Source organism: Mercenaria mercenaria, chromosome 10 (genome assembly GCF_021730395.1).
Source record: "Mercenaria mercenaria strain notata chromosome 10, MADL_Memer_1, whole genome shotgun sequence".
NCBI classification, from domain to species: Eukaryota; Metazoa; Mollusca; class Bivalvia; order Venerida; family Veneridae; genus Mercenaria; species Mercenaria mercenaria.
In genome coordinates this window covers 65,892,399-65,964,487 of record NC_069370.1, presented here as the reverse complement: position 1 = coordinate 65,964,487, position 72,089 = coordinate 65,892,399, and the positions used below count along the sequence as shown (strand labels likewise).

The following is a 72,089-nucleotide window of genomic DNA, read 5'->3' as shown; positions in this document are numbered from 1 at the left end:
ATAGGTGCATGTTATCTCGCGTTTTTTGCGCATTGACGTCTCGCCGAATTGCTTCAATTGGCGTTATCCATGTATACGTATTTACATAAAGGACACAAATGAATTGAAAAAGAAACTATAGTTGGACTATATTTTAATATGTATAAACACTACGAGTAAGTGAGACGTCGCATATAATTACGTATATGCCTCTTGAAAATACTTAGTATCGAATTTACTCTAACGTTAGCTTGTTACTGAAATTCATTTTTCTCATCATATTACTATATTATTTACATTTTATGCAAAAACATAATTGTTCCGATTCTTAGACACAAAAAGATATAGAAAATATAGCGTTTACATAATTTCTTTTGTCTCGACCAAAACAGATTTTTGGCGTTTGATATTCATTTACTGACTTCATTTACCAAATGTGTAGACACGTATTTCAAAGAAACGAGATTATCGCGCGTGATGACATTTTTACAACAACGGTCTCTATAGTTATTTGTTACGTCTGACTTATGGCAAATAATGATACATAAAATCGCATTACTTACAATAAAATAGATACAATATTTTACATCACTGGCTAACCCCTTAGTGTTTACATATATAAGACTATTCAAATGTTAAACATATCTGTACCTGTCTGTAGGGTATACGACGCAGGACCACTTCTGGTATAAGGTGTCGGGGTGAATGGGATCGTTCAGTAACGATGTGTGAGAGCTGTTTTAAAGCTCTCTACTGTTTCTGCGCACGCGATATTGTCTTTCAGTTTATTCCAGTCCTGCACTGCCTTAATTAAAAAGAATGTCTATATTGATCTGAGTCGGCGTTATATACTTTGAAACAATTTGAGTGGTTAAAGCAGAATTTTTCAACGATGTTTGAGCTGATGTCACTTATAATTTTAGGACGTATACGTATAAATTAATAATCATTCAAGTTTTTTGCAGAAAACATACATTAAAGTACATTGTTTTGATGTTTAAACACTGAAATATCCTTAAACGGAATCAAATTGCCAGTTCCCTATTTATTCTACATTGTCCTTTGAAAGTCCGATTCCATTTTATCCGATTGATAATTTCTAACCATTTAAAGCCATCCATACGAGGGTAGTGTTCGAATCTGGGTGTAACAACAAGTTTACAAACTATTAAAAGATAAAATCTATTAAATAATTTTCTTGATTTTATAATGGAACAGGTCGCCTGACACATAAATGAAAACTGTTGCAGGCTCGGTTTCATTGAGCCTGTTATAGACAGTAGTGGAAATGCAAGCTATCATCCATGCCCTCTAGCCGCGGGTTGAGCAGAACTCAACATTTACACATGGTATAAGATCTAGAATATAATTTAGAGACACCTGCAGGTGTATTCATACGGCGGTGTACATGGAACCTACAATGATACACAGAGTGCTATTCCATGAATAGGACGTATGGCCTCCTTAATGCAATTAACGTGCTGTGCATAATTCATTTGCTTGCAGAAAATACCAACATGAAAAACTTCAGTATTGAATCCTTGAACACTGTCAATAAGATAAATATGACATGTATATATATCAAAATACAAAGACAATGTTGCTTACTACAGTTTTGGCGCCATATAACTGATGCACCTACAAGTAAAAAAAAAAATCAACGTGCTTTATCCGCCTAATAAAGGTTCATCTCGGGAAACGAAACCGTTTTCTGAAACTTTCAACAATGCTTTAGACAAGTTATACCCGTATGCATTATCCAACATCAAGTAAAAAAGATTTACCCATAATGTGATCCATGCTATTATCCGTAACCCGTTGACTCATCACCGTTGTCCGTCCTGCTCTTCGTCCTTCCGGCCATCATGCCATACCAAATTGATTAATAGTTCTGCGAATTTTTTTTTCTCTCAATTTTGATTTTTTTTTCAGACGCGAGTAGGTTTTACATGGAGCGAGCGGGTTTTTTATATATTTTTTTTCCCTAGCTTGGACTCTTGAGGAGGCGGTTATGATTATACATGAAGTTAACATTTCTTTAGAAATAACACAGAAATCAAACATTTACAGTGCGACTAACACAGTATATAGCTTTTCTATATGTTTTAAAGACTACATGAATGATTTTGCAAATACATTCTTGCCAAAACTCACTGAATCACTTTGTTTTTTTTTGTATTTATAATTACAAAGGGATGAGTGTCTTATTTTTAATTTTGATTTTTCTACATTAATCTTAAGGCGTGTCCATTTAACGGCAGAGGATGAGGAATATTTAAGACAAAACGGGGAGCTGAGTGGAATTACATATCTTCTGAAACCCAGTTAGATGGCTTCGACACATGAACAACTTCGTGCCCCTAGTGAAACCCCAACCCATAGAGGTGTGGGAAAAGTAATAAACCAGTGAGACCAAACGGAGTTGGGCATACAAATGCTTCGACATTGCTCGAATCCCACTGGGATACTTTCTTAACAGATCAGGCTAGCTTAAGTTTTTGTGGTTGAGGTTCATTTCAGTCAAAAATAATAACAGACGGACAAAGAATGATCCCAATATTAAAAGTGTTGTTTGTTGTGCTTTGATTGACCTAGAAATTTAGAGTTGGGGAGGTCTGTTTTTTAGTCAGTTTCTTTCTTTCAATCAATTCACAGCCAATTAATATAAAAACAGGGAAAATTGGGGTTACAAAAGGGCAGATTTTGTTAGAAATTATTTTTATATCTACACTACTTATTTGAAAAGCTAAACAATTTTTAAATTTACTAAATGCGTTTTGATAGAATATCTGACTGCTGTACTAAAGAATGTACGTTCAAAAAGACTGGGCCGGGACAATGTGATGGATCGGTCAGGATCTGTGAACAAACTTTTTTTTAAGATAGCACTCGGCTTTGGCTCTAGATCTAACATACTGAACTAAACAACTGATAACAAATGGTTTGAAAACTTTATATCTGAACATTATTTCTATGTTTAATCCAAATATTTATAATTGAATCCCGTGCACGTCTTACAAGTCGGGTTTCGTTCTTTTCACTGTATTGAACAATCGCCTACTTCATCACCTACCGGCACATCGAAGGCCATGTGTGGCACTAGCACAGACACTCCAGATTTAAAACAAATGATGAAAAACACCATAATTCCTGACTTTTTGAGTTTGTGTCATCAGCTACATGTATTACGGACGCATGAATTCCGATCAATATCACTTTGACGCATTAAAACAGCGACAAACCTGTTTGCCGTTATCATTCCGGACCGCGTAATCAGAAAAAAAAATTTTATGTACGTGCGGGCGGGTGAATTTTATTTTTTTCTCGGGAATGAAATTATTGATGCGGTAGTTCCGCCGAACGACATATCAATTTGGTATGACCTCAGTACGTGCGATTGATTCAAAACAAGTTTTAGCTGGAATAACCTAACCTCACATAATTATAAATCAGCACAGAACCTTTGCTCACGTATAGCATTATCGCCTTTGACCGGTAGAGGCAAAGATTTTTACCTTGACTTTGACCGTTTTTAAGTATCTACTAATGGATCTTCATGTAACGTTACAAAAGTATGATTACCTTAGCGTGATGGCGCAAGGACAAATTTCGTTAGGATCATTTTCCAGTAACTTCAGAGTTATTGCCTTTTACTTTTGTAACAGTCAATTAACTACCATATAACAAAGTAATCCATTGATGGGTCGTTATGAAATTTAACATAAATTAGATCACGATAGGGTGATGCATGCACATTTTTCATAAGGATATCTTCGTTAACTGTAGAGTTATTACCGTTTAATTGTTATAGTTATATCTCTATTTAGGTTCAGTACAAATTTTAATTCATTGAAACAAACGAAATACTAGTGCCAGGTCAATACTAACGTACAGTTGTTAAATGTTTGTTTTATAGTCTAACTAAAACGCAAACACAAATATCGGTACATGTACATAGCCGATACTATTTAGATTGATTTATTTCAGTATATAAAATACATGGTATGGTACAATTAACACAAATTAAAACAAATTTCTAATATCACATATATAATAACTAGGAATTAAAACATATTGAAAGACAATTAAGAATCATTACTAACATAAAATACCAATAACGGCAGAAAAAATGTACCAGAACATGTATTCATATACCCAGGATAACACACAAAAATAGGGAATGTGAAACCCCTTATTTCCATTGTGGTCCTGGATAAATGATGGCATGTCCTAGCAAGGCACAACAACTTTGTAATAAATGGTTGTAACTTGAGCAACTTTTCAGCAGTTTAAAAAAGTATCACAGTATAATTCGAAAAGACAAATGTAACTACAAGCTATGTAGAAGATGACTTTTTACTGAAACCTTGAACTGCTGCATGTTTGCAGAGTTTTTAACATTATGTGGCAAATTATTCCACAAAGAACAACCATTATAGCTGAATGACTTTTTGCCAAATCCTTTGACTTTAGGAATGCTGAAGCATGACCCTTTACTAAACCTGGTATTGTGACTATGTACAGAACTGGCTTGAGTAAAATACTCATTCATGTAAGAAGGGGCAGAACCTGAATGTATTTTAAAAACGTGATTTATGATTATTTTGCTCTACCTCTTCTTGCCCAGGTAACCAGCCCAACTAAGACGTGTCTGTAATCAGTATGACTTCATTTGATTAAGTCTAAGGACAAACCTTATGATCTTGTTTTGAGTAACCTGGAGCCTATTCTTCAGACTCTGAGAAATGCCATTGTACCATACAGAGCAGGCATAGTCAAAGTGACATTGAATCAAGGGCATGACTAACATTTTCTTAGTGTACAATGATAAAAACGTTTGCTTTCTGTACAGAAACCTAAGTCTTGCATTTGCTTTTTTAATGATTGGATGTAACCATGGTCTCATAACTTAAACATTGATCCAATATAGCACCCAAATACGATATGTTGAGACGCTTGTTATATAAAGTTACTGATTAATAACTGCGGATAATGCCAGAATTCTATATTTTGCAGAAAGAAGATACACACACAGGTTGTGCTATCTGTTAATCTCAGCAGTATGTAGACGTCATTAGTGACAAATACTGTGAAATATATAGGGTGGTGAAACTGGCTTTTTTTATTTTACGTAAGTCATTTACTCTTGCTGTAGCCATATAACTGGTCAAACAGACAAATAAATCGCCGGTAATTTTAAAAAATTCAAACAGTTTTGCAGCTGAATATAAAAATACATATTGTTGATACTTTATCATAAAAAAATAAGATCTGTTATAAATATTACGATTGGTAGAAATGATATTTTTATGTTAAACATGTTATGTCTTTAAGATCTTTGATTAATTTTTTGAACAATAATCACTCGTCAAAAACATAGCATGGCGAAAAATACTCTTTTTTTTCTCATTTGATCAAGTTGTTATCAATTTTCGTATCACCTTCGGGCATGTCCGTTGTTGCATTCGCTCGTTTACGGAAAGGTGTGAACGTTTGTATTAAGACACAATGCATGTAGGGCAAAGAGGATTCAATGATTAAAATGTGTGACAATCGCGTTTTATTTCAGCAATTATAACAAGTATACAGAATATAAAACACGCAGATTATTATAGAAGACAATACAGTTACGTAGGGAATATTATACTTTATATACTGTACGTAAACATAAAGCTACATCACAGTTGAAAGTATCATTGAAAAACTACAAGTATCATCAGGGCACACTATCTTAATGTCATACTTGGTACATGTTTTAAAGTTTCTAGCTAACGGATTTTTTCGAATGCGTCCATTAGACCTGTAAGGCGCCACCCTGTCATGACTGATTCTTTTTTTTTCCACATTTCTGTGTGCATCGACCAGCCAGGCAGCATGGATAGGTTTTAGTCTACTCAATTTTAAGTTTACGTCAAGATTTTCAATCTCGGTTCCTTCTGCGAGGGCATGTTCAATTTCATCATTGTACCAGCGCTGGAAACTTTAATATAATCACAATACGTACACTGACCATTATTACGCTTTTCGTCTCAGAATTTAACGTATAACAGTAGTAAATAGTTCAAATAAATGTACTTTCAAATGATAAAAAGTGATTTCAAATAAATTCGATCAGCGCAAATTGCATTCCAAATCATAATTAAGATAAATTTCAGCACCAAAAAATACAAATAGCGTTTGCGCTAAATTTTTGCCGCGCTAATAAATGTACGCCTACTGTAATTACACGCCATAATTTCGTTTAAACTCCCCATTGGTGAACGTTCCGAGGCATTGACCCCTAACATTGTGTTCCTTTATTTGTTCTTTTTCGTATCATGTTAGAAATTCAATTTTGTATTTTATTTCTTTATTACTAAACACAAGGATCATTTTACCCCACACGGTATGCTATCCAAACATGTCTCAAAAGAGGCGTTCACATTCAAAAGTAAATAGAAAATGTCTTGCTAATACTTCATTTAATTTGTATCTGGCATGAACAGGCGGTTTAAGGAAAAACGGGTAACTGGTAAAATGACACAAAACATGATGAAAATACAAACAAACTGTACAAGATTTAAACTGTTCTCCTTCGTGTAATTCAGGAAGTCGTATAGGGTAATTAATTACGGTTGCAATGTTAAAAATATAGCTTTGATGTAAATGTCTTGCACTTAAAATATAAATATAGTAACGTTCACTCAAACCGGTATTCGAGCTGGAAGTAATTGATTAAGTTTGCCACGTTTAAAGTGTAAACAGAATATTTTGGATGTATACCTAATTTCATTGTCAGTTACAGTCCAAAAAAGAGTTATTACTTTCCTCATGGAGAACGCATGGTTATTGTTTATATGAGACGAAATAATTTCTTTAAAGTGACGAACATTTAGCATGTGTTTTTTTTTTTTTGAATTTACTATTTCTTACTTTTCATTACCAATATTTACTTGCAGTGCTTTTCATTTCATGGCTAGCATCTTTAAATCTGATAGGTGTTTGTCCATTGTATATCTAAAGTTATTTTGATTTACAGGTTAAACTTTTCAGAATAACAACTTCACATGTATGCAGGTTTAACCAAAGGGGGGGGGGGGGGGGGTTCCCGGTTAGGTGTCTGCGCAAAATGTTTTTTGATTTTCTCTATATTTTATGACAATATACCTACAGGTATTAAGTTTCATTTACAAGTGTTACTGTTATCAGTTTTGACTTACTTTTATAGAATTTCACATTTAAAGTGGGTGGGGTAATTTGACATGTAAGCCAGGAACACAATCTCCGCCGCGTTTTTAAAAATGGTTCAAACTTTTTACCTGGAACTTTCGTGATAAAATAACTATGCAATGGACATTTACACAACATGTTGCAATATACCTGTCATAAAATATAAAGAAAATCAAAAAACATTTTGCGCAGACACCCAATCTGACTAAAGTACTTGATCTTCTAAACGAAGATCTGAGAACGACCCATTCATATACGTCTTCTGTATATTTTGGATTTCCAGTATTGCTATTTTTATTTTAACCAATCAGACGACTTATTGGAATGTCGAAGAGTAAGAAAAATGTGCAGTCATTCCAGGGTTCGAACCCGTGACCCCTCGCTTACAATGCAAGTGGTCTACCGATTGAGCTAACCGGCTATCTAACACATTACGACATAAGAATTGTAAATATCAATAGTCAAGTCTACAGGTAGATTTGCAAGATATTGTAAGTTAAGCTCTGATTGGCTAGCGAAAGGGTCGTCAGAACGAGGCTATGAATAGGTCGTTGTCAGATCCTATGCGTAGCGTAATAGGAGATGTACTTTAGTCAGATTGCGCAGACACCTAATTGGGACCTCCCCCCCACCCTTTGTGGTATGAGTGTTTACAAACGTTGTTTGAAGTAAACGGTTTCATTCTAATAGCAATTGTATTTTCAAATAATATGCATAAAAATGAAAAAAAATACTAGGATGAATAAATGTTACAAAACATTGTCAGTAAAGAAGGTAAATTCGGCTTAATACAGCTCACCAGTTTGCTTCGAGTGCAATGACTATAATTATCCTATAGTTGAAAGTAAACAATAAATAATGAAATTAAGAACTAACTTGTCGTGAACCAAGTCGTTGTGCATTGTTGTAAAAAACAGAGTATGACTCATTTTGATTGGAGTCTCTGAGAAAATAATTGCAGTAATCATGTTGTATAGAGAAAAGTATTATTAGTTTTATTATATACATTGATCATAGGGATTATGGTGTAATGCAAATCCGCATTTATTTTAAAAACCATGTTTCTTTGTGTGTTGTGTCTCATACACGTCCGTTTGTGCGCTTCCATGTTTTGCGGTAGGGAGGCTGCGTTTTTGGAGTTTGACATCCCTCTTGCCTTTCTACTTCCGCCAACACTCCACCCCATTCTCTGCCCCTTACCCATTTTTGTATCTTGCATATAATAAAATGTTGGTGGACTTTTGAAGCAGTCCGTCTGCTTTATCTTTCCACTACAGTTTCTTTTTTGCGGGCCTACATTGCGATGCAAGGCTGTCTGGATGTGTATGGGGTGCTCTGTGCCTCTGGAAAATCTACCCTTATGTTTTTGTCATATTTCTGCTCTCCTAGTAAGCAAACACTCAGTACTTCAGCTACAAATGATGGTATTTTACCTTCTAAAAATTCCAAGATGTCGGAAATTTGTAAGTTTTAAATCAAATTCCTGTAACAGCATCCTTCTTTATTTGAAAATGTTTTTGTTTTGGGTGTACGTATTTCCCGCCATTATTCAAATTCCAGTATTGAGAGCATACGTTATTTAACCTTAGTTTTCACAACTTACAAACTTCAGTCCTCCCAGAATTTCTAGAAATCAAAATAAATCAGCTTCCTTTCACTTCGTGAAATCGTTACTGTTATTTACATTCCGAAGTTCTATGCTTTGAAAATTGATTTTTTCATATTTTGCTTTACTACGATATACCTACGTGTAGAGTCAATGTCACTTTTAAGTGGACTTTTTCTTCACGAGCATAGGGTCAATTCCAAGAAAGTTTTACAGACAAAGCAACATAATCTTATGTTTGGTTGTTAAGGTATGGAAAATCAACCATAAAAGCTGTCAAATCAAACTTATTTTATTGCTAGTGGATATGACAGTGACCTCCTCAAACTTATGTAGCAAATTTATACTTATTACAGCTAAACCGCTAATATTCACAGCTTTACAATGTAGCTTAGAAGATAAATACACTCAAAGATTGGTTGCATTTCTTATTGAACGTCCTCCATACAATTGCATAGATCCTATCTAATTGAACTTGCATAGTTTAACACAATTATTCTTAAGTAAATTTTCCTATAAAATAATAAAAATCTTAGAGGACTAGGGGAGGTAAATTAAATGCATTTGATGTTTAATATAGCTGATTGTTTCTTTCCTGGAACAAAATTATTTCAAATAATTGTTTTTGGATATTTGAGGATTATTTTTTCCAAGACCTTATCCAACGTTATCATATTGATCATTTTATATCTTCGGAAGCCTTTAACACAACAATATTGACTAATATAGAGCGTAATGAAGCAAAATTGTTGCAGGTGTTGGGAATATGTTGAGCAGCTTTCTTGTAACGAGTCTTATTATTCTTCTTGGTTGCATTCTTTGCTTCCAAAGAATTTTCTTTATAGATTTTATTTTATTATAACAAGTATAACTTTAATCCATGATTGTTGATTTATATATATTATGATATGTAGTCTTCAGTATTTCATCCTTAGGTTGCCCTTGAAATTTGATTTTATTCTTAACATTATACAGATTTAATACACTTGTAATTGACAGTAATATTAATATTTCATAGCTAATAGTTTTAACTGGCGACATTGTTTACAGTATGAATAGATGACATTGTGTATTTTAGCATTATATTTTAGTGATTACACTGCATTGTTTTCCTTCTTTGTTATCTAAAATATTTTATTTGTTTGTTTTGGGTTTAACGCCATTTATCAATAGTATATCAGTTATGTAACGGCGGGCAGTTAACCTAAGCAGTAGTCCTGGATTTTGTACCAGTACAAACCTGTTCTCCGCAAGTGACTGCCAACTTTCCCGCATGAATCAGAGGTGGAGGACGAAGGATTTAAGACACGATGTCTTTTATCAAATCGTCACGGAGAACATACGCCCCACCCGGGAATCGAACTCGCGATCCCGCGATCCGTAGATCTACGCTCTCCCTAATGAGTTAAGCGGGCGGGCTATATTTGTTGTCATGTATTATCAACACATATTCACTATATTTAAGATTTTCATAACCAAAGAGAAAATTATTTCAATTATTTGCATATGAAGTTGAACAGGAAACCAAACATAGACACTTTTGGTACACGTGTTTCTTTCTTGTGATATACTTAGTCATCAACAATTTCAATTTCAGTATCCATATATTTAAAATTTATTTGGTAAATTTCTAGCTTTAGATAATGACAAAAAGTGGAGAAATTCTCAGGCGACCATATTGTTATCATTACATGTACAAATTGGAACCCGGATACGCAGTCTAGCTGGGTTCTTCCTCACATAAAAACCCAAGCTGAGCTCGATCACGCAGATGTTAATGGTCAGCTGCCCCATGTGGTTCTGGGACGATCTGTGTATGAAAAGAATTGGAACCACTGCCTTACCCTTGCATGATCGTAAAAGGCGACTAATAGGGTCTAAACAATTGGTTTTGCTTAACTCTGTGATTCCAGCAGGTATGCAAATTTTGATTCCATACCTCATGTTTTTATTTCGATGTAAATGAGATGTGGAACCAAAATTTGTAGTCCTGTTTGGTGCCATATAACCTATACTGTGTTGGTGCGCCGTAAAACCCAAATAAATAAATAAATAAATAAATAAATAATGGTCAGCGACTTAGAACACTTGACTAAAACATACCCGTCTTTATGCACGAATCTAATCTTGAGCAAAATGACAGGTCGATGAAACTTCATTTTGTGCAAGTTTCAAGTCTTGCGACAGTAAACATTTTGATTATTGCTATCGGACGTCAATGTCTTCTCCCATAATGTTTTTCTAAACAAATAAACTATGGAAGATATACTAATAAAAAATAAGAAAATCCTTCCATAATATATATCGCAATCAAGTAAAATCTGTTTATGGCTGAACACCACTAAATCCAGCTGTTCTTTATTTCATATAAAATCCACTCACTTCATAACGGTGTTTCGACATTTTCTAGCATATCAGATTTTCAGAGACTTTTATTCCCATAAAGAACTAGATCGCTACTTTAGAAAAACAAAAAGAAAAGGGGGTGTTAACTTTTATATAAGAAAACTACAGTTCGTTAAATACAACCCGCTGAATTTACTACTTTTCGCTTCTTTCAATTTCTCTTTTTGTGACATTAAATTCTTACGCCGCCATTTTTATCTAGTATGCGATAGGAACATGCCGATTTCATTAGAATGCAAAGTGATACATACTAAAACGCGGTAGGGTAAAAGTAAGCACGTTGCTGCCGAGAAAATGCACTAGGAAAGGAAAAATGATTAGTACTATTTATATTTGGACTACTTGTGACTAGACCTGCGGAGGCTTACATTCTATTTGGTAGTGATCAGCCTTATGAGAAATAGTGAAAAGTGTAACACCTGTCGTACCGACCAGCACCTGTGTAAGCAAAATTCTGTAACACAGATATCAGTAGAATCCATGATCCCAAAGGAACAACACATTGAGTTCAGGTGCGGGGAGACTTCTGCCGGCAGCAACACGACACTTTAAAGCTGATTTTATGGTAATTAATATAACCTATAAGAGTTACATGAAATACAACCAAAACTCCGTTATACATGTATTTGGTCTGTTCGTGAGAGGTGATGAAAGGTGCAACGCCACACAAGACTCAGCAAATACATTCTTTTTTCTGCATTTGTATGCAGGAATTTTACAGCTGACAGATAAGTCATCATGTTTGTGCTGTTCGTATAATTTAACTGTTAAGTATGGTTAAGTATGTTTGAAGAGAACACAAGAAGTATAAATAACATAACATCTGCTGAAGCGATGTCAAAACATATGTTACAGGTACGATAGATTTTTAACGTTATTTTTATCTATTCAGTAAGAGGCTTTTAAAATGCTTGTAGGCAATCTGATGCAAACAGTTATGATTTTTTTAAGAGCTCTACAATGTGTTTTCTTCTTCTCTATTATATCATTATTTTCTTGATTAAGTTCATGTGCCGTGGTAATTACCTTCTCCTCTTTTTAACCTTTGACATTGAGTGCATTAGCAGTCGTTTTATAATTTAGACAAAACTTGTGTTGTACTTCCTCTCCGAGGATACTTCTAATTTATCCTTTTTTCGTCAAAGTGGCAAGTAATGCTAATCAAATTTTATTCACTAAAATAGCAAAATGTTTGTGTCTGTTTTACTACTGTATGAAAGTGCATAAACTTTTGCATTTTGAGAATTTTTTTTAAATTTCTAAACATAAATAAATAGATAAATTGATTACTGTGCTTATGACTACAGAAAGATAAAGGCCACTAAATCCGTTATCAAGTTCTGAACAATAATTACAGAAAGGCACCAGCCCTTTCACCAAATATTTGACAGCTTTTACAGAATTCCCTGTTTGAGAGTATGCTTTCACTTAATTTCAATATTTGTCTTCAAAAAAGTTGTACTCTCTCAAAATATAAACACACTGATTAAGTTGAAATACCCTATGAAGTGGTATTTCTATATTCACAGTTTCTACATACCGTTGACTAGCAAAATGTGTTTAGCATAATTCTATAGGCTGTTGAATATTATATTTAAACAATTTCTACATAATAGAGTTGAGTATAGACTCCTCAAACATTGTTTAAAAGCTTCTCAAGATACAATGTTGTTCGGTATAGTACATTTTCGTTATCCAAGCTAAGTATGTTATAAAAGCTTTGTATACTACTGACAGATGTATACCAATTTAGAAGATACTTGATATTCACATTCAACAATATTAATGTTCTTCTGTTATAAAAAAAGAGGCAGATACGAGATTTGAAAGGGGGTATTATTGTGCCTACCAGGTTCAACATGCAATTTATGGCTTGAACCACGAAATTGTGACATTGCTTGCCTGTATTTATTATGCCCCCATCAAACCAAACTAGTTCTCAAAACGTCCCAACCCGTCCTAAAATATTGTAAAACGGGTTGCGATCTGGCTAGAACGATTGTACTTTGGCCGGAAAATATCCATAATGCGATGTAGTTAGTTCTTAAACAGTTCTCTATACGTCCATCGTGTCTTTATCCCGTCTGAAGTCCGTTAATAGTAAGTTCTGTTCGGAAAAGATGCCCGTTCACCTCATGTGGACACCGTTTGTAGGCAGTCCAAGTCCGTCTGTAGTCAGATTAAAGAAGTTCGTTACTAGTCGTACTTCGTTCCGAGTACGTCGAAATACGTTCTAACTAGTTGTTAACTCGACCAACTCGTTCACAGATAGTTTAACTCGTTCTGATTACGCACTCATCTCTCCCTAGTACGTTCAGAATGTAAATTGCAATCACGTTCATCACGTTTCGCCCAGTTCTCATTCTCGTTTGTCTCTTCAACCTCTCAAGACACAAAAAAAATTCACAGCAATTGGCAATGAAAAGTGAAGCCAAACAGAGATGGGGTGTAAAGTGTTAAAGCAGTAAAAGATCAATGTCTCACAGAAGCCGATACAGAGTCTCCCGAGTCAGCCCCTGAATGTGAAATTCGAGAGGATGGGCGTCGTAATTTATTCCCTGCGCCTTTTGACGGCTCTGTCTCCAAGTCCGAGGATGAAGGAGGACAGAGTCAGAAACCAAAGAAGAAAAAAGCAAAGGCATAAACTTGGCTAAACCATGTGCCCAAATCTTGAACCTGTACGGCAACGGCATGTATTTATACCCTAACTTGTGTAATTGTACTGAATACGGGATCGACGTTGTAGGAACTGTGAATAAACGTACTAAACGTACTAAAAACGTGCGGAGCGTGCTGAGAACGTATTGCAAATTCATAGAACTATGTAGAAACGTATTGCAAACTTAGTATTTTATTTTGATCGTATTCAGACGGAATAACGACGCACTAAGGATGTAATGCGGTCGAGTTAGGTCTTTCTATGAACGGGTTAAACGAGCTACAAACGGATCCGGTCGGTGTGCACACGTACTTGAATTGATGCCCGATCGCATTACGTCATACAACGTCTCTAGTACGATCGAAGTACGGCGGTTCAGTTCTTAGTACGTCCATCTCGTTTTAAGTACTTTGTCAGTCCGACTAACTGTAGGACGGATTGATCGGCAGAAATTTTTGAGTAGGCTCAAAGTTCTGGAGCACCAAATAAAGTTCTTAGACAGACTGTAGAACGTTGCTTCTACGTCTGATCCGTTGCCACACAGTTTGAGCCCGTTCGGCTACATTTTTTAGAACGTACTGAAAACGAGTTTGGTGTGATGGGGGTATAAACGGCAGATTTATTGTAAGGTAACGCTCTGTATCTAATAAAGTTTTAAAATATTTATAATGGTGACATCTGCTTTATTCCTGAGAGACTGTTTCCAGGTTTTCGTATGACAATCTATGAGTCTTAGACGAAAAGTACTTACGAAAGATTCAATATCTCCAACATCATGTGTAACCCAAACAAAACCAAATCCGTACAAAAATAACAAGTGTTTGACCTGAGCAGCCCAGGTGATTCTGCCTACATTATCTAAGGATTTTTACATACATTATAATAACACAGTTTAGGGTATCTAGAGTTTTCCATCTGTATTAGTTTACACCAGTAATTAACGCAGTTTGAAAAGTATGTTAAACAATTGTATTATTCGTTGAGCTTTTTACTCCAAGAATTATTTTACAAAAAATAATATGTATGGTTTCAATTTCGGGCGAATAGCGTCAAATAACTGAAATTATAACTGTTTAATATTAAAATATCCAAATGGCCTTTGGTATTATACAAAGCATATATTGACGTTTGTGCCTGTGACGCTAACTTTTCTTTAGCTGCTGTCCAAGATAGGGTCGGCGTAAATAAAATGCCCGTAAACTTGTAAACTGACGTAACGCTAACTAACTGGCCATGCAAAAACCATCTTTCATTAATTCTTAAGGGTCCACCATTTCGAAAAACAATTATTTCAATTTTATTGAGGTTGCTTCCAACCCTGTTGAATTACACAAATGTTCTATTACGTTGAGTTGTTGTTGTAGCTTAACTACAGTTTCTGCACAGTTCGCAGTGTCGTCTGCAAACATCAGACATATATATTAGGTATTGAATTATCGATAAAAATACCTAATTTGCATTTTCTACGCAGTAAAGAGGATAACTGGTCAATGAATAAGGAAAAAATCACAGAACTACTTATGTCCCTTTGTCTTGTACCAATGTTACACGGGAAGTAATCCGTTACTATCCCCGTTGATGTCTTAACACAAGATTGTAAATTCTGATATATTTGAGCAAGCATTCTGAGAAGATTACTGTTTACAACTTTAGATTGCAAACTTTCAAATAGTCTTTTATGGTTAATTTTATCAAACGCTTTCCTGAAATCAACATATAGGCAGTAAAAACGACAACCAGGTCTAGATATATTTTTCAGAGCCTTGGCTAGAAAGCAAAACACGTTATCAACTGCAGAATAACCCCGTCTAAAACCTGCTTGGGCTTCATCAATTTTCTGATTACATTCAGCCCATAATATAGACGCGAGTTCATTACATTAGAAAAGATTTTGTACATTGTGGTAGTTACAGATGTACCTCTGTAGTTACTTGGATCGTTAAGGGCTCCTGACTTATGTATTGAGCACATTATACTTTGTCCCAAGAAGTGGGGAAACTCCCACTTATGAATATCTTATTAAATAAAGCGCATAGTACATGAGCTATTATATCATCTGTATACTTATAAAATTCAGCATTCAATCCGTCATTACCTGGGCTTTTGCCGGTTGCTAATTTTAAATATTTTTTTGTTTCCTCTAAGGCAATTTCAGAATTTAGAAATTGGTCGCCGGGATCCTCATTATTAATAACAATGACTTCATCAAATAACAGGCTACTAAAGTAAGTAAACCATTCATTTGTTGAAACAGTTAAACTATTAATGCTCTGTTTGGGTCTAGATTTCTTTAGTACTTTCCATAAAGGCGAGTTTAATGCGTTCTCCATCTTGAAAAGTATATTTTTTTCTGATTTACAACATTTAAAAAAATATTTTTCCTCTTTTTATAACTTTCAAGGTCTTGATTAAAATTTGTTGCTCTAAACAGACGCAGAGCCCTATATTTACTGAATTTTGATATTTCGCACTCTTTAGCCCAACATTTTGGTTGAGTTAGTGATAATGCAGTACTCCTCGATCTAGAATACACTCGCATATATGATGCAGCCTCTTGGTATACCTTAGTTAATGTGCTAACTACCCTATTGATGTCTGTATTTAACAGATTGATAAAAACGTCTCTGTGCTGTTTAAAAAGATTGCAAAAAAAAAAAAAAAAAAAAAAATACCAGTGAAAAATGCCTTGTTCTTATTGGGATCCCATTTAAATTTCGGAAACATCATTCCAGATGCACTGTCTGAAGCCAATGTGCAATATACAGGCTATAGGAAAGTGGTCCGATTCACCCTTTCCAAGACATCGAAATATGTAACATGATTAAAAAGATCTTCACATGCTATCATATAGTCCATCACGCTAGCTCCAGCCCCAGGGTACAGCAAAAATTTATAAGTGTTCGACCAAAATTATTACACCGATTTTCTTTACTTTGCCTTGGTAAACCAAAGAAGCTATTATTATTATATTCGGTATCACCAAATACATACAAAGGTTATCTGCTGGTATATAATATAAAAGATCTTAAATCCTAGCATTTAAGTCCTCAGCCCAGAAAAACATAGTGCCTGGAAATCTTAATCAGAGATTATCATTATTGTCTTGCATTAAAATTATTCCATTTCCTTCATTATCATTATTACAGTGATGACCCTTCCGGTGATACGTATGAAACATACATAATAAGATCCTTACAATCACTAATCAGCGAAAACTTAAATAGCATCACGATACAATCGTTGAATTCTTTTTTAATTCTAGTAGGCTGTAGTGTATAACTCGGGTTAAAGATTTATTATGAAAATTCCATTTGATTTATAAATTAGAAGATTTTCCTGAATCATGGAAGTAAGTATAACGAAATGAGTCTGTAACATATCTGAGGTATGTCTTCCGGGTAATTTAAAATCATTGTTTCACTGATAATGTTGAATAATAATTACATGATCATTTCATCTTATTTGATTTAAAATCAAATGCGTGCATAATAACATCACATTCCGGAAAAATCCTAACGTATGCATTTTTATAACATTTATGCGGCGTCGTGGAAATTATATGGCAAGACAAATGATATAATTTTATTAATCAAATGATTTTATGGACCTTGTTATTTGTCCCCAGTTGATCGCATTAGCCCAAAGAAACCTTACCTTTTATGATGATTGTAATACTAATCACTGAACTAGACCTTGAATTCAACAAATGCTGGGATCCATATTTAAACCTGTTTTCACGCACTGGTCCTGCTTTTTGTAAATTAGCCATGATTTTCTCTTATTGACCAAGCTGAATTTGGTATAGGCTCAGTCTGTTCCTTACGAAATGCTCAAATTATCTTTGCTGTAACCTATATTGCATATTTGAATAAATAAAAATGTGTGTTTATGACAGGGAAGTATGAGAAACTATCCCGAGGCATTACAAACCTATGAAATAATGTGTACTGGTATATTACACGTACCGGAATGTCTGTTATAGGATCTGTTTATTGTAATGACGTAGAACACATCATAGAACATGCTGACCATTAAGCCCGCCAGTAATACAATAGATAGGCACTGGACCAATGGAAACTCTGCCTGTATTAACAGTCTCCAATAAATGCTCAATGACTTTTTTCTCAATATATTACAGTGTGGTTGTAGATATACAGGCGCATATATACAGGCGCATCTGATTTCACTACTTGCGGTAATTATTGGAAGATATCTTGTGTATGTAATTGTTAGGGTAGGGAATTAATTATATTTAAGAACGAGAAAACTAAGACGATAATGGTTTAAATGAAAAGATGAACTGTTCAAAAGGAAATTGTAAGACGAAATTATAAAAAAATCATTTTGGATAAAACAAAGATGTTGTTATACAGTGAGTTTTTCTAATCTCGGAAAGGGAATCAGATCCAGCTGAAGATCTTGCCAACGTTTTATTCAGGCAATGGAGATGCTTTAGATTTTATTTGCAGTAGTGAAGTGGTAATCTATAAAGATCCCATTTTACTGCGAGAACGTTGAAAAAAGTAAACCACTAATATCCTAGTGCTGGCTTTTGTAACAAACTGAAATAGATAACTTCCCTTTAACATTTCTTTAAACAGCTTTGATATCTAGTTGGACTTGATATTTTCAATTGATATCCACTATTGATGCTTGAGATTAATCAGTACCAAAACATTTCAATATTTTGAATTTTAACTGGGCATCGGATTTATTATAATACAATTAACTGTAAATTAGTCAAATGCTTTAAACCTATGCAATCTGGATATACGTCAAATGTAAGTATTGATTTATTTTGGTGTCGAATATAATATTGTTACAATAATATTCAAGAACGCAGAAAAAATGATACTATATCTACACAACTGATTGTCTGAATACTAAGGCACTTTTGTTGTGTAAACATTCAGTTGTATTCTAGACTGATGTAATAGTTGGACAGGTACATGGTATATTTATCGAGCCTGCTTGTGCTCGTCAAAAGCTTCGTGTATATGCGTTAAAACGTGTGTGCTGTTCGCTGGTGTTGTTTTCAAACAATAATGAGTGCTGGAATATATATTTGGTATGAATGTTTCTTCAATGAGAAGACTCGCGCGCAATCAAAAGTCAGTGTGACTGAAGCAATAATGTAGATTTGTCGTGCCAAGTATTTGTATGCATGGAGCAATCGCTTCTATTAAGCAAACTCTAAGTTCAATAATGGAGATTTACAAACATCCTTCTATCTAAAAGGTCAAGGTCACATTTTAGGGGTTAATGGCCATTTTACAGCTTGTTCGGGCCGTGAATTTGGTGTGCATGAAATATTTATTTTTGGCTAAAATGATAAACCTGAATGGGACGTAGTGTTGTATGCAAACCCTATATAATTTATATGTTAATGATCAAGGTCTCATCAAAGAATTCAAAGGCCTTTTATAGCCCGTTCGAGCCGTAAGTTTGACATGCTTTGAGCAATTTCTTTTATTTGGCATAAATGTTTACCTTGACGAGACGAGGTCCCCATCCAACATGTATTTTGTTTAACACGGTGCACAATCACGTGACATGTGACGTTTCAACTGGGGTATCAAGCCAAGCAGAATTCGTAAACAAAACAGTGTTTTTGAAGGTAAAGTTTTTAAAGATATATTTTTGTAAAAGGACACCTAGCTGGTGCAAGTCCTTATATCAATGCGTACCTCCAGTGATATAACATTTGTCCGAGTCTGCTTTAGTTTTGCCGGTAACCTGGACAAACCGCAATGCTTCCAGAGCAAGCGTATTCTCAAATGGCTTGAAAACTAAACCTAAGCGACTGTTCCTTGATAAACGACCAATTTGTTGTCACCGCTGCGTTCTGTTTGATATCTAAGATCATTTTGGTAGGATTTTCGCTAAGAAAATGGCGTATTTCTGGATCGATCGCCGAACTCGAAAATTGTCCGTTCGTAAGTCCAAAAGCTCTCACAGAAAGCACTATTTTAAATCGCTATTTTCTCGTTCCTCTCATTGAGTGCAATGCCGCAATTAACGCAGGTTACGTTTTCCCCCACCAACGCAATATTTTTTATAGTTTACTTTACGTGGATAGTGATATTTTCAAGAAAATATGGGTAACTCAAAAACATGCTTTCACATCAAGCACCAGTTTAACCATTTTTCATTTGTTAATTTTGCCAAGAAGATAAAGTAAAATTATTCTTATGGAATCAGCCACCAATTATTTACTGTATCTCGCACTTGTGTAAAATGTCGATAAAATCCGTGGAGACCGATTGAATCTTCCATTTTCCCGCAATGATTCAACTGGCACGTGGCGTTTATAATGCATTAATCTGGTACTCATGAATATTCCGTATGTGTCCGTTATTAATTTTCGGGGTGCGAACCTAAATAAAGATAATCCTTAAAAAACAATAAAATACATTTATTTGTTAACTTTAGATCCATCTCGTAGTTGTAGGATCGAGTCCTCTGTGTTTCCATATCATTTTGTTTCTTATATGACAACTAAACAGGCAGACGTATCACGATTATCATTAATTTTCTTGAAAAACTATTCTACTATTCAACATTCTTCTTCATGTATGATAGTTCCGCAAAACCGTTTTATGTAATGTCGATATTTCGAACAATAATTTCTATACTTCAATGTAATGGTCGTTACATACTTACCAAAACTAAACCAGGAAAAGAAATAGAGTACACTTACAACTAACGAGAGTTCCAATAATGAAAACGAAGCTGAAACAAAAACGTGCTTGAATTGAGAAAAATTCTCTTAATAGAAATCACTTTTCCTTAAAACTAGTCGAATTTTTCTTTGCTAATACAAAAACAATATAGTAAAACAATTGTACAGAATTTTCCTGATTCGCATGTTTATTAGTCACATGTACATATTTCATTATCCGGTGGCGACGTAGTGTGATTAAAAACCACAGTAGTAACATAATTATCATCGTCATCCATAGACAGGAATTTCTATATATTTGTGAAAGCACTAGCCTATTCAGAAACGTTTTTATATTAAAACAATTTTTAAAGTTGCTAGGAAACCCGCATCATAATGATCCCCGACAGTCCTCGGTTTATAAAACAGCAAATTTTCTGACTGCAGTGTTTACACTCTTTCTGCAGTGTTTACACTCTTATTGTTTCGAGTGCGGGAGGTCGTGGGTTCGATCTCCGGCCGCGTCATACCAAAGACGTAAAAAATGGTACTAGCAGCTTCCTCGCTTGGCGCTCAGTATTAAGGGGATAGTGCTAGGACTGGTCAGCCCGGTGTCAGTATAATGTGACCGGGTGGGGTATCATGCCACGTGTCTACGGCGTGATATTCCAGTGAGGCATTACTATAAAGTTGGGCATTGTGCTTATTGCTACAAGTAGACACCGTCGTTTATATGACTGAAAAATTGTTGAAAAAGACGTTAAACACACACACACACACACACACGCACGCACGCACGCACCCCCACACACTCTTTCTGGGCAAAGCGTATTAAAGCTGTTGCGCACGTGTTTTGTCTGTCGTATTGTTTGGTTATATTGCCAAAATCAATAAGGATTATTAAGGATGTGTATTTTTTTTGCTTTAAACTATTATTGACAAAGGCAGCTGTATTACGATGTAGTAAAAATTGTGACTTGCGATACCGTTTCCGAAGCATTATCCGTCTTATAAATTTCTGTTATTCGTTAAGGTAGTATATGGCCAAAAATGATCACAATGTGTTAATTTCGCATTTTAGCCATTTTATAGAAATACAATGAAATATGTTTACTAAAACATGTACCTCGTGATATTCTAAAACCTAGTGACTTATTTTCAATAAACCATGTCCAATAAAATGACAAGCCTAGTCGGTGTCGGGGTATAATACATGTAAACTTTAAAATAATGCAGTTGGCTCAACAGGACTTTTGCAAAACCGTATTTCTGTAGAAATTATACTAGATCAATATAGATCTTCTATATACTTTCGTCACCTGACCAGCAGATTTTCCGAATATTTGGTTGAACGTGGGCGTAAATTGTAAGGGGCCAGCCTAAACGAATGAACACAACTTAAATATGCGTAAATATCGGAGAATCTTATACGCCATACAGGATTTCATAATGGAACGGAAAGCAGACGTTTCTTAAATCATTTTGGCTGGAAAACTGCACGTGCCTTCCATGACTCTCCTGTGGTATTGACCACGTGTTAACAGCAAATTTAGTATTTGCGTTATATCTTTTGATTATTCAAGTGTTGTCTCGATACAACTAAATTCATTTGAAATCCAATTTGGAAAGGACTCTATGTCAAATAGGAATCATTTTGCTTTATCTTCCTGGCAAAATTAGCAGTAGAAAGAGGTTAAACTGTCCACTAATGATTTTTGCTTGATGTGAAAGCATTTGTCTTAAGTAAGTGGCTGCACGTGCAGTAAACTTTAAAAAATATTGCGTTGGTGGGGGAAAACGTAACCTGCGATAATTGAGACATTGCATTCAACGAGAGGAACGAGAAAATAGCGATTTAAAATAGTGCTTTCTGTGAGAGCTTTTGGACTTTAGAACGGACAATTTTCGAGTTCTGCGATCGATCCAGAAATATGCCAAGTTTTGAGCGAAAATCCTACCAAAATGATCTTAGATATCAAACAGAACGCAGCGGTGACAACAAATTGGTCATTTATCAAGGAACAGTTGCGTGGGTTTGGTTTTCAAGCCATTTGAAAATATGCTTGCTGTGGAAGCATTGCGGTTTGTCCAGGTTACCAACAAAACTAAAACAGACACGGACATATGTTATATCACCGGAGGTACGCATTGATATAAGGACTTGTACCAGTTAGGTTTCATTTTACGAAAGTATATCTTTAAAAATTTTACCTTCAAAAACACTGTTTTGTTTGCGAATTCTGCTTTGCGTGATACCCCAGTTGAAACGTCACGAGGCACGTGATTGTGCACCGTGTTTGAAGCAAATGGGCCGGGCCACAAGTTTTACCAACATTAATGAAGGCCCTTCCCTAACAAAGTTTAGTAACAAAATGTTCAGTTCATAGTTCGTAATTTATGTGTAATATTTAAACCAAATGAGTAAGAGAGAGAAAAAAAGCATTTAGTAAAGCAAGCGATAAAAAAAGAAGTAAGAACTTAATGAGTGTAAATGATTTTAAACAATACAACCAAAGAAACAAAAACAGATAAAGACAAAAAAAAAAAAAAAACAACACACACACACAAAAACTAAAAAGCAGAAAAAGAGGTATTTGCTCGCTGTTCCACACCCCACATTATTTAAAGGTGCATTTAAAGGCTCAGGATACAACCACAGTGATTGGGAAGAATTAATTCAGTAAATTTTGGTTCAGTTAAAACGTTTGGTTTTCTTTATATTATCTTGTATGTTACTTTTATTGACTGGGCAAGTATAATTGAATATTTAACCAACAAATACATCAAGCAACTGAAGTACTTCATACGGATCTGAAAGAAATATATTCATATTGCTTAATAAAATGTTAATTGCTTTTAAAACATTTTCTTCCACGAGTTTATTATTAAGGACAAGATATCACATATAATCAAGATCTAGAATAAAATTAAAATAATTGTCAAATATTCAATAACTTTACCATTATAAATAGTTGTTGTAGGCCGCAAATACATCTACATTTATTCTAAATTGAATACCCAACTTCTTAGGTATATTTTCAATGTTGTTAATGTGTTGCAAATCTGATTTGGATCTGCCATAATTACCACAGGATCAGCAATTTGTAAAACAACTATACACAGTTCACAGGGGTTATCAGCCCAACTTATTCTGTTTTGTTAAATTAGTATTTGTCGGGTGTGCGTGTTGTATTATATTGTGAGATGAATATAATTGATAACATAAGTAACGTTGGTATTTTGTATCGCTCCCACTGTCCTTCCTGACAAAGCAATCGTGACAGAGGGTACCTGACATCTCACAACTGAAGTCAGTATGGCTACGGCCATTGACACTGACACCTCATTGATTCTGCATGCCTGAAATGCTACAGATTGGATCTTCTCCTTTTAATTGGAATTGCAAATGCCTATACATATAATTATTTGTATGAAGACTAACTAACACATTATGTTGATGTATTACCTTGTTAATTTCAAGAGTTTAGATTAATTTCTAATTTACGTTATTAAAATCAATTCTTTTATACTTTGAAATAATAATAATGTCTACTTACATGTACATCGATAGATATTCCTTCTTCCTGGAAGTATATTCAAACGTAAATTCGGATTTCAAATCTTTCTCAAGCAAAATGATTTAATTATTGGTTTCGATGAACGTGTGGGTGATTACTCAATGGTCCTCTTTTAACCACTGGCGGACAATAATAACTGTTTCTCCTGGATGCCGAAATTTATACAGCAATACCAGCACATACCAGCACAGCTATTATTTGTGACTGACCAGCTGAAATCGGAAACCATATACTTGAAGAGATAATAGTTAAACGTATACAATCTAAACAGTAGTTTGTTAGTATCACGTCTTGTTTGTCTTCCCATTGCCCTGATTAGAGACAAACCAATGTAGCATAACAAAACTGTAATTAATATCGGAATACACAAAAGATAGCTGTAGCATTATCTTAATATACTGTTTTTAATGAGGTTTCTTAAAAGAGTAAAATAGAGCATAATTGCTTCAAAAAAAGTAAGTTGAAGAGATGGTAAAGATGTGTGCATACTGTACATCGTGTAGTATTTGTAATGTTTATAGTTTCGCTGACATTCGCAAATAATTCCACTGCCAAAATATAGTTTCTCAAATATCCGTGAATATTAATCTTCACCATGCGCTCAAATTTTTGCGAATTTAAGACTTAGGCCCATGTTTCGAGGAAAAAAGTTCGAACATCACCAAAACAATAAAGAAAGAATTGTTTTACATGAAAAATAAACAACATATAAAACATTTATATTATTCTACAAAACCATTGCCAATGTATTCACATATATATTAAATTCCGGAAAGGGACTGCATAAAGGGACACATGTACTCAAATTTTTGCGAATTTAAGACTTAGGCACATGTTTCGGGGAAAAAAGTTCGAACATCACCAAAACAATAAAGAAAGAATTGTTTTACATGAAAAATAAACAACATATAAAACATTTATATTATTCTACAAAACCATTGCCAATGTACTCACATATATATTAAATTCCGGAAAGGGACTGCATGAAGGGACCACACTTCTGGACAGTTCAACGTCTTTAAAAACTCGCCATTTTTTAAAAGCTGTTGCATGTCTTCGTTTTGATGCATTTGCAATAATGTCTTAATGCATAAGCCTTACATAACTAGGTTAAACATCGTTTTTGACAATTGTTTATTTTACTTTCTTTACAAATGGCATTGTTTTAAAGGGGGGACAACTCTTTTAGAATATTTTAAGTATCCAGTGCTACGAGACAGAACAGTAAAAAAATGTATTGTATAGGACAGATAGGCTGTTTGTAAAGATTTTGTTCATTTCTCTGATTTTGTGATATACTGCTAAACCTCAAAACCAAGCAATGGCTAAAGAAAGATACGCAAAAATTACCCAATCAGCAAGTATTTAGAAAATTAGCATCCTGTTATACTTTAATTTGAGAAACGTGAGTAAGGAAATATTCAAAAACTGTTGCACTTGTGAAAAGAATTGGGCTTTTAGACATGTTTACAAATCCGAAGTGATCGCTCTAAAGATTTGTCAGGGTTTATTTTTGAACAGCGAAAACACAATAAACATCTCTGTTCAAGACCAGTATGCTATGAAAATGTCTTGCTTATACTTAACTGTCTCTGCATCTGACATAAGTGTTAAGTTATCATTAACATTATTCGAAAAGGGATTATTAGGATATTACAACAGGATATTTAAGGACATACGGAAAAAAGTGGTAAAATGACATGAAACATTAGAAGGTTACCAACAAAACAAACAAGATTTCGATTTTTGTGTGATCTCATTTCTCATTTCATGTTATTCGCGTGAATAACCATAACCGTTACTCATTTAGAAAGTGGTGTTGGATAATTGATTAAGGTTTGGCCTTTATGTTAATACTGCCTACGATACAGACAACATGTATCTGTATTGATCATCATTTATTTGTTTTAAGCAAACACTGACAATCTTCATGTACCCAAAACTTTATCCAGCTTTATTTCAGTATTTGTGGTTCGAAAGTGTTTAGTGTACATTTTCAGGATTGGAATGTTTGATGTGATTTTGAGGTGTTGCTTTGATGTCTGTTTTCGTATAAAAGTGAATGTGTGAACAAAACAGATTTAAAATAACTTTATTGATGTAAGTTACTGATTTTTGAAATGTTTACAAAGACAAGTTTAATCCAAAACTGTTATTATTAACTGTAATTATTTAAAGCAGTGCATTATATTTACATATTTATACAAATAGGATAATTAAAATGCGTTTTAACATGGTCAGGGATATTAAAGTCGGTAGTATCAAAACTGGCGAGTTTGCTAAGTGGGCATTTGTTAAATGTTTTTATCCATTGAAAGTAGGTATGTGTATAGAAACGTTTTCCAAACTAAGAAATGTAATAAAGCAAATCATATTTAGTCTAACCACCTACATGAATATAAAATATGAAACTGTTTGCACTTCGATTTTTACTGTTGCTTTTTTCACTGAATGTCCAGCCTACCGAGGTATGACTACATGGGATTTCTCAACCATGAAAATCAGAGATAAAGTAGTTTTAGTTACTTTCTTATATGATATATTCAACTCTTGACGAAACCTTTAACGCCCCCTCGATATATGAGCTGCTCCATGAGAAAACCAACATAGTGGCTTTGCGACAAGCATGGATCCAGACCAGCCTGCGCATCCGCGCAGTCTGGTCAGGATCCATGCTGTTCGCTAACGGTTTCTCTAATTGCAATAGGCTTTGAAAGCGAACAGCATGGATCCTGACCAGACTGCGCGGATGCGAAGGCTGGTCTGGATCTATGCTGGTCGCAAAGCCACTATGTTGATTTTCTCATGGCGCGGCTCAATTATGTATCAATATTTCTCACATTGTATATTGTGAATAACGAGCGGATTTCGTTTTCAGGCAAGAAACGATTGTGAAAGAAATATATTTACTTTCCCAATCTTTGGAATAAATCTGTGTTTTTTTAATATTTGAACATACATCACTCAAAAGTCAATTTCCTTCTCTCACGGTATGTTTACGTTTTGTAAAAGCACTACGTTTATGAGTATTTTTGTAAAAAATTAGGTTATGATAATAAAATGAAAATAAACTTGACTTCGCTGAAACATTGACACTTTTTAACAACAAATTAGTAAAAATGTGAGAGAAATTTATAAACATAATTATGAAAGATACCGCCCGTCTCTATAATATGTTCTTGTTTTTTCATGCGTAAAGGTTTAAGGATGAATAGTATAACAAAATCAAACACATTTATAAAATATACATCTTCAACCAAAAGATGCAACAAGATGCCAGAGAGTTAGAGACGGCAAACAGACGCTTCTGATGATTTAATGTCATGCCTTTGCTGTTTAAATACGACTGAAAGCCTACTTTTATAATAATGATTATTATCTTATGGAAGACAGAATTTTATCTGACAACTTTTTAAGTTACTTCTTACCTTTGAACGTTTTAATCAAAGACATCATGTCTGATCTAACGTGTAATAACAAACTGCATCTTGCACTGTCACAATTGACTGGGAAATAAGAAATAAAAAATGCAACAGGTTTAGGCATTGCATAATAATTTGTTTTCCAACAAGTATAATATATTCGTCTGTGGTTTACCTATAAATCATTGCAGCAGATGTTTTGTCAGCTTGTTATACGATAAAAAAGTGAAGCACCTCTCGGTATATGACGGGAAAAATGTTATTTTTCTGCTTGTAACAAAATGTCATATCTAAGAGCAGGTGTTGTAACACTGTATAGACAGAATAAGTAAAAGTATAAATATATTGATCAGCAGTGTCTATGCCTAGATAGGGTAATTTGTGATGGCTTATTGTCAGTGCAATCTATGTTGTAAAAGACAATTTTGTCCATTCGATTTGCAAACTTTTTGAAGGTCTGGCCTGACACATAATAGTGACATAAACTTAAAAAATACAAACGACAAAGATAAGCTTTTTAAGACAAGAAAAGAAATCAAAGAGCAGAAAAGTTTTTTGTCGGACATCACTTGGAAATTCTTTCCTTTTGATGAATGTGCCAAAAAGAAATAATTGTCATCCATAAACTCTAAAACATGTGAATGTGCATTTCTAAAGCACATACTGATGGATTCCCAAATGTATGTTTTATATGTAAGCGTATCCAAAAACTTTGTTCAGTGTGATGCAATAATTACCGTTTGCGTAATTTGCGTAATAATATTGACAGTAGCTGTGCAAATGTTTCGGGTCGCATTTTGTAATCGCAAAACCCAAATAACCAATTTGTTATTTAAGACATAGTTACTGATTTTATCCTCCGACAAAATTTCTTAAGAGGACCTTTCAAATAATTCTTAATGATACAAATGTCAAAAACCAGATAGGCTTGAGGGTGTTAATTGTCCGAGCCATTCTGTTTTAAGTGTACATTTCTTAAAATAATAAAAAGGTGATCCACATATTTATACAGTTATTTGAGGAAGATAATTTACGTCCTTGGTATTTTAAGTATTAATTCTTTAAAAGTCGTTTTTAGAGTTACTTATCGTCATTTCAGGTGTAGTTTATAAACACTTATTATTCTAAACTTTTTAAGGGTTTTATAGTTTAACATTTAAAAAATTTAAATTGTAACTTTCGCAAACATACGAATAAAATATCAAATCCTGACATGTATTCCAAGTATTTTTTCATAAAATATTGTTAATTTTACCATGGACGTTATTTATGTCCTTAATTTAACTTTTGTATGGCATTATAGTTCAAGGTTGAATTATGCCAATTTGTAATCTAAATAGCCAGATTATTTTCCCTTTCAAGCCTCTTTGTCCAACATTCATGAAAACCCATCAGACTGTCTGTTTTCCTAGGGTCTGCAACAAAGACACCAGCGTTATATCACCTCCTTTTCTATCAGTACTATATGCACTGCTTTATTTTGCGCAGAGTTTCTTTTTGCTGCATATTGCAGCAATTTTCATACTTTTAGAAAAATAGTTTTTACATTTATCCAGCATTCCCATTGAAAAAACATTTTGAGTGTAGGGTTCCGTGAAATGGATGATTATTAAAACAAGTAATCTTAAAATTTTATAAAATTTCACTTGTATATAATACTCTGAATAGCTGACGCGCTGCCGTTAGCTGTGAACTTCCAAGGGTAATGAGTTTACACTAACATAAAACCATGTTAAAATCAGGCCGTCAAACATAAAAGCTTCAGACAAGAAATTGATCGATCTTATCTAAAATCTAACATAAGTATGGCCTTCGAATGATTAGTTTTCACGTGAATACAGCCTGCATTGCGAATATTTCTATTTTTACAAACATCTCCTAGATACTGCTAAAGTGGATGTCTCGAATTCGTTTATAAATGTTATATCCCGTGTTTTCTACACCAAAGTTCAGTTTAAATAAAACAAATTCCAACAACTCGTCATAGTTTAATTTGTTAGTATGTTTTTTTTATTTCTTCGTCGTGACCAAGACGTTCCTCCTACAATTTGTTAAAAGCCTAACATGATTTTGGCTTAATTGTTTGCCATTCTCCACATTATATCGATACCTGTATGTAGGCTTCTTTTGTATCACGTTTATAAACCTCAAATATGAAATAAAACGTGTACTGTGAACCTTTTTCTCAATTTGTGAATATAAAGTAAAACATGTTCTGTGTACCTTTACTCAATTAGCGAAAATAATATAAAACTTGTACTGTGTACACTTACTCAGTTTGCAAATCTGATATAGAACGTGTACTTATACCTTTACCCCAATTGTTAATATAATATAAATCGTGTATTTTGTACCTTCACTAAGTTTACGAGTATAACATAAAACTTGTACTATGTACCTTTACCCAATTAGCGAATATAATATAAAACGTTTACTGTGTAACTTAAGTCAACTTTTGCAAATATGATATAGAACTTGTACTATGTAGTATGTACCTTTACCCAATTAGCATATATAATATGAAACGTTTACTGTGTAACTTAGTGTACCTTTACTCAAATTTTGCAAATATAGAGAACGTAAATTGTTGTTGTTATTACAGTTTATGTACATGCTTGATGCAACTTCTTCTTTTTCCTTATTTAAATATTATCTCATGTTACCCAGTAATTTAATAACCCAAGCACAAAAAGCGCTATTTTTTTGGTGGTCTGAGCATGTGATATATTTCTTCGAGTTTTATTGATAATATTCGCCCGTTATTTTATACTCGATGCACAAAATTCCACGGATGGATTTTTTTAACAAAAATATTGGTGGATATGATTCTATCAAATATTCTTCCGGATGGAGGTACATCAGCAATGATTAGAACTAACTAGATGATTTTAGAGTTTGCTTGTGGAGCGTTCATTTAGCGTCCCACGAGATATCAAAATAACAAATGTACTCCTGGTTAATCAGTGAAGGGAAATATTCCTGTTTAATAATTAAATTGGTTATTATGGCATGCAGTGGGTAAAGTGTTACCGCCTAGTTTTCTATCGCTGCATAATGTGTAGGTTACGTCGTGTGTGTTTATATAAGAAATCTGACAGATTGTTGGAGAAATTTATACAATATAGATCTATGTAGTGCATCAGTCTGCGATATATGTGTAACTAAAGGTCTTTGTACTGTACTGTGTTGTAACGAAATGTAATGTAATGGATGTAAGAAAATGCAATAAATACGGTAATATATCGCAAAAATGCCTGTTACAGACCAATCACAACCTAGTGACCTACTCTTACACCTACTTTAACTTCGTTAAAATCATTCTGACAATAATGATATTGTATAACTGTACACCATGCCTGAAATCATGTGTTTTCACAACTTTTTCTGTCAGCCATAGGGCCTGTTAAGCTTTTTTATTAAGCCGGTCTCTTTTTCTGTGTATTTTAAAGTTTCAAAACACAGCTAAAATCCATTTCACTTTGTGAAAAAGGTAGACATTTGTATTTTTTTCAACGTAAATCATGTATAAAACCATTATTCTGCTGTGGTTAATTAAAAATGTATTTAAGAACATACCGTTCGCAAGGTGTTTGCATTAAGTTAAGGAAATGTTATGTATACATTTAATGTAAGTTATTATTACCTTTATACATTGCAAATGTTCAGACATAAATAAAAGTCGTAAGGTTTTGTTATTACGAAATATTCACACCAGTTAGCCGGCAAGTTACATACTATTTTAATCATGTGTAATGCAAACATATGTTTATGGCGTCTCATGCTTGAAGGTCTATATATTTTAATGTTATGCAATTCTATAGACACGGTTATTTGCAGCTGTCCCCACAATTTCTAGTAATAAATGTTGTTATTTAAACCTTGAGGCTGCACTCAGTATTAATCAATATAGATTATTATGATGGATGTGCACTGGATAAGTTGACTGGAACCTTTTTTGTTCACGTTATGTACAATTTAGTAAAACTGGTACCATTATAACCAGTAGCATGTTTGCTAGCAATTGTACTTATAAAAATAAATAGAATTAGATAACACAGTACAACACTAGAGTTATTTAGTTACCATAATAACAGTCAACGTTTTGATTTAGTGTAAGGCAGTCATACGTGGTCTGACATAGAAATCACGCCAAAAAACATCTAAAACTCTGAGCAAAAGAACAACAAAAAGAAACTAATGGAAAAATATTTCAGACGGGTTGCTTCAAACATCCAACAAGTACATATTGATATAAGCTAAATATTGATAAAGGGGAAGGAATTGGTAAGGGGCGAAATTGGGTCGGGGTGGGGAAGGAATCCGAATGTTGAACAAGGACGAATATACAAGGGAATGCCAGGTTCTTTAAAAAAAAAACAGTCGCACTACAACGTAAACCACAATAGCGTAGACACTCATGTACCAAAGAAAAACACACAACGACGATCAACTGAAAAACATAGAAAACCAACAAGCAACACATAAGAAAATAGTAGGGCACCGTTATAGACTCACAAGCTTACAAACGCACCCACACAAGTAGGAAAAAACAACCAAGTACCGTCTTGGGATTGCCAAAACAAGGAGGAGCCACGAAAACTTACTAAAAGTAAAGGGGGAGGGGATGCAAAAAGTAGCGTAAATGCAAGGCAAATGAGAGGGCAAAAGGGGGATTAAATAGTACAGTTTTGAATTATTGCAGAAAAGACGAGTTTTAAATTGCGTATCTTAAAAGATAGCTCAGTCATCCGTAAGCAGTACTTCTGATAACTTGAAAAGGCAAAATACGCGTATAAATTGGTTTGTTTATAATTTCCCGAGAAAACAATCTTGTATTTACATGTCTGTTAAATGTATTTGTAACGGTTTCAGAGACTATGCTCTCGTTGAAAACGAATATTCGTAAGTATTCTTGAAACGATACACTAATTTTAATGACAAAAGTTATTCTGTATATGTTTTGTATTTATATAATACAATATAATATAAGTTATAAAACAAACTAACCCTAAAGTTTATGTGAAATTTTCTTCTACATAAAAAAGAAATACACGATACAACATAGGAAAAGATAAACATTAAATCATCAGCATTGAATCATAGTAGACTCAGTTTAATGTAAGGAAACTGAGGAAACATAAAAAAGGGAAGCCCGTCCCCCTCCCACTCCCAGTCCGCAGAATCATACAATCGAAATTGCCGGCTAATGATTTGGCCTTTGCGAGATCAGCCTGATCATGTTCTGCATTGTTCGCTATTCAGTTAGTAAAGTTTCAGTGAACACCCCTTTGAATAATAAGTGATGATACTGCCAAAACTGAATAATGGACTGGTTCATTTTAGAAATTTGGCAGGCTAAAGGTTGACATTTGCTGTTTCCGCGCATTGTATTACTTGTGCTTATGGAAAATTATAGGTTCTCTGTTTTTGAATAAAGTCTTCATTTTTGTATACGCAGTCAAATATATTTTTTCTGCATGATTTCCTTTCTACATTACATTTTACATTATAAAGTCTATTACACATAACATAATGATTATGGCCAGTAATGACTAAATGTATTAATACTTTTTCATTGCTTTGCCGTTTTGTTTAACACAGCAAATCAACCTGCGTTAAATCTTCCAGATACCAACAGCACAGCAAAATAATTTTCAATAGTGTCTCAGTAATCGGAGATATGTCGGCGCATTAGTGTTCACGCAATGTGGTCATATTGGAAGCTGGCTCGCGCTATATACTTTACAGATATAAGGTTAAAACATTTGGCACCAAGCGTATTGGAAAAAATAAATTATGTACAAATATTTAAGAGGAAAATAGCGAGAAAAATGTGAAAATTAATGCATTTCGGATACGACTCAGATATTTTACGCGTTTGACTCTTATACATTTCGGTATATTGAGGAAGTAAGACATTTATTTACAACTTCAAAGGAGAAAATTCTTCATTACTAGTTATGGTTTTTAAAGAAATATAATCAAACTTCAGCGTTATTTGTTTCTTAATTGTGGATCTAGACAGACTAATATTTGTACATTAATGAGTCTATTAATATTTGAATAGCTAAATAAGGTTGACAAATTCAGTCGTTTAAAATTTCATACAGCTTTTACAAATACTTGACAATACCGCTCACGCTCTAGAACGTTTTGATGGCAGCGGACAAAGTATTTCTTCAATAACCATTTAAAGCTTTGCGTTTTCTTACCAAACCAATATTCCGTATTTTAATCGAATACTGGATTAACGGTTTCTTTCTTGCCGTATATGCCTTAAACGTATGTCATTAGGATGCACGCCTAACGTAAGTACTTACATATTTTAGTACATTTTTTATCAAAAATTATTTTGATTATTATTTAGCATTAAATATAACGTAAAATGTTAGTTACTCAGATAGAATAAAGGACATTTCTCCTAAAAAGTATGGGTTTACTCTTTTACACAGCTTTGATTGAATGAAAATATTCAAGCCTTTGCATAAATCCTCCTTAAATCGTGTTAGATTACGTTTGATATGAACTGGTTTTCTGTAACGTTCTTAATTAACAAATAAATATAACTTTATAACGGACTTTTTATATTTATTTTTAAATTCCTGTTTAAATTAAAGGAATGCATTTTCTTCTTTAAGTAAGGTTTTTCTTTCTAAACATTTTTAAGTGTAAACTGATAATAGCGGTCTCCTTCATACAACCTGACGACAGTTCACAATTCTGTTTCTATATTTCGACACAAAATATTTAAATGCTGGTAATTAAGTTCTACATGATAAGGTATATCTGCACGTTTGGATCACAGTTGTTCTACAATGTCGAGGTTTTCAGTTCTTCAGGATGTACTAAAATTTTAGCTTATATGAAATTGTGTGGTTGATAATTACCTTTTATTCTTATGTTCACTCCAATAAAACATATAACCGTATGACTCATTTTAAAATTGCACCTGATTAAAGTGATCCGAAAACTGTAAGCTGATACTATGCGATTGTTATAGAGTTATTTTACGTTTTAATACAAGACGTTTTATATCTTTATAGAATATAGTAACAATACTTAATTAATTAAAACACTAACCGACTGCATTTTATGTATAGCATGATGAACGTTTGAATATGTCAAATCATGGCATTGCATAAAAATGACGTAACACACTCAACTCCGATACAAACGTTGCAGTTTACCTTCATGGTGGCATATTTCTGCCACGAGAAAGCTAGGTAGCTATCGCGATAATTAAAAGAATTATCGTGATAAAGCGAAGTTTTCTGAAAAGATTTTCTCAATAGTCGGAAGTTTTCTGCAAATATTATTGCGATAATTTACATTATTATCTCAAAACTTTTTGCGTAAGTGCCCACAACTGCCATGTATTATCTAGAAAAAGAAATATTGATATTTCGAACTTTTCTGAAAAGTTTCCTAGAAATAATTTTACCATAATATCTCGATATATTTTTATTTAGTGCCCAGAGCTGCCATTTTGATATCTATAAATAGCACAGATGGAACACTGTTGATCCAATGTAATTTATACGGAAACGTTTATGGGCCTCGCAATGTCGCTTTAGATAACGCAAATATCGACATATTTTCGCGAGAAATCAACATATTACCACAACAAGTCGATATATTTTATTGACATATTGCATTCATTTTTGCAATGTTTAATTATTTTTTTCTCGAGATCCGCGTAAGCTATAAAGATATTTCGACATATTATGACGATATGAAATGACCCTTTCTTGATTTACTAAAGTGAGTTCTCGTAATATATAGTAATTGCTCTCTTTTGAAATATGAAATTTGGGTTTACAGGCCCGTACCAAGTATTTTCATATTGGGTGGACATTTCCAACACCATGCTAGTAAGCCAAATCTACTAGCTGGAAGTTTAATCAGTATAATAAACGCAATTTTGGAAATTATTTCGGGAATTGTTGCACTGACCCTGTTCCTAGAAGCCTGGCTTACCACCAATATAAAGTGACCGTAGGGCAGGTTAGACTGTACTTTTACAACTATAAATCAGCACTTAGTTTGCAATTTTCGGGAGCGCGATGTGTTAAAAAAAGCGGTTCCTAAAAACAACAGTAACGTTACCATAATTTCTTTGAATTCTGACAACACACAAAAGATATATGAATGTACACAAAAAAAGAACAAGTTCCATATTTCCTGTAATGAATAAAATATGTAGAAATTATCGATGAAAAAGTATACACTATTCAAGCTGACAACTTATAGTATGTAAGTTCCTAATCCATGTGAGATGACATAGATAGCAGATAGTCTTACAAACGCATTGGTCCGTCAAATGCAATGCAACAGATATTTTAGGAAACCCAAGCAGTCTTAATCTACTTCGTAAAAAACTCAACATTTTATTTATTTATTTCCCTTAATCACCTTTTTTAAGAAATCCGACAGTATTCTAGATGTACTTCATAAAAATATTAAAACTTGTTTATATTTTTAGTTTAAGAAAGAGTTGTTATTTTCGAACGTTCTTTAATAAAATACATTCATAAAACATAGTCATTGTATTTTTTTTTTAATTTGAATATTTACTTTTTATTACGAAATCCATGTTTAACCTAGATCTACTTTATGAAAAACATTTTTGTTTTTTAATATAAAAGTGTCTTGGTGTTCATGAAATCCATAAAAATAGAAAAAAAATCGAAGAATTGTTTAACTTTTACAACACCTGACGGACGTCTGTTGTGAAAGTAAAACTGTGGATATTTTACTGTGAGACTGTTTTTTCTCTAATTTTCTTTATCTGTTTAATTTGTTAGTTGTTCCTTTTTTGGAAAGAACGTGCACTCAGAAAAGATTGATAAAAATGTGTTATGTGCTAGTGATATGTTATTTGTTCACAGACAATCCAAACTGTGTATGAAGTTATTCTCTGCTTCACACTATCTGTCAACGAGTAGCATTAAGGCACTAACAAATTGCCGTAAACCAGAAATAAATTTTTAGTCTTGCTATTACTAGCAGCTCTGCCGAGTCTCTTTATAGAAAGGCAAATGATCCGCCGAGCAAAAATTTGGTGCCTAAGTACTCATAAACTGCCTATACAGTGAAACCGCATTTTTATAGAGATACTACACATTTTTATTTTATGTTTATGTTTATTGTGTATTCGTATAATCTGCTTGACGAGACCCCTGATCCACGCATACATACTGAATCCTAACCAAACACACCTCTCCTACACCCCTGCTCACTGTCATTGAATTGACTTTGTATACATATAGTCGGGTTAAGTCGAGAATTTGCGTTAGAAAATCAAGAAATGGATGGTTTATATCGACATAATATATCGAGATATCATTACAGCTTACGCGGATCTCGAGAAAAAATGATTAAACATTGAAAAAACGAATGCAATATGTCAATAAAATATAACGACTTGTTGTGATAATATGTTGATTTCTCGCGAAAATATGTCGATATCTGCGTTATCTTACACGACATTACGAGGCCCATAAACGTTTCCGTAAATTTAACAAAAAAATCTTCTTCTCAAAAACCAGAAGCCCTAGAGCTTAGATATTTGACATGTAGCATTGCCTAGTAGACCTCTACTAAAGTTGTTCAAATCATGACCCCGGGGTCAAAACTGACCTTGCCCTAGGGGTCACTTGATTTTACATAGATTTTTATAGGAAAATCTTCAAAATTTTTGAAAAAATAAACCAGAAGGCCTAGAGCTAAGATATTTGACATGTAGCATTGCCTAGTGGACCTCTACAAAATTTGTTCAAATCATGACCCCCGGGGTCAAAATTGACCCTGCCCCAGGGGTCACTTGATTTTACATAGGAAAATCTTCAAAAATTTTTCTAAAAATAAACCAGAAGGCCTAGATCTCAGATATTTGACATGTAGCATTGCCTAGTAGACTTCTACAAAATTTGTTCAAATCATGACCTCCGGGTTCAAATTGACCCCCGCCCCATGGGGTTACTTGATTGTACATAGAAAAATCTTCAAAATTTGCTAAAAATAAACCAGAAGGCCTAGAGCTTAGATATTTACATGTAACATTGCCTAGTGGACCTCTACAAAATTTGTTCAGATCTTGACACCCGAGGGTCAAATTGACCCCACCCCAGGGGTTACTTGATTGTATATAAGGAAATCTTCATAAATTTGCTAAATATAAACCAGAAAGCCTAGATCTTAGATATTTGATATGAGATATTGTCAATATCATCATCATATTTCATCACCTTGTTTTTATTGTCTTGATGTAAATAAGCCTTTACTTGTTTGTCAATCTTTCAAACTTTCTGTGTAGTCTTTATCCTCTTAAGATAGAACACATCCTATGTAACATTGCCTAGTAGACTTCTACAAACTTTGTTCAAATCATGAACCCGTGATAACATTGGCCCCGCCCCAGGGGTCACTTGATTTTACATAGGAAAATCTTCAAAAGTTTTCTAAAAATAAACCAGAAGGCCTAGATCTTAGATATTTGACATGTAGCATTGCCTAGTAAACTTCTACAAAATTTGTTCAAATCATGACCACCGGGGTCAAATTGACCCCGCCCCATGTAGTCCAGTAAATCTAGTGTCAAAAATGCAAATAAAGGAAAAAGATTGCACAGAAATGGTTTCTCTGTTTTCATGTTCTACATGTGGTGAGTCAACAGTGAAAAATCTACCATAATCTAAGTACGCAAAATATGACTTTTTGGGCAAAAAGCTGGAAACTGTATCTAAAATCGCGATTTTCTGGAATACTGATTATACGCATATATATATGAGTAAATTGGAATTTTGAAGCTTAAAAATGTTGAAACTTACCTTGTATATTGTTTTTAATGACTTCTTAACATTGCATGTATAAAAAGATACACAGCAATACAATTGAAACCATTTTATAGTGCATTTTAAAGTACTTTAACTGTGTTGCAAATATTTTCGTTTTAAATTTGTGTATCGGATTTGGAAGAAAAGGGTTGGAACCCTATTAATTTCTTTAATTCAAAGAATAACTCTATGAACTTTCTTTTAAAGTCAAATACAGGACCGTAGGAAGCAATTTTAGATGCGGGGGGACGGGGGGGGGGACCTCGCTGTTAAAAATTGCTAGGATAATTACCAAAATCGGCCCCCGCCCCCGTTACTATGGCCCTGAAATACACACTTCGGCAAGTAAGCATGCGGGTAAGAATGAATTCTTTTATTGAATTTCCATGTCTAACTTACATAGTTACTTCCTGTACATTTCGTCACCTTAGTGCAAAAAGTCAATAAGTTCTTCTTTAAGTCAATGCCGTTATCCACTTCTTGCGTTGAGGTGACGATTTGTAATCATGGTGTCTGCTAAACATTTAACATTCAGGAAACACTGTTTCTCAGCAAACAGATATTTCTGAATTAGTCTACCAACCTATCTACCAGGAGATATTCTGCAAGTGTGTTACCTTTTATTTCTTCAGAAATAATCAAACAAGCACTGATTTCTAAGCTATTATTTTTGTAGATGTAGTGAAATGAGGGGTGGTGGGGGGGGGGCGATAACAGGCAATAGCTCTGGGGGTGTTAGTTCTTTATTGTGTCCAGACTCTAGTCTTGAGGAAATCAGTGATGAGACTCCGCAGAGGAGCAGTACATTGACCGGTAACCAGCTTGATGACTGTATCAGATGATGGTGGGAGGAATATTGCTGACACTACTAATGCTAGTAGGCCTGGTAGGAATAACACCATATTTATTCCCAACAAGTTGATTAGTACTGGAGATCATTAAGAGACTGTATCCACTCATAATCTTAGAACTATGTGTGTTAGTGCAGATACTGTACTTTTAAGCCTTTCTCGGAGCGTCCCTTGCAGTTTAGAAAATACGGTCACCGTATCAACCCTTAAATCCAACATCTAAAACAATCTAGTCAGTAATACAAATACTGTATCTACTATTTTGTTCAATGCCACGTGCAATATAGATAATGTGGATACCGTAGTTACCCTCCAGTCTAGCACCCATATGATTTGGACAGTGTTACAAATACGATACTTTACCACCCTTCCTTCGCCATATGCACTATCACAAACGCTAGCACCCCATATGCCTTAAGCCATGAATCAGATACCTTACTACCGTTTCTTTGGATGCCCTAGAAAGAATGGATACTGTAGTCACCCCTGTTTCTAGCGCTCAATGTGTTCTGTACAATAATGCAGATACTATGTATCTAACTTTTCTCCTAGTTCCATGTGTGCTTTAGACAATATGAATGCTGCATTCATCCCACTTCTGACACCAATATAGCGAAAATTGCCTTCGCTATACTGGAGCCGACACTGCTATTAGGGGCGGAAGATGGTTAACAAACAGATATAAGTATAATGCAGTCACTTTCTACTCAAGATTGCCTTTGATTTCAATTGGTGTTACAGAATACATGTAGATTCAATTGAGTCTGGAAGTGGAGCGATGCTGCTCGTCGATGATTGGTCCACTTGGCCAGGTGATTTGATATTTGGAGACATAATTATGAGTAGATCAAGATTTTATTTCATAGGACTGTCATTGATAGAAAAGTTTGTATTGATATATCAAAAGGCAAGTAACGATGGTATATTGATATATAGAAAATAACAGGCAACTGTCGTTTGATATCAATGTTATCAGGTCGAGGTTGATATGTGCTGCCGAGACCTGATAACATTGGTATCAAAAGACAGTTGTATGTTTTTCTATATATACCTCATCTCTTGTTTTGTAAAATTGATTCCTGAAGCAAAAAATAAATAAATTTATATTTTATGGATTTGAAAATTCATCAGCTCCTGGAATATCTGAATGAAAAATGACAGCGCCATCTTGAATTAAATCTGGACAATTATTTTTTTAACTTTCTGAGATTTTTATAGAAACTAACAATAAGAGAGACTCTTACCTGCGTGAAAATTAGAAAAAAAATGCTCTCTTGAGTAAATCAGAATATACTTTATTTCTACATTTTATAAATTTGTATCGGGCAACTACATCACATGTCCTGAGCACTGAACATTTCATTTCCACAGACATTTTGATATTATGATAAACGTTAGGGGGCCTACACAATGAAATCATATTAAATGCTACTCTATGGCTATGGTAGCAGGTAGCTACTGTCATATTAGACTTAATGTGCCACCAAAATCGCTTTGTCGCTACCTTCTGTCTATGCTAGCAGGTTCCTAAAATCGAAAGTGGGAGCTCTCTTCTAGTAGTGAGTAGGTAGCAGGTACATAGCAGATATTCGCTACCACCTGCTACAAGTTCTTGCTATAAAAAGAAGAAGTGATAGGTAGCAGCTTGGCTTGCTAGCCACTACCTTTCTGTTTCTATAAGGGTACTTGTTAACCATTTCATAAAGATAATGCTGAAACTGTTGGTTATCATGTTGTTTTAGGCGGCCATATTGGAAATAAGGCAGTCATATTGGATATTTGTAATATTGGATTAAAATGCTTAAGGGATTATGTCTAATGAACGTTATTTTACTTTTCTGTTATCATATGGATGTTTGACACATTCAATTGCAGTATAAAACATACTATGAATCAATTCCAGAAATTCCCTTAAGTTATGGCGGCCATATTGGATTTGGCAGCCATATTGGATATATATTGTTTCAAATATAATTTTCGGTGACTGGTAATAGACTCTGCTTATATCCTTTAAAATTCTGACATGTTTAGATAAGTATATAATAAGTTATGATGGAATTCCAAATATTCGGACTTTTGTTTAATTTTTTCAACATTTTACCCCAAAAATAGGGTGTTTGCATCATTGGATTTTGGTAGATTTTTGATATGTCATTCCTGATATGTTATAGATCACACATGCCAAATATCATTTCTGTGCAAATTTTTTCCCCTAAATTTTATATTTTTACTGGACTAATGGGGTTACTTGATTGTACGTAGAAAAATCTTCAAAATTTTCTAAAAATAAACCAAAAGGCCAGGAGCTTAGATATTTGACATGTAGCATTGCCTAGTAGACCTCTACAAAATTTGTTCTAATCTTGATCCCCCAGGGTCAAATTGACCCCGCCCCAGGGGTTACTTGATTGTACATAGGGAAATCTTCATAAATTTGTTAAAAATAAACCAGAAGGCCTAGATCTTAGATATTTGATATGTAACATTGCCTAGTAGACTTCTACAAAATTTGTTCAAATCATGACTCACAGGGTAAAATTGTAAAAAAAACCCCGCCCCAGTGGTTACTTGATTGTACATCGGAAAATCTTCCAAAAAATTTCTAAAAATCATCAGTTTGAAATTTGAAACATGTAGCTCATATAACTCAGGTGAGCGATCCAGAGTCATCGTGACCCTCTTGTTTATTTCTACATTCACTTTCAAAAACCTGGAAACAAAGCGTTGATTGGTTAGTGGAAAGGTCGTAAGAAGGTGGCCTCCGACGGGTCACTGTCAGATCCTCATGCGTAGCGTTATTGAGATTATTTTGATCAGATTGCATGGCAATCAAATTTATATCGTTTTAGTAATTATTGAATACTTGATTTATAGAGGTTGTATTGGTTACTTTACACTTTAATAATTTAAAACATAAAGTAATGCAAAATTTATAGTGACAGAAGTCGAAAATACTTAAAATTATACAAAATGTACACTAAAAGTAAACCTAAATGTCTCTTTCAAAAAAAGATGCATTCAGGCAGTCACATATTTACGCTTTTTTTTTTAATTTATTGAAGCAATTAAATATTTTTGTAAAGGTTATTATGTAGTCAGCTCAAAAACAACTATTGATTCTTATTGATGCAATAACCTATATTGCATGAATCATAGCTTACTTTTCGTAGATAAAAAGACATATTCATTCAAAATATGGTTTTGTCTTTCTAATAAATCACTACTCTAAGACATACGTTTATTGGAAATGACTGCTTTAATTGCTCCTTAAAGACACTGCAAAACTGAATAAAATCCCAAAAGTAACGTATCAGTCAAATACATTAATAGCAGACTGTTCGATTCAATCAATTAAACATGCACTGTCCTTAAAATGGAACTAGAAATACAGTTTTCAAGTAGCGGCTAAGTAAGATATGATGAGCATGCATCTAAGTTTTTTACCCCTAGGCATGGAGAAATCATAAATAAATACTACAATCGGATTGGAGGGGACAATTAGTCAGTGATCGGCGATTGGAAACGAAAAATGTACATATAATAAAAATGCTCAGCAGAAAATATGACATTTCTTTTAAGTGAAATTTATCAACAAGCACAATATTTTACCAAAGAATTTCACAAGTTGAAATAAGTTTAAGCTGATGAGAAAAATATTTGCTGTCTGTATATATTCATCAGACAGAAATCTAGAAATATGAAAACATTTAAGACTGTTATATGCATTATTGTGATATCATGTATTGCGGGTACAGAGACAGGTTACTTTTCCTCTTCTATGAAAAAAGACAGATAGAATTAAAATTGAGAAATAGCGTTCACACAACAATTTTCATCTATAAACAGATAAGTTCCCTTGAATAAAGAGGACTTAAAATAACTCTCTACAGCTTTAATTGTTTGTCTGTCATCCCAAATTACTAGAAATGTATTATCTATTGAAAAGATTCAGTTTATGCACTTTACTAAGGAAATTGGTGATTTCAATTACCATTCTCCTAAAGTAGCCTTAAAAATAAAATTTCTACTAAACTTCTATTGAAAGAAAAATATGACCATGATAATGAATAAAAACGACACCACAATGTCTTCATTCACAAAAAATTGTTAAAATTTGACTTTGAAACGTTTTGTCTGAGTACTTTCCCCTTATATTTCTTATACAATTATACAATTTCATTTTCAAATGGCATGACTTTGGCCCCCCGTGCATATTCATGGAATATGTGTATATATCAATAATCAACATTATGTGTTAATATTTTTCTGATGCATTGGGGGGAAAGTACTTTTATTTCCAAAAAATGCACATACAGGGTGTACCATTAGTATTGACACATATACATCTTTTTGTATGAGGAGTTTCTATCAAGGAAAATATTTTACACTGAATGGGGCGATATTAACAATTAAATAACATTCTCATAGTTCCTGGACACTTCAAAGAATTAATATGTTGCCTCTCCGTCCTTCTAATGATCATACTATTGGTCATATTAACCTCATTTTTTGACCAGCCTATCAGATATTTGGTATGTAGGTACAATGGAAGGACTTCTCATCTTTGATAAGGTTAAAAGAACAGGACTGAGGTCAAGGACACTGATACTAAACAGATTTCTGAACATTACTCCACATGTTCTATTTTTAACCATACAATAAAATACACGATTGCTTCACTAAACTGGGATGCATTCTACTATATGTTTGTGTAAGGACACTCTGTGGTCATTTTAATCAAAGACCATTGCAGATACAAATCAATGCAAAAATGTTGATTTCTTTTAGGTTTTGCTTTGTTAGGTACTGTAATATATGTCATATAAAATTCTGTTGACATTGAAGCTTACATGTCTTCAAATGCTGATCAAGAATCACTAATAGTTTTTGGATATGGTCATTGTAAAGAAAACCATACTTAAGGTTTAGGAGTATATCACCAAAACACAGAAATATTTTATAAACGAATAACATCGTTACCTATATTCTACTTAACCATCACATGTTCTGCCGTACTGTCCCGTACTGAAAATATTCTGAAAAAATTGTCCCCCTTTGAAAATGAATGCAATTTGTAAAGAAATAAAAATAAACAATTGCTGAAAACTGTGTTCCACTTAATTATGTGAAATTTCAACACTCGCATGCGATTGCAAATGAATCAAAACTAACATGTGTGACAGTTCTTTGAAAATGGTGACTTTTTGAAGGCGTTTGACTGTCCGAAAGTGGGTCCCATTTAGGCAGTCTTTTTTCGGAATTCAATGTTTATATTAGTATACTGACACTTGTTTTGTTGTTTTTGTAATGATAGCGTGTATATTACTTATATTACTCTACAAAACAAGTGCCAGTATACTGATATAAGCATTGAATTCCGAAAAAAGAACTGTTTAAACAGGCCCCACTTCCAGACAGTCAAGCGCTTTTAAAATCTCACCATTTTCAAGGAACTGTTACACATGTTTGTTTTGATGCATTTGTAATAGTGTGCGAGTGTTGAAATTTCACATAACTAGGCGGAACACAGTTTTCAGCAATTGTTTATTTTTATTTCTTTACAAATGGCATTCATTTTCAAAGGGGGACAACTTTTTCAGAATATTTTCAGTACGGGACAGTACGGCAGAACATGTAATGGTCATTTAAAATATTGGTAACGATGTTATTTCGTTTATAAAATATTTCTGTGTTTTGGTGATATACTCCTAAACCTTAAGTTTAAGTACATTGATTGAATGTTTCACACATTATAAACAGAAGCCTAATATATAGGTTCATGTATGATAAAAATATTACAGTGTCACTTCATAGAAGCTACCTGAGAATACATCTCTCCATAATTTACAATACAATAACCCAGGTAAGTACAGTGTACTCAGATTGATATATAAATCAGTCTAAATATTGACCACTACATGTAGAAACATACCGTCTGTTTATACATGTCCTGATTTATACACAATAGAGTGGTGAAGGTTGATATGAAAACGCATGGATGATTTCAATGATACAGGATGGACTATAAGTTTTATTACGATTTGATGTTTTTCTGTGCAGTTTTTAGTGAAAATTATCTTAAACTCTTAAATAAAACATATTTTTTGCTAAACTGAATATTAAATGTGCATCAGAATTGTAATTACTTAATCCTAGATCATACCTAAATGAAAAAAGTACTCAAAAATATTTTTTAAAAAATCAACACTTGCTAATTTAATCTTGTTATTTTTCTTTTAATAATCGAAGAGTTATTCAATGAATGTGTACTGGAGACATATCAGACTATAAGATTTAATTCACTTTTATGCCCTTGTGCGCCTACTCTGTGAAAATGAGGACCAAATACCATCAAAACGTACGATGTCCTTAGCTGTTATATTTTAACATATTTATGGTTATCTATGTCTGAGACTGGAGATTACGTTTATTACTAAATTATTTTTAGGAATATTCAAATCACGTTTCTGATTCAATAGATTTTTCATCAAAGAAAAGGTACACAGTTGCATGACCAAAATACATAAATTTTGAGATAACAACTTGCAAATGCATGCAAAATGCATGCTTTTATCAGCATCAGATCTGTACAGTTCCAAAACTAAAACGGAGAACATCTCTTTTACGCTTTTCGAGAAGAGTTTTTTTTCTTCAATTATTCAAGATTTGACAGTGTGATTAAAGAGACATGAAGAAGACTAGAGGGGATAGGCAAACATTAAAAAAAGTCTGAACGCTGTTTGGATAATTATTTTAAAAGAGTAGATAGTGCAACCACCTAATATTAACACATTGCAATTAATTTTATGTGAAATGAATTTAAGACTAATGCACCTCAAACAAGATATATCTCTCAAAATGATTCTGAACAGTTTTTGACCGGCAAGCCATTCATTAACTGTAAAGTATTTTATTGCATGATATCAGACATAAGTTTCAATTCACTCAGCCTAGAGAGATATATCCGTTTTTAAGGAATCCTGTCAGTATGCCTTTAAGAATGTCAGCATATTATTTTGTGACTCGTATCACTTAAAAGTAAACATTTTGTATATGAATAAAATGAAATATGATTAAACTAAGCTTAACAGGGGATATTTAGATGTCGCATGCCATGCAGCTGTTGCAGATTTCTAGCTGCTCTGAACATCTAAAATAAATTCTTATTTTCCTTTTTGTTGAGAATCTGTTATTCTCTTTAAACATTAAGTAATGTTAATATTTCTTCTACTTGCTCTTAAAACTCAAATAACTTATTTCAATCCTCTATCCCTGAATTATATATAGAAAAAGTCAATTTGTATACAGGTGTGTTTCAATAATTGTGTACAAAAGCATGTTTATGAAAACTATCAACTTTCCTCGTGCTGTATTCAGATATTTAAATCTAAAGGCATCTGTCTCTGCTTTTAAATAGAAGGAAATTAACAGTGAATAATAGTTTACTATAGCATATACATGTACACATAATGTATTTAGCTTGCATGATTTTTCTCTCATTTGAATCATTCCCCCCACTCATTAATTTCAACACTAGATTTAATGTAATATGAATACATATATCAAAATATTTTTGTATTACCCCATATCACTTTTTAAGCTTCTTTTCTTATGGTATAATTCCATGATATGGAATTTCGTAGTATTTGCAAAGTAGAAGATTGTTGTTGGGCACCTGTAAATTATTTATTAAAGTAGCACCTGAGTAGAACCACAAACCTTCCGTACGCCAGCTGGATAGCTTCCTCACATGAAGAATTCAACGCCTCCCAGTGAGACTCGAACCCACATCGGTGAGGGGCAATTAACTCGAAGTCAGTAGTTCACTACACGGCAACGGAGGCCCAAACTCTCTTAGCATAATGCCACAATACTCACCAAAATGAGGACTGTCCATTTTTAAAGCATATGTGCTGGATGATTTAGCGGCAATATTTTTTCCAAAATAGTTATAAACATTACGGGTTTTTCTGGTAATGCTTTTGCACAGTACACTTCATCACAGACTCATTTAGGGGGTAAGTTTTGAGTACTGACAACAGTAGGTTTCTATCTTGCTATTGTATTTTCCGATATCGCCGTTTACATCTAAACTGACTGAACTTTACTGACAAATATCGAGCACTTAATCAGAATGTATATGTCTGATATTTACATAAATTGTTTTAACAAAAAAAATCTGTTTTATTCACAAGATATAGATGTGTCTGGTTTAAGAATAAATATTACGAAATAACACCATATTGAAAGTATAAAAAATGTAACATGAGAAAAAAATAATATATTTTTTTAATAAAGTATAGTCTCATTAATATGGCAATATGTTTCTCTCTTAATACTTTTATATGAATGCCATATATTTTTAAATTAATATTCTGTATTCCAAAATTCACCCCTTTACATCTCATATTACATATTAGAGACGATAAAAACGTTCTTCTATATACACATACAATCAGTCTTTTACTTTATACTTTATTAACTGATGAATATCCTCAAACAATGGACATCACTAAAGGTCAATTTGTACAAAGAAATTCAATTAAAAGATTAGCAAGAAGATTTACTTACAAGGAATGTCTGTCAAAGAGGGTTAACCGAGACTTTTAGTAACAAGAAAAACCAGTTGGACGTCAATTAGAGTGGTTTTGATAACAAGGAAATCCACTTTAAATATTGCACTGACTGTCTATGAAGAAGACATACAGCGATATTCTATTTCCATAAGATTCCACTGGCTAATTCACTATTTTACAGTGACATTTTACTGGGTGATCATGCCTTTAATATACACATATAAAATGGCAATGGTTATAAGCATAGCTAACCTATATCTGCATAGTATATAGCTCAGGTAAAAAAATAAAGGCTTAAGAGTGCTAATAAAAACGTAAGGAGCGTCATGATTGTTTGATTACTTTATTATTATATGCCCCATGTGGTTCTGGGACGATCTGTGTATGAAAACAATTGGAACCACTGCCTTACCCTTGCATGATCGTAAGAGGCGACTAATAGTGTCTTAACACTTGGTTTTGCTGTAACTGTGAATCCAGCAGGTATGCAAATTTTGATTCCATACCTCATGTTCTTATTTTGATGTAAATGAGATGTGAAACCATAATTTGTAGTCCTGTTTGGTGCCATATAACCTATACTGTGTTGGTGCGCCGTAAAACCCAAATGTAAATAAATATAAATTATTATTATAAACCTACAATAACGATTACTCCATAATCATATATGTTATCGATGTTAACAATTCTTTTAACGCGACGACACAATGAAATAACGTCACACATACCCGGCTGCTCAGTAACCGTATTTTACTCTTCCACATACCATGTACACTTCATATTATAAGCATGGATAACATGACTAAAACCTATGCAGTTCTATTTGTTACTAATTTTACTATTTATATTTAGGTTTAGATAAGAAATGATGCATTTTAACTACGTTGACCTTTGAAATAATCTTAATACATAGAAGCTGTAGGTGCACGGTACCTGTGATCATACAGATATTAATTCTTAACATGTTTTATACAATACAACAAAAAAACTACAATATAAATAATAATATAATTAATACAGAGTCTGTAGCTCAACTGAAATGCTATAAGTTACACGAAAGGTTATGTGCACTTTAAGATCAAGAGAATCTTAGGATGATTGTGTTTTTTTTTCTGTTTCTATGATTGTAATAATATATTTGTATAAAAATGAAAAATACAAACATATAGCTACAGACTGACAGTGTCATCTATTAAACCAAGACCGTGTGAATAATGTCCAAACATTTTCTTGAATTAACGTAGCATAATGCACAGTGCATGATGATATCTGGTCATGTCTATCTAACACTTTGTTTCTACAATGTGTAAGATAGCTATTTATGTTTGCAACCTTTTCTGGGAGGAAACTGACGGAGCAAACTCGCAGATGAAGTTGTGAAAACACATTACTTCAGGAATGGTTTAAAGTTTACACCCGTCATCTTGTAGTATATTTCTATTATCCCTAAATCAGGGGGATTTTAATGAATTTTTTTTTTTGGTAAAGAGGTGCTGGTCACTAGGCTTTGACTGTGTCTTTAGTGATACACAACTGCTAAATTATACATACCAAGATTGCTTCAAATGAAACAATTTTTTATGTCTTAATGAGTTATATGTACTTAATCCCTGATTTAAACATTTTATATGTTAGTTATTACAATCTCATTTCCTAGATAATATCAATGCAATTACATGTATAATTTAATTCAGCATGCGTAGTTTATATTTAAAGTAAGGGTGTTTTGTCAATTCTGTACAAAGTCTTTGTACAACTTTCCTGCAAATTAAACTGTAGATTTTTGGAGTTGTAAAATATAAAACTACCTTTCTTTTATAACGAAAATCTAAAATATACTAATTCACTAAACTTTTCTATTGCAAACAAATCTAATAAAATTGACAATTCAAATTGAAGAAATTTTACTATATCTCGTCAAAAATGACAATTAAAGTCGCAGACATCATACCTTGTAGGATTATTACCAGGCAAGACAAGACAAAAAAAAAAAAACAAAAAAAAAAAACAACGTTGATTATGGTAATTTGTACACATTTTGATACATCATTATATACAAACAAAATTAAATGTAATTTGTATAAGTCAGCGAACTAAATACATGTATTTAGAAAATATATACGGACAAATATTTGGTATTATTTTGTAAATATTATTGAATCGTCTAGTTAAGACTAGTCAAATTGAATGAAATATGTGTGTTATAGACTAAATGAAGAACAATATTGACTTTAAGTGGACAATGAAGCAGTTTTAAGAAGAAATACATGGAGAGTATGGATTCAATATTAACTACAGAAAATGGATTAAGCGATAAATTAAAAAGAACAAGAGCTAATTTCATGAACGTTGAAAATTAGGGACAAGTCATTGTGGAAGATGTGCACATTTTTCGACATTTGAGTATTCCGTTCTTCCATCCGCTGTTCTCTCGGTCACTAATGGCGAATTCTGTCATAACTTTTAAAAGTACAAGTAATTTCAACGAAACTTGGGACATAAATAAGAAGCAGTATGTAAGGGATTTGAATGTCTGGACAATAGTTTTGTTTGTAACCTACATTTTAGGGAAATATTTAAGGAATAAATAATTAGGTGATGAAATATGCAGACAAGATCAAATAGAAACAGTTCCACTCATTAGAAAACTCTGTCATTAGAATATACACAAAACTGAAGCTGATTGATGCGTATAAGTAGTAGAAAGGTCATTCAAAGGCAAAATGGACAATGTAATGTTTTAATGCCCAGTAATCATGAAAATGTTTGACATAAACTACCGTCTAATATGTTATTCTTCTCTTATTCAGGAAAGGCTTAAGTACTTTATTGTCGTGCCTTCGTGTCTGAAGGCAGATTGCCAAATACGAAATATAAATAGTGTCATCATGTGGCAGTTAATTGTTACGTAAATATGTTGTTGTGTTTTGTTAGTGCCATTAAATTACTGTATGTCTTGCAAAACTACTGGAAATACCATTTAGATCTCTATAAAGACAAGAAATATTGTGCTGACCAATTTATTCTCTGCATATGTAAAACATAAAGTAATTAGCACAGCTTGTTACATGATTTGATTTCGTAGACATTGGACGATTATATTTCACGGGGAATGCAATCATGAACTGTGGTTTCTGCACTTACATAATTTGATATCTTGCAAAACATTTATTATACATTTTTCCCGCGAGATCTTAGTTTAATAAAGCCAACAACCCGGATATTCTTTTTCTGACTTGCATCTCTATATATTTATAATAATATTATCTATACGTTACATTATATTAATGAGATGGATGATTAATGTATTGTATACGTCCTTAATTTGGATGTGATATATCTCATGTAACATCTTATGGAAATCTGTTAGATTTCTCATACATCTTAATAATTTCTAGAGCGTGTGGTATTGTTGAAGACAATGAATGTTATAAATATATTACCCATAAACTCATTTCGCAGGGCTATAATCTACATCATAAAATCGTAGTTCAGATTAGGTTTCAGTTACAGACCCTTCTACAGCAATGTTTTTTGAAATTTGATTGTTAACAAAAACATCGTAGGATCATGTTTATGACACTTTTGAATTTGTATTTGGTACCGCTATGAAACGTTCCATTAACAGTTATGACCTGGTCATTATGAGACACCTTGCACGTTTGATGTTACAGTTCGTAATATCAATGGAATTTGTATGTATTAATAATTGCAATTCGTTATCGGCCCTTGTAGCTGTTTACTTTTTGTCGAGCCCGCTTGCGGAAGCGAAGACATAGTCGTCTAAATGGCTGTTCGGTGTATGTGCGTGCGTGCGTGCGTGCGTCCGGACCATAACTTGGACATGCATGGAGCATTCTTGTTTGTATTTGGCATGAATGTTAACCTCAGTAGTAGGCGGAGTGTCATGCACAAACCCCAGGCTCCTCCCTCAAAGGTCAAGGTCACAGTTGTAGGTCAAAGATCATGTCAGATCTTGTCCGGCCCATAACTTTGACATGCATCGAGGAATCTTGTTTATATTTCGCATGAATGTTTAACGAAATAAGACGGAGTGTCATGTGCAAATCCCAGGTTCCTATCTTAAAGGTCACAGATAGGGGTCAAATGTCATTTTAGAGATTTTACAGGCCCTAACTTTGATAAGTATAGAGCAATCTTTTTTTCTTTGGCGTAAATGTTCACCTCTATGAGACGGAGTGTCGTGCGCAAACCTTGGGTCCCTCGCAAAGGTCAAGATCACATTTAGGGATCAAAGGTAATTTTAGTGTTTGTCCGGGCTGTAACTTCGCCATGCATAAAGCAGTCGTTATTTAATGGCATAAATATTTGCCTCAATAAGACAGAGTGCTGTGTGCAACTCTCAGACCCCGGCGGGCTCGACATGTTGCCCGTGTGCATCTAGGTCGTACATGTTTGCTTAGATTTGCTTTATAAATACATTTGCAATGGCATTTTTGTGTTTTGCTTACAATACTTTTTGATATCGGGTGTTGTCGTAGATAAATGTTATCTACACATTTCTATGACTTTTGAACATGGCGGTGGTGAAGAGTGAGGTTTTGTGTGCAGTTGAAATCGATTTCAACTCCCCTGTGTTGCTTTTGTCACCGTTCAAAAGCAGTGTTCCTCGGAGTTTTCTATTTGTTTTTTTGTCTATGGATTTTGTCTGAATATTGGTCTTTTACACATCCATACATTTTAGTTGCGTGTGAAGTGGGGCTACCACGTGTTTAAACATCTACAGAATGTTTGTTCGTGTTGTACATATCGGAAACGCATATGATAAGTGTCAAAATGTATTGGGTTTCCTGGTTTTGTTTTGTTATTGTACCCTTCACTTATAATTTCATAACGGCCGACAGGACGTTCTTCTTATATGTAATTAATGCATTTTATTCAAAGATAAATCAGCTAAATATTTACTTATCTTTCGTGTGATCAATTTTAAATCTTCTCCTAAATGTTTTCCACCTGTTACAGATAGGTAAATCCCTACATAATGCCGTGACAGACTAATTATTGCAGATTTCCTGGTAATGTCAACCCGTGAAATTACATTCTAACTAAGAAATAAAATTTCCATTAATTTGATCTGATTTTGATTCATTTACTATTCAAATCCACCGAAGTAGGCGTTTTGTTTGAAACCATGAAATTAAATGTCAACGACGATAAATGATTTGACAGTATTTACTTAAAAGGTTTAACGTGTTGCAACATCTTTCAAATGATTCTTTGTCTTAGAGGAATTCCCACATTTCTGATTCGTGACCCAAGATTTTACATTAGCTATCACATGTTTAGACATGCGGCACCTTCATATGATATTCCTAACAATCTCTTTGTTTTAGAGCGGATTTGAAACCAGGTATTAATGATTGTCCGCTTGCATGCTAGATGAAATAAAAATATCTGTTTTGCACGTAGACAATTTCATTTCCGTGCATCATAATTAAACTGTATTTTTTCTCATATCTGCAGAATAAATAAATCAACAAAAAATCGTAGAAGAAACTATAAAGTATCAAACTTGTACTGAAATTTATGTCATTTTCTCTCTTTTATTCCTTGTAAATTCATTCTGTCATGCTATTCTTTTTTCTGTATATTAAGAATTGTGAGATAAATTGAATAAGTATGATCACACTGTTTAATGTATATATTTTATTTATTTATTTACTTATTTATTTATTTATTTGGGTTTTACGGCGTACCAACACAGTATAGGTTATATGGCGCCAAACAGGACTACAAATTTTGGTTTCATATCTCATTTACATCGAAATAAAACATGAGGTGTGGAATCAAAATTTGCATACCTGCTGGAATCACAGAGTTACAGCAAAACCAAGTGTTAAGACCCTATTAGTCGCCTCTTACGATCAAGCAAGGGTAAGGCAGTGGTTCCAATTCTTTTCATACACAGATCGTCCCAGAACCACATGGGGCATATATTTTATTAGATAACTGTACATATAGGTGTTATGTATTAAAGGAACGCAATCATCATTGTTAATTGTGTATACATAAGACATTTAGACAATATACATTTTTTTGGTATGTTTTGATTTGAATACAACATGAGGCTCTGTTGAAACATGTTGTTATAAGAGCGTTGAATAGCGAATTATTCTTTTGATAGAAAACATAATGTAGGCCAAAGTAAAAACTAAATGAATATAGTTCAAAATGAATGCCAACTTTATGTTATGATGTTTTAAACTTGAAAACTAGTTGAAGTCAGATCCACTTTTTCAACAGTTAGTTAAGTTCTTAGTTTTACAAACAACACATTTTAATAAAACAAAATCACCAGATTATTTAATGGAAATAATTCATGAAAAACAACAGAAATAAAATAAATAATCATGTACTGTTAACAATACAAGTTAATGAATGACATATTCTGAATTGTCGTTCAAAAAATACTTTATACAAATATAAATTATCAGAAGAATGTGATTTTAATGGAGACGTAAACACAGTTACGTTTGATGAACATGTCTAGTACTCTGTGGTAATGAGCTATTGTTTGTTTTAATTTATGTACAATATGCGGGTGACACAAGAATACGAAAATTGTTCAGTCACTTGTTTGCGGAGGATCTGTTACTTTACTCACATTGTAAGGTTTAACATTGTTGTCATGTATTGCTTAGTTTAGTTTCAGAACTATGATAAGAGGCAAATAACAATGCATTACCTTGCGGTATAAATGAGTTTGTGTTAGCATGCTAGAAACAATATCGGTATGTTTTGTCTTAGGTTTCATTACATTGGTAATTTCCGTGCAATCACTGAACTAAAAGCTTTACGTAATGAAACAGTAAAAGCTCTGTAACATTTTTTTCTCGTTTTTGCATAATGGACAAATACTGTAAAGCCGATACTGTCAAATGCTTGGTATTATATTTGTACTGCTTTTTTAAAAATTTACATTCATTATGAACTGCTAGACGAAGTGACTTTGACTGTATATAAAGACTTTTAAAATATTCCTACGAAATATGAATCGTATTATTGAATACAGACAAGTTTATAAAACCCATTTATAGATAAATACAAACACCGTCTCTCAGTTCATGGGTCTTTACGAATTTGAGCGTTCCAGAAAATGTGTAAATTTGTATTTATATTTGTAACACAGTTAAATATGGTACGTAATATTTTATATGTACAGTCAAACCTGTATATAAAGACCACCCTTGGGAGTGCTAAAATGTGGTCTTTATTGGGAGATGGTCTTTATTCACAGGTTACAATGCATTGTAAATGTTAAAATGGGAAACAAAACATGTGGTTTTTATAGCCAGGTGGTTTTTGTTCAGAGGTGGTCTTTAACACAGGTTTGACTGTAATAGAAAATGCTTCATAGCTATTTGTTCATTTGATAAATTAAATTTATTTAGTCCAAAATTAGCATGGGTGTGTTTAGCATGATTTTGGTGTCTGACTGTAAAGTAGTTGTACATTGTGTTTTACTGGAAACTCACTGGAGTCACAACAATTTTCAGCTTGTATTAAACTTTTCTGTATAACACCTAAATACATTTTATGTAACAAGAGGTCCAAGGAAGCTCCAGTTTTCTTGTACTGTTTGCTTGAACTGTATTGGTAGAGGGTCAGGCTAGGGAAATATCTGTTAAAATATTTTGATATAGGGCCAGACTCAATTTCCAGTTAATATGAGTGGGTACTGTAAATGACGTGTGTTTTTTTAAAGTTGTTTTTTTTTATACTTTTTTGTGGGTGTGGAGAGGGCTGGGGGATGGGGAGAGGGTAAACCAAATCCAATAGTAAACCAAAAGTTACAGGGACGGAGTTAGCGTCTGAATGGTGTTTAGTGGGCGATGGCATGATACTAAGTACACAATAAACAAAAATTGACAATAATCTGATCGAGCATGGTGATGTTGGATGAGTGGGGCGTTATGGGGCGGGGCTTGAATGAATTTGGAAGGGATCACTCAATGAACAGTTATGTGAAATTAATTTAAACTTGTGCCATTATTTTAGTAGAGAAGATTATTGTTATTGTTTCTCATAAAGTTATATAGATAGAAGTGGCCTCACCCAAAGCAATCATGTATTTTAACAAATCAATATTGCTTCAAAAACTTCGGTATAGGACAATTGCTGACAAATTATCTTTAAAATTAGACGAGCAGTTTCAGAGCGGAGCAGTTTCAAAGTTTTCTATATAGCAAAACACTAGTCTCGTCCATTGACGGAAATACCTTTTAACGAAACATGGTTCACTTGTTTATTCACATATTAAGGCAAACGAGATCTTTAAACATCGTACTGTCAAAACTATAAATTATGGCATTAAGTAATAGTAATTATGACTGCCTGGCATGCTAGATAAATACTGATGCCTGTTGTCTTAAATTTCATTACGGTGACATTTCTGTTATATAACTAAGCTGTAAAAGCTTTATAACATTCTCTTTCTGTGATACCTGCTTGATAAACACATTAGCCAAATAACCCACTTAGCGGATGCTGTCAAGTATTAAGTACAGATTGTACTGAAATTCATTTTAGTTTATCTTTTCTTCATTTGTAACTTGCAATTTCACTTGGAATTTCTATTAGCTTGATTGCATAAAAGCTTTATCAGTATTTTGATAGAATAAAAAGATAAAAGATGAAAATAACGCTTGTTATACAGTAACAGAGAAATAGAAGGTCAGTGCGTTAGTCTTCAATTTGAGCTTTCCAGAATCCATGTAAATGTGTAAAGGCAATTTAGACATTATACCTTATGTTTGTGTTTTGGTGAGTTGTGATTAATGACATTATTAAACGATTATCAATGAGTACCGCACCACCTTTAAACCTCACATACCACTGATGAAAGGGCATGCTGTATTTCTCATTGATGTAAGATTCATTCAAAAACAAAATGCTATCGCTTATTCACATTCAACACTGTTTTTTGGACGATGGTCAGCACTTTAGTTTGCGTTACGCTTACGTTTCATGTAAACATTCAATTTTTTAAAAAAAATGTTGCTTGGAAAATGAATAAGTGACAACTAGTTTTTAGAGAATGATATAAAAAGAAGATGAAATTGGTAAGAAGAACTTTGCCATTGGAACTGGCATTCACTTAGTATTTGTCCAAAGAAAAAAAGATCCTGACATATGATCTAAGCATTGCCATGTATACATTATACAGGGTTTTGCTGATATGTGAAGAAATAAGAATACTATTCCCATTATTTATCAAACACATACACCTCGTACATTATGTTGTACTATATTTATCTTGCATTCGTGTCAAAAACATTATCAAACGTGCTTTGCATTCATATATGTATATACACATATAATGGCAGTCCTTCAAGAACCAATTCAACCTCAATCAGTGCAAATACATAGCGATCTGACCAGAGACATAGTACGAGACAAAGCCCCTTAACATATTAGAGAGAAATCAATTTTTGATAAAGGCATGATCGGTTCTCCTTGCCTAAATCTTTATGTAGATCTTTAAGATACCCTCAAGTGTAAAACATTCAAAAGCATCCCAGAAATGGCATCTACACCGATATTTGAAACGGTGACCCCTGATTGACAGTCAGTTATGTTACCACTGGACCATTCAAAGTAAGACGAAGATAACTGTAATATCGTCGGCCTTTATAGAGGCATAAAAGACAATCATGTTATCAGAGCATGTCTGAATCTCATTACATCTACTAATCCTTTGCAATAAATCATTTTATCATTTTAAGGCGATTACAAAGATACAACAAAGTTTTATGAGGATCACAAATAAAAATTGAGCTTACGTTTTTCCTTATGAAGAATGTCACGGGATATCTGTATAGTGCTGATGCATGGATTTTCGTTGATTATACTTTGTATTGTTAGACATAATTAGTAAATTTAGTTATATCGACATTCAAGAATGAGTAAGGATATTTAAATATAAGAACGTTGTGTGAAATAAATTCTATAAGAAGACTCACTGGACGCACAGAACGCAACCAATAAAAATTACAGCAGACCTAACTTGACAGAGCTGTTTATGAAGGTAATAAAATGAGCAATGTCCCTCCAGCTCCCTTGTGCTTAACATTTTTAGAAAAAAGACTTTCAATGTATGTAAGAAACGGACTTCCCTTAAACAGTGTACATGAATTTTATATTTCCAAATATTCTTCGAATGTAGAGATGTAATCTACGGGTCATAAATAAAATTGTGACAACGACAGATTGATTGTTGTTTTGACGGATTGCTAAAGAATCTTTTCTAACTTACTAACAATCACATTTATTCATATTAGAGAACGTTTGCATTGCTTTAAAGTAGATTATGTAACTGCAGTCCGCCAAGGTAAATGTACTTCCGAACTATTCAGTCAATATGAAAATAAGATACCTTTGTAAACATAGGATGCGTGTCATAGAAAGCAAAATAAATTCTATGGGCTCAGTGTTTGGTATAATTTTGGTGTTACCATAGGAAAAATACACGTTTTCGTATCGTTTTCAGTTTTCTCATACAATGATTTTTCTTGGAAAAGGAATTCTATGAATTGTTAAGGAACACGATGCCGTAAAATTAATAAAATCTGATGGAATATTCTTTCCTTTCCGCGACCATACCATACTTGTAAGTTTTCAGAAGTTATACGGGTTCTTTCTCAGAATTTATTGAAAATGCAAGATATTGTTAAGTTTTCTCTTGTAGATCTCTACGTAGACTATGTTGTGAATCACACCAAAATTTGTGCATACTTTCCCATGATACTAACAGTCCAAAGAGTCACCTTTCAATGGCTTCACTTCCAGAGTAGAACCGAACATTTTGTTTTATTAAATGTTATATTTTAGTCTGAACAATGATGTGCTAAAGCTGAATCAAAGTAAAACTTGAGTACTCCGGTGTCACGTTTACAACAGTTTTTTATGTATCACTTGTGAATATTCCACTCGCATACCCGATATGTTTGGATAAAATTCGTGTTTTGATAAACGATTTGTAGATGTTGAATGTGATTTATATATCACCTACATGTTTTAAAGGCACTGGCCTCCAGATCGTCCGAAAAATAAAAAACATACAAAAAAAAAACAGGTTTCAGGAAATAAATGCTATATTTCTTACGAAAGATTTGAAATTTAATTACTGACAGACAACATAATATGGAAGTACATGAGAATTAGATGACTTTACAAATTTTACTCTGAAAATCGAAGAGCATTTGTAACGCTTTATTCTAGGTAAACTGTATTAATATCTATATTAAACATGCTTGACACATAGTCCTTCGTGACGGTATTGGTAAAGACAGCCGAACGAGATTTTCTAAAGATTTTTTATTAAAAATAGTGCAGAGGTTGTCATATTTGTAAAAATATGTGTCTGCATATATAAAACCATTTTAAACATTATCTAAACTAATAAGAATGTCATGAAGGGTGATATACGTTGCGTGGTGGTGTTGTTTGACTGCAAATGTTCTTAATTAAGACATAACACATTGATAATATATAGTGGCATGTTTCTGCATCCACTTAAGCAGATAGTTTTCGCGGGACTTTGTAAAGTTTTCGTGAAAATTTAAAAACCTTTCGCGAAAAGAAACTCTAGTTCTAAGTGAAACTGCATAATAAATAAATGATCAAGATATTTTTTTTTGCGAAACCATGCTTGTTTTCATGAAAAAATGAATTATCTTGAAAAAAAATGTTGTTGTTTTTTTTTGCATACAATAATCTTAAAAATATCATGAAAATCTTATAAACTTTCAAGAAAAAACAATATCGCTAAAATATTAAACTTTACGCAAAAATTATTTGCTTAAGTGTGTACAGAAATATGGCAACAACACATTTGTTTTCACTAAAATAAAAGGTTTTCGCGAAACTTAATAATAATTAACTGTCTTTGAAAACCAAGGACTGACAGTTTCTAACACGTCACTTCTATTACTAGCGTTCACGCGGTCGTTCTCTTGTCATTTACACTTTTGTCATTGAAATTCGACACTTACTGATAAATAAAATAACTAATAAAGAAATAATTAGTGCGAAATAAATAGTGTTTGTTTATGGATACATCTTTTTAAAAAGCTAAGTTTTCATTAATTTTAAAAGCAACTAGTAAGCTATGAATATTGAATACATGTACATGTATGTGATAAGCATGAATGGAAGTCATAAAAGTAAGGACACAATTCCAAAACGAATAGCCACGTTTACATATGAAAGGTATACACGAAAATACATTGATGCTGTAAAAAAAGATAAGCTACAAGGACAAAACAAAATTTATGCAGTTTGAAGTGATGTAGTATTTGCTTTATCCGTTACTTGTGTCATATTGTCCCAGGTAAACTGTAAGACTATACAGCACATACAATCACAAAGGTATCTGTAGAAATGATATCAGTTCCATCCAATGTCAATATATAACCGTTGGTCGTGATATTGTTATGTAGAACAGTACTCATTTTTGAACAGAATACCTTCGACAAATCGAATTGTGTATTACACAGAAAAAAACCTTGGTGAAATTAGATGTTTTAACAGGTGACACTGAAATGTTTACTACCACATACACTTAATTATACATGTGTGGCCTTGTTAGAAAATAATTTTATTCTGTTTTATAGATAATTAGGAAAATTGTGAGACATGTCAAATGATTCTTCATTCATTCATTCATTCATTCATGTGAGATATTCCGTTGTCATTCAGTTTCAACTTGGATTTTGGTATTGAAATGTTTTGGGATTGTATCAAATGTCAGTTGAATACACTTTGGAAATGCAACATCTTTACTAATTTCTGCTAAAACAACAGATGTACATGTGCTTTTAAAATATTTTAGAATACTTTGAACAGTCCTTTTTGAATAAGGAATTGGGAGGGGCTTTTTACGAATCATCTAAGCCGTTTAGTAGGCTTAAGGTCGATAGCCCAAATGAGGCTCTAAAACGATTCACTTTTATCAATTTTGGAAGCTTTAAAGACACAATGTAGATATGACAGTATTCTCAAAAATGCAAAACGAAATTTTAAATCAGACAGATTTTAGTCACTGGTAATTTTTGGCAACTTACCGAATGTTTAGAGGCAAATAAATTCTGAAATATATATGAATTTTAAAATGACTGGTAACCATTTTCCCGTAAATATGCGTTAACTGAGTTTTACCTTTTTATAAACAAAGAAACATTGTTTTGACTGATATCAGGCATGTTTTAGTTTACTATTTCAGGTGTCCCAAATGACGATTGACAGTTTATTTGCCATGGAAACTGAGCGAGAGGCTAATCTCACTCAACTTCAGAGTACGACATTGACACCTCCCGATACGATGGATGCATACGAAACATTCTACTACAGAGCACAGTATATCACAGGACTGGTATTTTATCCAATACTCTGTATCCTAGGGATGACGGGTAACATAATGAGTATAATAGTGATGTCTCAAAAGCAAATGAGGTCTTCTACAAACACATATCTATTCGCATTAGCAGTATCGGATCTAATTAAACTTTTTGTGGACTTTTTATACTTTATGGTGATACTTCTAAATCAGATTGACACGTCAACCGGAAATAAAGCCTACGTTTTCTTATATCCTTACGCGCACTATGTTTTTAACGCATCTTTATGCGTGTCAGCATGGCTCATTGTGTCTGTAGCTGTAGAGAGATATGTGTACGTTTGCCATCCAACAAAAGTAAAATTTTACTGTAATATTTACAAAGCAAGAACTATCTCATTTTCTGTTTTTATCATAATGTCAGTTCTTGCAATTCCATATGCCATGAGATATAGAACAATACAAAAAGTAAACAACGAAACCGGTGTGACAGAATATGACGTCATCGTATCACAACTGTGGCAAAATCAACTATTTACGGACATTTATACATGGTTTCAAAATCTTATGCGTTCTATCATACCGTTAGTAATTTTGATCATTTTGAACACTTGCATTATGTATGGACTTCGTAGATGTCGGGTTTTACGCTCAAAGACTCCAAAAAAGCATCGAATAACAACCATGCTGATCACGGTAATTCTTGTATTCCTTATTTGCATAACACCAGATACAATCATGTCCACATTCTTCGGACTAGGATATTCTGAGGAGAATTATTTGGCTCGAGGAATAAGAGAAATAACAGACCTTTTACTGCTTATTAATTCGGCGGCCAATTTTGTTATATACTGTATATTCAATACAATATTCTGGTGCCAGTTCCGTCGATTATTTTGCTACACATGTATTCGCCGAAATCCTGGAATTACTGACGAAAGAAATCTTTCCTTACTAGACGTTGCATCTCATGTTCGATCAGTGAATAGACGACGAAGTGATTTATGAGAAATGATGCATTTCTGGCAAAACAAAATTAATTCAGTGATGGTATTTCAGAAGTATTGTGGCTCAATATATTTAGATGATTGTTTGGAATGAAACAAAGACATTTTGTTTCGGTTTCGTCTTTCAATAGGATACAAACTGCTTTATATATTGTTTCAAAAGGTACACTGAATTAATAATAAGTCAATGTATAAAGAAAATAATGAATATCTTCTTTGAACTACCAGCTTAAATGGCAGACTATTCTTTTATGTTGAATTGTTATGTTGTTGTTTATTTGTTTGGTTTACATCATACTGACATAATTATTGGTCATATGGCGACTTTCAACTTTTTTGGCGGTGGGTTAGACCCCGGGCAGGTGCCTCTCCGTGCATTATTCCATCACGGGCGGGCCCCTGGGTAGAACCCCTGAAAGCCAGCTTGATTGCTTCCTAACCATATTGTTATGTGATTGAATAGTTTAAGGAAACGAGAACGTAATATTTGCTTATAAAATTGTTACTGTAAGTTATACATATGTAAAATAAATTTACGACAGTGTCTTCAGCTTGTTCTTACTTACGTTGATTAGATCCGCATTGACAGCGAATTAAAGATGCAACACACGCATAATCAATAAGAAATGATGTTGAAATTTGTTTTTACTAAAATGGAAAAAACATATATTATTGCCGACCGTGCCTTACGTATTGCCAACGACTGTACCTAGAGTTTAAAACCTTATCAATACTGAAATCTGAAATAATTGTACCTTGGAAACGAACATTAGATGGAATTATTTCCATCCTCTTAACGCTATGTAGAAGTCATGAACCTTGTATATGCGTTTTCTGATAAAGGCACGCCTTCAAAATCAGTGCAAAATGTTTACATTTTACACGTACTATATAATGCATATAAATGCATACATTTCATATTATATTAAGCAATATACAGTAGACTATAAATTGTAAAGTGTGATATTCTGCACTACCTTTAAAGTATACTAAATTATACAGTTAATTGTTAGATTGCAAGCCCTTTTAACATACAACGAGAAACATCTCTGTTAACTTAAATATCACAGGATACAGTCAACTTTAAGTTCAGTTTTACTCATTGATGAATAAAATGAAAGGGTTTCAAATCTCCCAAATTGAAAACGCCAGGCAGTATTAAAGAACAATTATAGTTCCTTACCACTGTGAACGATCGTTTTGACTCTAAGATTGTTGTTACTGCTGTATTTGCACTGCAACTGCATTACAAACCTTCGTCCTACTAAAAATGTAAATAGAATTATATATAACCGTTTAGTTATCTACCAGCGATTGACAGAGCAGCACCTTACCTTATTAATTAAAGTTGATACACAATATTATTATAAATTTGATTGATATACACATGTATATCTTGCAACATAATGTGCCTGTTTTACAATCAAACCTGTATAAATCTGTCAACAGTGACAATACCAGGCTGCGTAACGCAGATATGCTTAAAACAAGTTCACATGTCAACAAAATGTGAATTTTGGAATTTAGCTAGATATATTTCTTCTGAATGCATGTTTTAAAAACGAAAATTTAACAAATAAATTTTATAACATCAAGAAAAGACTTGACAAATTGTAAGCTGAAGTGGTCGCTTACCACAGATTTTTCTGCATTCTCTGGGTATGAGTCAACCGTTCATCGAGGTAATTGGTGTCAACACTATCTTCCATGTATAAATACATAAATCATAATATATACGACCCGTGGTATCATTTGAACAGCTACAGAAAAACGCAGATTATATCCAAATTAGCCGAGTCCTGCCATGTACTCTTGACACTGTATGTTTTTCGAGCTGGGGAAAATTGCTGCTTGTATGAAACTATATCTACTTCTCATTTCATTTTAATGGTATTTAAGCATTTTGTCTTGACACTGTAAACATTTTATGTAAAACTAGAATCTTGAATTATGCCCTTTTCCGGGATCTTTGTGTTTCTTCTAAAATATGGTTAAAGGCAATATAAATCTTTACATTTTTTTTGTAAAATTAATCATTTACATCAATATCGTAACTATACTGATGTAAAGAATCTTGTGAATTACATTCATTTTTTTATAAATATGTTGCTACAATTCAGTGGCCATCAAATAAATATGTATGCTGGGGTTGCAGCTATTTAAAGCGTCTGCATTAAAATTGTGGACATTTCGACTAATGATTTATTGGCAGTGGCTTCTTTTTGAAACAGACATGCAAGTTTTTTGCTAAAAAGCTTCAATAATTTAAAACCTTATTGCTTGCAAACTTGAATGACGTCAAAACAATCGCAAGCATTGCATGCATAATGACCACGGCACATGTTAGTTAAAAAGGTCTGTTGCTGAATTCAAATTGCTGAATTTAGTTACAAAACTCCCGTGTCTCAAGGTCCTAGGTTCATCATAGAAAAGTGCGCTACTAGGTATCATTTATGAATTGACCAGACCAAATCCGCATTATTGAACCATTAAGCATCAGACCAGATACAGGTTTTTTTCTCTAAAAAATAAAGCTAATAAAAATACAAACACATTAAGTTTGTCGTAAACGTTGTCGTAAATCGTCACGTTTGCTTTCGGTTGGGAATGCGCACATACAAATATAAAGGTAAACCACTTCCTTAAAGGCCTAGATTTTGGCAGTGGGCCAGGGGATTTTTGTCTTCATCAGCACAGTTGGGGGCTAATGACCATCACAGTATGGCTCAAATAAACAAGGGTCATTGTTTATTGGAGAGTCAGTCTACCTTACAAGTGTATCTATTAGTGAGAAGGGGAAACGATGTAATTTATTTTAAATTAATGAATAATTGATAACTTTTTAAGTTATACTAGTTTTTTTTGCATTTCTATGTAAAGAAAAATATTTGTTGATCAAACACAATAATAAAATAATCAGAAACTTATTTTCACAATAATGAAATAATGAGAAACTTACTTAAAGAAACATGCAAGTTTTTAATTTTTTCAAATTCTGTCTGGAGAATTGTGATTTTTCTGAAAAATGTGACTTTCACTCATCTAAAGCTTGCAGAATACTGTAAATAACATTTATCTAAATTGAAAACAGAATGTGCATTTCAAAGTTACAAAGCAAAGCAATGAAAAAAGTCCCTTTTGGCAGCATACTGAAAATGAAAATTGAGTTTAGATGGAACATAATAATTTTATATTCAAATAATGTTGATTACATGAACACATGAAAATCAATTTCCAAATCGAAAAATATTGTTTGTCAGCACAAAGAACTCAGGAAGTTTTCACTATACTTGTGTTTTATTATCATTATTATTTTCAATATTATTACTGTATCTTTCATCATCCTATATATATGTAATATAATAATAATAATAATAATAATAATAATAATAATAATTATGATTATGGTTATTTCTATTATTATTATTATCATTATTATAACATTAAAGTAATAGTTATTATCATCTACATAATATCAAAATAATAATTATTATTAATATCATTCCACATTTACTGAAGAAAAATTAATTTCTGTCAACTCCACTGCACACATCTTCATGATCTAGTTGGGGTCCCTGCTGTGTTAATTGCCCTCTAATCAGTTGCTATTACATAATCGCTGATAAGCAGCAAATAAGATGGGAGTTGTATATTGGATTTGGGGGGTGGGACACTTATATAGTGAAACTAGGCCTTTAAGCAATAAATATTGAAGAGCTAATTTATAAGATCATCAATCTTTTAGAGATTTCATAACAGCCTTGTTTTTAGGCTACTGAAAGACGATGCAAAATATGTCAACATTCAGCACAACAAGGCCATAATGAATGCATTTAGTTATTAACATTTAAGTATTATTTTGGAGAACCAGATATTTTGAATATTGTGATTTTCACAATTGAGTTTGTTACAATTTTGCACGAAAACAAATGTTTGTTAAAGATAATTTCGTAAGTACCTGTAATATTTTGAATAACTAAACCTTTTGACAGTTGAATTTGCTTTTAAATTATCACAGTTACGACCAGTTATATCACTTTCTGTTCCTTAATAGGCCAATTGGCAAATAGATTTGCTACGACCATCTAACAATATTCATTTGCGAAATGATCAGAACACAAACAGCATACAGACACAGATTCAGCAAAAGATTTAACATAAATACATACATGTTATATTTAGTAAAACACGTTTTTAAAGGTCCATTACTAAGGGAAAGTGAGTTGGCAATTTTTTTCATAGCCAGTGCATAGACTTCTGCAAGACACTAAATAATGAAGATTGGCAGGTCAAAATTTACAGAAGGTCTTTGGAACTCAAAGAAATGTATGTGTATTATGTTGAAATTTCAATGAATCGACAGAATGACCCCCCAGGTCTTTTTAACTTTCTTCATACTTCATAGAAAAATAATTGTACATATACTGCGATTTATTTCGAATTTCTACATACCAACTTTCATTTTCCAATAAAATGAAATAGTTTCTGTGCTTTTTAAAAGAAATTAAAATGTTCACTTTCCTTAGTATTGGACCTTTAAGAGTACATGTATCAGAACGCACAATTAATTTATATGGGTTCTATACTGTTTTAACTTACTGTTACTTGACTTCATTCACATTTTACCAAAATAATGGTTTACAATATTTATAGCGTTTGTTTGTTTAAAGTGGCCAACAAAGAAGAAAATGGTATTCAGATTCAACCGTCAGCTAATTACAGCATTTGCATATATGATTTCCTCAGGCTAGCCCATTTAATCTGCCAGCTTCAATTATAATACCTACAGCGCGCCGGCTAATCATTTGAATTATATCACGACTGAGACATAAACGGGCAAAGAGGTCATAAAGCTTGACTGGAACCTAACTCAACAGTACGGCTATGAACACATGAATATATAATAGTTTGAATATTTAAATGAAGGAATTTAAATTTCAGACAAATGCGCTTTGATAATTTAAAATACATTGTGATCAGACGAATAACAAATTTTAAAATTACAGCCTCACGTTTCTTAAATTGACTACTATCGACGAAAAAATACAGCACATTTTATTGTAATGAATTTAATTGTAACATTACAAGTATCCTTTTTTAAAACAATTTAGCTGGTGCAATACAAGATTCCACGATTTTTTTTGATTATTGAATTATAAAAAAATAGATATTTCCCTTCTGCACGTAAAACAATACATGTAACATTTCCGAACGTACAGTGTCAAGGAAGTGTTTTATTTCTTATGAATACATAAATGATATAATGATAACACTTTTCTCATAGCAGAACATTTTAAACACCTGCGTCAAGCTTTATTCATAAAATATATTCTTCCATTGATGTTGTGTAAATGTGTCACGTACCAGATAATTTTAAAATGTGTGAATGTGTAATACCAACAACTTTTGTTTGCTTTTATCTGTTTTAACGTCACGACAATATAAGTATGACCATTCGCAAGTTGTTTCTGACATAAGGTGGCTCCTGGGTAGAACTGTCGACTTTCCGTAAGCCAGCTGGATGTTTTCTTCACATGGATTCTACACACCAAGCGAGGTTGTCAGAATAACGTTTTGGATGTATTAAGTAGCCTATGTGCTGTATAAGCATAGATAAAGCTTGATACCCATAAAATTGCATTTTTCACTAAAAGCATGATGTAAATAATAGGTACTTTACGGTCGATTTTGGTTAATGACAAAGCTGGATCTCAGCATCACGCATTATAATACATACAATTGTTAAAACGAACCGACCCACTGTTAGGAAAAGTAATATTTGTAAAATACCATTAATAAATTTACACCAATCAGAAACGCCTTCTATAAATAGCACCAAATAGAACTCTCTTCGCAAGATAGCACCAGAGTGCTCAGGCATAAACAGGAGGGTAACAAGTAGGTGACTAAATTGAGATTCGGTGCTTTTGAGGGATCTACTTTTCAGATTTTATATCCATTGACGAACGTGTTTACATAGAAGGAAGGTGACTATACCCAGTAAGTATAAAAATCATCTCTGGAAAGAAAAAAAGGTATTTAAATGTTATTCTTGGATCTTGTTCTTTCGTCATAGTCGGTGCTTTTGGATTAAACGGAAGTCGCAAACACAAACAATTTTCAAGGTTTACAGTATAAGCTAAGCATCGCGAAGCTACGACATCAACCGTTTAGGTAGTAGGGTAGATCCAAATTACATATAGGCTAACCGCCTTGTCGAAGTACAGAAAAAGCATTGTTGACAAGCCTTCTGGCTATATATGATAGTATATTTGAGCACAGCATCAAAGGGTCTGAACAAATATATGAAGATCCATGCGATAGGACTCGATTTTTATTCATTCAGACATCGTCTGACAGGGATTTCAACAAAAATGCCAGACAAGTATAGCAGTTCCAGTCTATAAGAAACTAACCTGAACATTTTGTGAACAGTGTGCATCTTACCCACACATTTTGTCCAGTTGATGTAATCGGGAACAGAAGAGAATGCCAGGCAGACGCTATGTGAGGAGGAAATCCGTCAAGTAATACGGAAATAGTTATCAAACTATTACATGAATCGAACAGTTTTACTCGTTACGGAAAAGTCACTCAGTTGGACATGTTCTTAGCTATATATAGTTTTTTTTTCTGGTCCTTTGGGATCACAAAGTATATTCAGTTTTAGCATAATAAACGCCGGTTGAAGGGGACGTAAGGGGTGTTGCATATTTCATAACCTCTTATGTCCAGACTCAGTCAAACCGAGGCTGCTAACATTTAGCTTGGTTGCATTCTATGTTTCAAAAGGATATTTCTATAGGTTTTATCAACTATCACAACAACAGTCGTTGAGCGGAGTTGCAGCTGTAAAAGGTCTCCGCTTACTTGGTTCAGTATTGTTATATTTTCTGGTCCTTTGTGATCAAAGAGTACATGAACATTACTGTAATAGAATTTCGCTTAAGTTTGTGTGTAGAATCCATGCTTTTCCGTGCGCGGTCTGTCGGAGTGGTGTTGGGGTAAACTCCATCGAATGTTCCAAGTGCAGACATTGGGTTCACAAGAAGTGCAGTGGCATCATTGGAAGACTGAGCGCCAATCCATCATACTTATGTCCTAGATGCTGTGGCCAGGCAAGGCCAATTGATGGTAGACCAGTCACTCAAGTAGATGTGGATGGTACTCTGCTTGACGGGAAGCGGTTTCTGCTATCTTGGCGACATGCATGTGTGCTGGTGGAGGCTGTGAACTTGCCATCATTTCCAGATGTTGTACTGCCTGGGGAAAGTTCAAGAAATCCTGCCAATTCTGACTTCCAAGCATGTATCCCTCAAGACTCGTGAAAAGTGTTCAATGCATGTGTCCGTTCTGCCCTACTGCATGGTATGAAACGTGGGGCGCCTTCTGCTCCAGATTTACAGCGGCTCCGTCGAAACGACAGGTCAATGATCCGATGGAATCTGTGGCATCAAACCCAATGACGACGTACCCATGCAGCACTGTACGCAAAGCTGGGTTACAGGAGGTGACAGAGGCTATTCGTACCAGACGCCTGAGGTGGTATGGCCATGTCATTCGTGCATCCTCATGCATCAACTCGATCTTGAGTATGTCCATACCAAACTCCAAAGGACGTGGGAGACCTAAAAAGACCTGGTTGGAATGTGTCAAGCGGGACTTGAAGGCTTACAACCTTGACAGCTTTGACCCACATGACAGAGAAGCATGGAGACTGGGTGTTAAACATCTAGCCACCTGCTGCCTACCCTAGTTACTGGGACACCCGCAGCAGTCGACAAATAAACACAGGATATGATGAATGATGATTTGTGCCTACGGGGGCGTGAGAGGTGAGCAAATTTTCATTACGTCTGGTGAACAGACTCTGTCAAGCCGAATGTGTCTTATTATGCTTGGTTGCGATATGTATTCCAACGAATCTTCTTAAAATTTTATTGCTGCTTTTCTATTCAGGCTTGCCTCAATATTCGATTAAGTTTTCGTACCCAGTTGTTACATTTCCTTTTTTAACCTTTTAATAACATTACAAATACTTCGAAATACTTGTTTATTTTAAAGTTTAAGTAGCTTAATCCTTTAATGGTCATTCCCTGCTGGGTAGGCAAAATATATTTTCATGTCAACCAAAGATGGGGCAAATTGGTTTAAATACGTACAGTAACATGTCATCGTAATCACTGTGAGATTTGGTGTGATGACTTCTGGTAGTAAGCGCTAGGTTTATTTGTTAGAAATGGCAAACTCCATTTCAGGTATAAGTAATAACAAGAGGGCCATGATGAGGGCATATCGCTCACCTGAGTTTAGTTGCTTGCTTGAAAAAATTTCTTTGCTTAAGCTTCACTAACAAAAACTAGGTGAGTAAGTCATGGTAAAGATAATTCAAGAAAACTACTGAAATATGTTTAAAAAATAAACTGGTGGTCCAAAGTTCTTTCCTGTAGCTTCAAAAACAAGAAAGTAGGTCAGTAGTTCAGGGTTAAGAATATTAAAGGTAAGTATTGAAATCAGTATCAAAAGTTATAAACGTGGTCCAAATTTCTATGCTCTATCTTCATAAACAAGAAAGTAGGTCAATAGGTCATGATTAAAACAATTCAAGATAAATATTGAAATCTGTATCAAACTTTATGCTTGTGATCTAAATTTCTTTACCACTGCTTAAAAAACAAATAAGTCTATATAAAACAAGGGAACATACGGGCGCGGCCTACATTGACTCCAGGATCCACCGTTTTTGCCTGTAGAAGTCTATTTAAACCATGTACCATCCCACCCCCCCCCCTCCGCCCGGAGCGGGGCCATATATAACCCTAGGGGGATAATTTGAACAACCTTGCTAGAGGACAACTGGTTGATCATACGTGCCAAATATCAAAGCCCTAGGCCTTGTGGTTTTGGAAAAGAAAATGTTTAAAGTTTTCCCAATATAAGTCTATATAAGCCATATGACCCCTCGGGCGGGGCCATATTTAATCCTAGGGAGATAGTTTCAATACGCTTGGTAGAGGACCATTAGATGATGCTACATACCAAATATCAAAGCCCTAGGCCCTGTGGTTTTGGACAAGAATATTTTCAGAATTTTTCCGTATATAAACCATGTGACCACCGGTTCGAGGCCATATTTAACCCTAGAGGGATAATTTGAACAAACTTGGTAGAGGACCACTATATTATGCTACATACCAAATATCAAAGCCCTACGACCTGTGGTTTTGGGCAACAAGATTACAAAATTTTCCCCATATACGTCAATGTAAACCATGTCACCCCTGAGGCGGGGCCATATTTGACCCTAGGGAGATAATGTGACCATTCTTGGTACAGGACCACTAAATGATGCTACATACCAAATATAAAAGCCCTGTGACCTGTGGTTTTGGACAAGAAGAATTTTAAAGTTTTTTCTTTCCCTTGGCATGGCATGCAGAGTTCTGTATGGAATTCAATTCTTAGAACAATTTTTAAAGAAGACCATCCAAGGAACATCCCTGTGAAGTTTCATCAAAATTGACCTGGTGGTTTAGGAGGAGATGTTGTTTAAAGGAAAGTGTGGACGGACGGACGCCGGACGGTGAGCAGTCACAATAGCTCACCCTGAGCACTTTATGTTCAGGTGGGCTAAAAAAACATGTGCCATATACGCTAATGAAGGTTAAAAATTTAATTAAAACAGTAAAATTAATATCCTATTTACACCAGTTTCTTTCTAAAGTTGCGAGAAACATTTTAAATTCATCAAGTAAACAACTTTCCGAATAAATGTCTTCATTATTTTAAATGTTTTACAACTTTTGGTGTTATTTTGATGTGTTTCATAAAATTCAGTAGTTGTAGCAATGTAAGACGCCAATTTTAGACGTTATTCGAGGTGGATAATATCGAATATTCATACATTTGTGAAAAAAGTGCATCAAGGTTGCGTAAAACCACA

The 72,089-nt window shown here is 33.6% G+C and overlaps 1 protein-coding gene across 2 annotated transcripts; it reads left to right on the top strand.

Annotated features, from left to right (window-relative positions):
* The first annotated feature begins 18,010 nt into the window (after positions 1 to 18,010).
* On the top strand, positions 18,011 to 62,599 carry LOC123560236 (probable G-protein coupled receptor 139). Of its 2 annotated transcripts, none has more exons than XM_045352474.2 (2): positions 18,011 to 18,640; positions 61,026 to 62,599. In XM_045352474.2, the coding sequence occupies exons 1-2, from the start codon at positions 18,617 to 18,619 to the stop codon at positions 62,145 to 62,147; spliced, it is 1,146 nt and encodes a 381-aa protein (XP_045208409.1). In that variant the 5' UTR covers positions 18,011 to 18,616; the 3' UTR covers positions 62,148 to 62,599. The 2 variants fall into 2 exon arrangements, with proteins under 2 accessions (XP_045208409.1, XP_045208408.1); XM_045352473.2 differs by lacking the exon at positions 18,011 to 18,640 and adding an exon at positions 33,243 to 33,828 and having other exon boundaries at positions 61,026 to 62,598.
* The last annotated feature ends 9,490 nt before the right edge of the window (positions 62,600 to 72,089 follow it).

Excerpts from the sequence above, each read along its gene's own strand:
- LOC123560236 (XM_045352474.2), top strand. The coding sequence starts at position 18,617 with ATGCAATCTGGATATACGTCAAAT. Across the intron at positions 18,641-61,025 it reads AATCTGGATATACGTCAAAT|GTGTCCCAAATGACGATTGA; the intron begins GTAAGTATTGAT and ends TTACTATTTCAG.